We start from the raw sequence: 60,948 nt of genomic DNA on the forward strand, positions 1-60,948 counted from the left end.
TAACTCTCATTTCACTCCACAGATGCTGCCAAACCTGCTGAGCTTTTCTGTTTTTGTTTCTGATTTAAAATCCTGTATGATTCAGTGAAATGACCTCCTGTTCTCCCCACTCTAGAGAATATCGACCCACTTTACTCAGTCTCTCAGCATGGACAACACAGCCGATGATGCATGCTCCAGCATGTGACATTTTCTGCAAATTACAATTTACTCTTTAAAATCATGTTAGTATGCCTCATTGCAAGGGAGCCTTGCAGGCTGAGCACTCACCCAGTCCTCACATCCTTCCTCTGCAAAGCATTTATCCAATTTCTCACTCACTTTCCCTCAACTGTCTCCCTGAGTGTTCTGATCTGTGGACTGACCAGTCTGCAGATGGTTAATGTTAAGTTTCTTAACTGGCTCTTTGGGTCATGAATCCAATCACTCCCCACCCCCTCACAGTTTGCTGCCATAACGAGCCACAGGTCAAAAGTTATCAGAGACAAAACTCTGTCGTAATAACAAAACAGAACTGTGGACGCAGGCAATGCTGAAGAAACTCAACAGCTGTGGCTGCATCTGGGGGGAGAGAGAGAGAGAGAAAATAGTGATGTTTTGGGTACAGTGATCCTTTTTACTGACATTGGTTAGGCCACTGTTGGAGTATTGCGTACAATTCTGGTCTCCTTCCTATCGGAAAGATGTTGTGAAACTTGAAAGGGTTCAGAAAAGATTTACAAGGATGTTGCCAGGGTTGGAAGGTTGAGCAATAGGGAGAGGTTGAACAGGCTGGGGCTGTTTTCCCTGGAGCGTCGGAGGCTGAGGAGTGACCTTTATGGAGATTTATAAAATCATGAGGGGCATGGATAGGATAAATAGACAAAATCTTTTTTTTCCCTGGGGTGGGGGAGTCCAGAACTAGAGGGCATAGGTTTAGGGTGAGAGGAGAAAGATATAAAAGGGACCTAAGGGGCAACTTTTTCATGCAGAGGGTGATGCGTGTATGGAATCAGCTGCCAGAGGAAGTGGTGGAGGCTGGTACAATTGCAACATTTAAGAGGCATCTGGATGGGTATATGAATAGGAAGGGTTTGGAGGGTTATGGGCTGGATGCTGGCAGGTGGGACTAGATTGGGTTGGGATATCTGGTCGGCATGGACGGGTTGGACCGAAGGGTCTGTTTCCATGCTGTACATCTCTATGACTCTATGACTTGCACTGGACTCAAGATGTTAATTTTGCTTTCTCTCTCCTCTCTGAAAGACCCGTTGAGTTTCTCAAGCAATATCTGCCTCCTCTCCACAAAAGTCCGCCACGTCTCCCTGGTCTCTCGGTGAAGATGACAGAATAAAACCGCAAAGTGAAATGTGATGGCTAGAAATCCTTTGTGGAGGTCAGACCTTTTCAGGATTGAACTTTTGGTTTAGAGTCTTGTTGGGCCGAAGGGCCTGTTTCCACCCTGTAGGGAATCTAATCTAATCTAAAATCATTTGAGGTGTCTTAAGGCCATGTAAAGTACTATTAATAGAAGCTGTAAAGTCTACTTATCATAGTCAGTATCTCCAGCTTCTTAAAGTCTGTGTTGGTGTTGTTTTAGTATCCATGTATAAGAAACAACACACTTATGTTCACAGTAATAGTGAGGCTCCATTAAATCGATCCCTGGGTGAGACGTTTGTCCCATGGAAGGTTGAGTAAATTGGAGCAATATTCTCGGCAGTTTAGACAAATGAGAGGCGATCTCAGTGAAACAAACAAAGTCCTGACTCTGTAAAGCCTGTCCACCATCTACAAGGCATAAGTCAGGAGGGTGATGGAAAACTCCCCACTTTCCTGGATGGGTGCAGCTCCAACAACACTCATGAAGCTTGAGACCATCCAGGACAAAGCAGTCCACTTGATTGGCACCACATCCACAAACATCCACTCCCTCCACCACCGATGCTCAGTAGCAGCAGTGTGCATTACCTACAAGATACACTGCAGAAAATCAACAAGGCTCCTTAGACAGCACCTTCCAAAGCCATGGTCATTTCCATCTAGACGGACACATCTGACTTGTGCCTTGTAGGGGCAGCAGGTACATGGGAACACAGCCCCCTGCAAGTTCCCCTTCAAACCACTCACCATCTGACTTGGAAATATCCCCACGTTCCTTCACTGCCATTGGGTCAAAATCTTTGAGATCCCTCCTTTAATGACATTATGGTTCTATATTCTAATTTAGATGCAAGGGTGTTCCCTATTGATCTCTGAGGGATTTTGACCCCATTCGTTTGTGAAACTAGTCTCTGTCCAGAACCACAATGATTACTGGAGGGGTCATCAATGTACAGGAGAAGGTGAGGAGTGCAGATGCTGGAGATCAGAGTTGAAGAGTGTGGTGCTGGAAAAGCACAGCAGCTCAGGCCGCATCGAGGAGCCGCAGAATCTATATTTCGGGCTTAAGCCCTTCATCAGGATTCCTGCTCCTGAAAGTTGCCGCCCATGTGGATAGTGCTATTAAGAAGGCGTACGGTATGTTAGGTTTCATTTGGAGAAGGATTGAGTTCCGGAGCCGCAATATCATGCTGCAACTGTACAAAACGCTGGTGCGGCCACACTTGGAATATTGTGTACAGTTCTGGTTGCCATATTCCAGGAAGGATGTGGAAGCATTGGAAAAGGTGCAGAGGAGATTTACCAGGATGTTGCCTGGTCTGGAGGGAAGGTCTTATGAGGAAAGGCTGAGACACTTGGGTCTGTTCTCGTTGGAAAGAAGAAAGCTAAGACGGGATTTGATAGAGACATACAAGATGATCAGAGGATTAGATAGGGTAGACAGTGAGAGTCTTTTTCCTAGGATGATGATGTCAGCGTGTACGAGGGGGCATAACTACAAATTGAGGGGTGATAGATTTAAGACAGATGTCAGAGGCAGGTTCTTTACTCAGAGAGTGGTAAGGGTGTGGAATGCCCTACCTGCTAATGTAGTCGACTCGGCCACATTAGGGGGATTTAAACAATCCTTGGATAAGCACATGGATGATTTTGGGATAGTGTAGGGGGATGGGCTTAGATTAGTTCACAGGTTGGCGCAACATCGAGGGCCGAAGGGCCTGTTCTGTGTTGTATTGTTCTATATTCTATGTTCTATGTTACACCTTCTTCAATTTTTCTTTTCACCAGACATGGGCAGGCTGGCCCAATCACCTGAGGTGTCCCCTGGAGGAGGTGGTGCTGAGCCACCAGTCGGGATGGTGGAGCAACACCTACAGTGCTGTTGTAGGGAATGCTCTGTTTAGTCAAGTTAGGACAGTCTCAAGAACAGGTGGCACTGGATCCCTGATGCAGGAACATCCTCAGTCAATGTTGTGAATGGACACTTGAAATGCCATTGCATGCAAAGCGACAGGACAAGTGCTGGAAAATGGGGTTAGGAAAGGAGGGCTGTTTGATGACTGGTGCAGACACGATGGGCCAAATGGCCTCTTTCCGTGCCATAAAATCTCTATGACACGACCACTGCACCGTCAGAACCCTGAACTTAGATTCCACTCTCCAATCCAGCACTGTTGGTTTAAGGCACAGCCTTCATACATTATGTGTGTGTAGGGGGGTTTCATTTAACTCAGTTGGCTAGACTGTTGGTTTGCAACGTGGAGTGATGCCAACGCCATGGGTTCAATTCCCAATCGTCTGTGATCACCATGAAGGATTCTCCTTTTCATTCTCTCCCCTCACCAGAGACATGGTGACCCTCAACTGCCGAATGAGAGAGCAGCTCCCTGGCCCAATGAGACATTGGTGACCTTACATGTGGACACTGAGCAATCTGACACTGGAGACCAAGTCACATTGACACTTACAGAAGTACAAGACAGGTGAAGAGCTTTGGGAGGAAGCAGCGATAAATACTATTCTGCCAGCAAATAATTTTGAGAATCAATTGTTTCAACCAATTGCATCAAAATTAACATCACCATTCCATGAATTTGACAAGAAGTTTTGACACATAAAAAACGAACATTTCTGCAACGTACCTTTTGATAAGCAGGATAGTAAGTGTTTGACATTTTCCTTACTTCAGGCGGTCTCCCTGTCCAATGGATACAGTGATCGGTAACAGTCTGTTGACATCTATGTATTTTAGTTAATCCTGTCCTTTAGTTAATCATTAAAGTAGATGCACCACTCCGGTTTCAGTCCATCAGACGGCATGGGAATGTAGGTGGTTCTCTTATTGATTTTATTATCCAAAGTGGAAATGTGGAAAGTTTGTAACTGGAAAAAATAGATGATTATTGACACTAGAAAGAACCCAATTGGCCAGCTCTCTCCATGCTTAATCTTATGTAGGATACAACACCTTCAGGTATATTTTGTTTTAAGGCAGTAGGGATTTCTGCCTCTCCTATCCTTTCAGGCAGTGAGTGTGACATCACCACCAGCCTCCAGAAGGTAAAACACTGTCAACTTCTCTCTAAAACTTCTCCAATGATGTTAGGCCTATGCTGCCTGGCAATAAAGCAAACACTAGCCTTCCCTTTCATTGTCAGAACACTGAGTACAGGAGTTGGGAGGTCATGTTGCAGCTGTGCAGGACACTGGTTAGACCCCTGTTGGAATATTGCATGCAATTCTGGTCTCCCTGCTATGGGAAAGATGCTGTGAAAACTTGAACAGATACAGAAGAGATTTACAAGGATGTTGCCAGGGTTAGAGGATTTGAGTGAAAGGGAGAGGCTGAACAGGCTGGGGCTGTTTTCCCTGGAGTGTCGGAGGCTGAGGGGTGACCTCATAGAGGTTTATAAAATTATGAGGGGCATGGATAGGATAAATAGACAAGGTCTTTTCCCAGGGATGGGGAGTCCAGAACTAGAGGGCATAGGTTTAGGGTGAGAGGGGAAAGATATAAAAGAGACCTAACGGGCAACATTTTTACGCAGAGGGTGGTACGTGTATGAGATGAGCTGCCAGAGGAAGTGGTGGAGGCTGGTACAATTGCAACATTTAAGAGGCATTTGGATGGGTATATGAATAGGAAGGGTTTAGAGGGATATGGTTCAAATGATGGTAAATGGGTCTAGATTGGGTTCGGATATCTGGTCAGCATGGATGAGTTGGACTAAAGGGTCTGTTTCCATGCTGTACATCACTAATGACTCTGTGACTGTAAGATATGTCTTTGATTCTTTTGACAATAACCGTAAATCAATTATCTTTGCTTCTTGGTGATTTTTATGGAAGGGAAAAACTAATTTTACCTCCAAACCTCCCCCCTCCACTAACGATGTACCTGGCCTGGACGTGTCTGCCTGTGTCACGACTGGGAAAAGTGACCACCACACAGTTCTTGTGAGAATGGAGTCCCTTCCTCACATTGAGAACTCCTGTACTGTCGTGAGGAATGTGTTGCCAGTGGTGGTGGTGGAAGAAGAGTCATTAGGGGGATTTAAGTGACTGCTGGACATGCACATGGATAACAGTGAGTTGAGGGGTGCGTAGGTTAAGTTATTTTGTTTTACATTAGGATTAACCCTTGGCACAACATCATGGGCCAAAAGGCCTGTTCTGTGCTGTACTTTACTATGTTCTGTGACTCTGTATGGCCCGTGTACTTTGCCTGTCTATTTTGGATTCTAGCATCTGCAGTTTTGTTAATCTCCATGTGACTCCAGTCCAGCAGCAACATGTTGACTCTTAACTGCCCTCTGGGCAATTAGGGATGGGCAATAAGTGATGACCTACCCCGAGATACCCTCAACCTGTAAATGAATGAATAAAAAATATCCCCCAACCAACCATCAAGTTAGGGGATCAACCCTAGATCATTGGAAAGTGCAAAGGGCATGCCAGAAGCAGCGCCAGGCACACCTAAAACCGAATACCTGGGCAATCTGAAGAAGGGCTTATGCCCGAAACGTCGATTCTCCTGCTCCTTGGATGCCGCCTGACCTGCTGCGCTTTTCCAGCAACACATTTTCAGCTCTGATCTCCAGCATCGGCAATCCTCACTTTCTCCTCCAATCTGATGAAGCAACAACAAAGAACTACTTGCATGCCAAACAGTGGAAGCGTCTTGCAATAGTCAGGGCACAATGATTTCTCAACTAAAAGATCGAATCTGAGCTCCCACAGTCCTACCACATCCACCATGAACGGTAGTGGAAAACTGAACAACTCACTTAGAGGAGGAGGGTGCACAGAGATCCCCATCCTCAATGATGGAAGGGCCCAGCACATCAGGCTGAAGCATTTATAAGAATCACCCTGAAAGTGCCCCTAGCTGATGATGCATCTTGGACAGAGACTCATAGAAGTCAACAGCATGAAAACAGGCCCTTCAGCCCAATTGTTCCATGCAGGCCAGTTTTCACAATTAACCTAGTCCCATTTTCCTGCATTTGGTCCACATCCCTCCGTACCTATCCCATCCATGTACCTGTCTAAATGTTTCTTACATGACAAAAATTGTACTTGCTACTACATCTGGCAGCCTGTTCCACACACTCACCACCCTCTGTGTGGAAAGATTACCCCTATGGAATCTTTCGTATCTCTCATCTCTCACCTTAAACCTATGCTGTCTAATCCCCTACCATGGGAAAAGCTGTCGGCTCTCTACCTTATCCACGCCCCTCATTTCTATGCCTCTATAAGGTCACCCCTCAGTCTCTTACACTTCAGGGGAAAAAAGTCCCAGCCTATCCCTTACCATTCTCTTAGAGAGAATGGTAAGGGATAAGATTTATGAACATCTGGGTAGGAATAACGTGATCAGGGATAGCCAGCATGGTTTTGTGAAGGGCAGGTCGTGCCTCACAAACCTTATTGAGTTCTTTGAGAAGGTGACTATGGAAGTGGATGAGGGTAAAGCAGTAGATGTTGTGTATATGGATTTTAGTAAGGCGTTCGATAAGGTTCCCCATGGTAGGCTAATGCTAAAACTTCGGAGGTATGGCATTGAGGATACATTAGAGGTTTGGATTAGGAATTGGCTGGCTGGAAGGAGACAGAGGGTAGTAGTTGATGGATTATGTTCATCTTGGAGCGCAGTTACTAGCGGTGTACCACAAGGATCTGTTTTGGGACCATTGCTTTTTGTTATCTTTATAAATGATCTAGAGGAAGGACTTGAAAGCTGGGTAAGCAAGTTTGCGGATGACACGAAAGTCGGTGGAGTTGTGGATAGTGAGGAAGGAAGTGGTAGGTTACAGCGGGATATAGATAAGTTGCAGAGCTGGGCGGAAATGTGGCAAATGGAATTCAATGTAGCTAAGTGCGAAGTCGTTCACTTTGGTAGGAATAACAAGATGATGGATTACTGGGCTAATGGTAGGCTACTTGGTAGTGTGGATGAGCAGAGGGATCTTGGTGTCCATGTACACAGATCTCTGAAAGTTGCCACCCAGGTAAATAGTGCTGTGAGGAAGGCATATGGTGTACTGGGCTTTATTGGCAGAGGAATTGAGTTCCGGAGTCCTGAGGTCATGTTGCAGTTGTATAAGACTCTGGTGAGGCCTCATCTGGAGTATTGTGTGCAGTTTTGGTCGCCATACTATAGGAAGGATGTGGAAGCTTTAGAACGAGTGCAGAGGAGGTTTACCAGGATGTTGCCTGGAATGGTAGGAAAATCTTATGAGGAAAGGCTGAGGCACTTGGGGCTGTTCTCATTGGAGAAGAGAAGGTTTAGGGGAGATCTGATAGAAGTGTATAAGATGATTAGGGGTTTAGATAGGGTAGATACTAAGAACCTTTTACCACTAATGGAGTCAGGTGTTACTAGGGGACATAGCTTTAAATTAAGGGGTGGTAGGTATAGGACAGATGTTAGGGGTAGATTCTTCACACAGCGGGTTGTGAGTTCATGGAATGCCCTGCCTGTATCAGTGGTGAACTCTCCTTCTTTATGTTCATTTAAGCGGGCATTGGATAGGCATTTGGAAGTTATTGGGCTAGTATAGGTTAGGTAGGACTCGGTCGGCGCAACATCGAGGGCCGAAGGGCCTGTACTGCGCTGTATCCTTCTATGTTCTATGTTCTATGTTCTATCTGACCTCCCCTTATAATTCAAACCATCCAGTCCAGGTAGAATCGTGGTAAATCTTTTCTGCATTCTTTCAAGTTTAATAATGACGAGGAGGTACCAGAATTGGACTGGGCTGAACAATGTTAAAAATCACACAACACCAGATTATAGTCCAACAGGTTTGTTTGAAAGTACAAGCTTATGGAACATTTCTCCTTCATCAGGTAGCTAGTGGGGTAGGATCATAAGACAGAATTTACAGCAAAAGATCTCAGTGTCATGCAACTGATACGATATACAGAACAAACCTAGACTGCTGTTAGGTCTTTCACCTTTTAGGATGGATTGCAGGTTTTGGCTCATTAATATGTAAATCCCCGAACTTGCTCAAAAAGCACACAATCTGCAGGCAGTCAATCGTGCGACATTTTATAAGTTCCTACTTTGGAAATAGAACCAGTCTGACTCAAGACTGGAATACGTACATACGCTAACCTTACACCTTTAATGCATTAAGGTATTAGCTGAGATGTCACCTCTCTTTTTAGAACACCTTAAGTTATCTTGGGAATGTGACTTTGCAAGAAGTGGTCTCAGTCTGGCATGGCAGTATCTCGGTGACACATGGTGGTCTCTCAGTGACAGTGGCGATATCTCAGTGGTACATGGCTGTATCTCGGCTCAGCCCAGTGTCTCTTGGCATGTGAGTTGGTCGTGCCTGGGCATTTTCTGGAGGAGATTGGGGAGGGGACAGCAGCAGTAGCGATGGTATCATGGCCCAATGCAGGAAGACCGAACAATGAGGGAGATCCCACAGCAGCGCCATCAAAATCAGGAGAAGTTCAACAAGGAGCTGCGTGGAAACTCTTTCTCTTTTTGCCTTCAACTTCAGCCTGTAGGCATGTGTTCAATTTATACTGGTTTTTAAAGGGAGTTTGCTTATTGGGACTGTTGTGTATATTCGGGACAACATAATTAAATCTAGCTGGATAGATTGAGTTCTGTAGAGGTTCTTTATTCTGTTCTTTGTGTTTCTTTGTGTAATGTTGTGAATACATTTTTTGTCTGTTTTAAAAACTAGTCGTCAACCTCGCTAACTTAATCTGGGTAATTTTCACTGTACACTTACCAAAACAAATTGCAAAGTTATGTCCAGGGCTGCCTGCTCTAAAATGTCTTGAGTGGTCTGGCCTATTCCATAACAGCGTGCCAACAGCAAAAGCAACAAGTGATGCACAGAGATGAGGAGAAAGTGAGGACTGCAGATGCTGGAGATCAGAGCTAAAAATGTGTTGCTGGAAAAGCGCAGCAGGTCAGGCAGCATCCAAGGAACAGGAGAATCAACATTTCTGGCATAAGCCTTTCTTCAGGATTCCTGCCGAAACATCGATTCTCCTGTTCCTTGGATGCTACCTGACCTGCTGTGCTTTTCCAGCAACACATTTTCAGCTCATGCACAGGGATGAGCAATCCCACAATCAGTGGATCAGATCTAAGCTCTGCATCCTGCCACATCCAGTCATGAATGGTAATGGACAATTAAACAACTCACTGGAGGAGGAGGCTCCACAAATATCCCCATCCTCAATAATGGAGGAATCCAGCATATCAGTGTAAAAGATAAGGCTGATGCATTCACAACAATCTTCAGTCAGGAGTGCCGAATGGATGGTACATCTCAGCCTGCTCCAGTGATCCCCAGCATCATAGACACATGTCTTCAGCCAGTTCGATGCACACTCCATGTGATATCAAGGAACGGTTGGAGACATTGAATACTGCGTAGGCAACTGGCTGTGACAACATTCCAGCAATAGTGCTGAAAGCTTGTGTTCCAGAACTTGCTGCTCCCCTAGCCAGTTACAGTTACAACATTAGCATCTACTTGACAATGTGGGAAATTGCCCAGGTATGTCCCACGTACAAAAGCAGGGGCAGCATGGTGGCTCAGTGGTTAGTACTGCTGCTTCACAGCACCAGGGACCGAGGTTCGATTCCAGCCTCGGGCAACTGTCTGTGTGGAGTTTGCACATTCTCCCCGTGTCTGCGTGGGTTTCCTTTGAGTGCTCCAGTTTCCTCCCACAGTCCAAAGACGTGCAGGTCAGGTGAATTGGCCATGCTAAATTGCCCGTAGTGTAGGTGCATTAGTCAGAGGGAAATGGGTCTGGGTGAGTTACTCTTCGAAGGGTCGGTGTGGACATGTTGGGCCGAAGGGCCTGTTTCCACACTGTAGGGAATCTAATCTAAGTCTAACCCGGCCAGTTGCCACCCCATCCAGTTGCCACCCCATCAGTCTAGCTGAAAATGTGTTGCTGGAAAAACGCAGCAGGTCAGGCAGCATCCAAGGAATAGGAGATTCGACGTTTCGGGCATAAGCCCTTCCTCAGGAAATCAGGATTTCCTGAGGAAGGGCTTATGCCCGAAACGTCGAATCTCCTGTTCCTTGGATGCTGCCTGACCTGCTGTGTTTTTCCAGCAACACATTTTCAACCCCATTAGTCTACTCTTGATCATCAGTAAAGTGATGGACGGTGTCACCAACAGTGCTATCAAGCAGCACCTGCTCAGCAATAACCTGCTCATTGATGCCCAGTTTGGGTTCCCCCAGGGCCACTCAGCTCCTGATCTCATTACAGCCTTGGGTCAAACATGGACAAAAGAGCTGAATTCCACAGGGAGGGGGGAGAGTGATGGCCCTTGACATCTCGGCTGCGTTCAACCGAGTGTGGCATCAAGGAGTCCGAGCAAAACTGGGAACAATGAGCATCGGGGCAAACTCTCCGCTGGTTAGAGTCATACCTGACAGATAGAAAAATGGTCGTGGTTGTTGAAGGTTCGGTCATCTCAGCTGCAGGACATCTCTGCAGGAGTTCCTCAGGGTATTGTCCTAGGCTCAACCATCTTCAGCTGCTTCAATGACTTTCTTTCCATCATAAGGTCAGAAGTGGGGATGGTCACTGATGATGACACAATGTTCAGCTCCATTCACAACTCCTCAGACACTGCTACAGTCTGAGCTCAAATGCAACAAGATCTGCACAATATCCAGGGTTGTGCTGATAAGAGGTAAGTAACATTTGCGCCACACAAATGCCAGGCTCTGACCGTCTCCAATAAGATACAACCTAACCACTGCCCCTTGACATTCAATGGCGTTTACCATCACTGAATCCCCACTATCAAAGCCTGGGGGTTATCATTGACCAGAAACTCAACTGGACTCACCAGATAACCACAATGGCTACAAGAGCAGCTCAGAGGCTGGGAATACTGCAGTGAGTAAATCACTTCTTGACTCCCCAAAGCCTGTCCAACAACTACCAAGCACATGTCAGGAGTGTGATGGAGTACTACCCATTTGCCTGGACGGGTGCAGCTCCAACAACACTCAAGACGCTTGACACCGTCCAAGACAAAGCAGCCCACTGGATGGGCACCACATCCACAAGCATCCACTCCTTGCATCAACAACACTCAGTAGCAGCCATTATGGGTTAACCCATAGTGCATGGACTGCAGCAGTTCATGATGGCAGCTCATCCCCGGCTTCTCAAGGGGCAACTAGGGACGGGTTTTAAAAACTGGCCCAGCCGGCAACACCCACATCCCACAAATATTTATAAAATAGGTAGCTGAGGTCTACCAGAGAGCGAGCTAAGTGAAGAGTGTTGAACTTTTAACTGTATTCCTTAATTTTTCTCGTTTATATAACTTTAATGTTAACCTAATACCTTGCTTCTTTATGTGTCTACATATTCTATAAAGGTAATGCTTAACTTTTTAATTTGGTTTCTTTTACTGCTCTGTAGCTGAGGTTTGTTTGTACCTAGATGCCTGTATACCTACGATAGCACTGTGTGAGGTGACACTGTACACTTTTCAATGTACTCCTGTACTTGAGTACATGTGGCAATAAAATCTAAATCTAAACCTAAATCTAAATGGCTGCAGATGTAAACTGAACAGAGAGAGAGAGATAGAGAGAGAGAGATGCACAAAATGTAATACCTGAAGTGTTAAAGAAACTTCAAGTGGACTAGACTAGAATCTCTTCTCATTACGAAGGTAACACTGAGCTGCTGATCCTCAGCCCATTACAGATTCTATCCCAAACAACTGACACATTATTTGCCTTTCCCTTTGTAAGCTACACCAACACAGAGGATAAAAATCCAGTTGAAAATGTGTTGCTGGTTAAAGCACAGCAGGTTAGGCAGCATCCAAGGAACAGGAAATTCGACGTTTCGGGCACAAGCCCTTCAAAATCCAGTTTCAGCTTTACTGGATTGTGCCCCTGAGATTCAACGTTCTCGCTTGTCACATCAATTCTAAAGAAGAGTCACTGGATTTGAAATGCTCAGTTTCTCTCCACAGAGGCTGCCTGACCTGCTGAGTCTCTCCAGCAATTTCTAACAATGTTCAATAATCTGCCTTTCACTAACAATTCTGAGACCGATTTGTATATCTGTTTAACTCAAGTTTAATGTTTTGTCAGTTGTCACACGACACCAGGTTATAGTCAAACAGGTTTATTTGAAATCACAAGCTTTCGGAGCGCTGCTCCTTTGTCATTTCCACACTGTCGGGATTCTATAACTCTTGCTTCTCCCTCCAATCCCAGAGCCTGATCCACCAGATGGGAATTTGATGCTTTATTCGACTAGCCTTTGTGTAGTTGTGAAAATTGTGAAAAGTCAAAGAGTGGGATCTGAATTTGATGTAGTGCTTCACTCATAAGATGGCACAGTTTTGGCAGATGGAGAAGGAGTTGTTTGTACCAGCAGTGAAGGGCGGCTCAATCAGACCAATTATGTATTTGTTCTGTCATCGTTCTGGGGTGTTTGTTCCTTGTTGCTGCCGTGTTTTACCTATAGCACTGCTTGTTCCATTCCAAAGTGTCTCTCACAACTGTTATTGCTCTTATTCAAAACTGATGGAGTCACTGGACTCAAATCATTAAGTCTACTTTCTCTCTCCACAGGTGCTGCAATATCTGCTGAGTTTCTCCAGCAATTTCTGTTTTTGTTAATGCCACAATTGGATCAAAGGCCCATCATCTAGTCTCATTTGTTGGTATTAGTTAAATTTACAGAGGATTATGGGTGATTCCCATTGGCCATTAAATGAACTAGACTAGCCGCCTGAATGCTGTGGCTGTAAGAACAGATCAAAAGCTAGGAATCCTGCAGAAGGTACGTCACCCCCTGACTCCCCAAAGCCTGTCCACTATCTACAAGGCACAAGTCAGGAGTGTGATGGAATACTTCCCAATTGCCTGGATGGGTGTAGCCCCAACAACACACAAGAAGCTTGACATCATCCAGGACAAAGCAGCCGTTTGATTGGCATCACGTTGACAAAACGTCTTGACCAATGCTCAGTAGAGTCATAAAGTCATAGAACATAGAACGTAGAACAGTAAGCACAGTACAGGCCCTTCAACCCATAATGTTGTGCCAAGCATTTATGTTAATCTAAGATCAACCTAGCCTACACACCCCTTAATTTACTGCCGTCCATGTGCTTGTCCAGTCATCGCTTAAATGTCCCTAATGTCTCTGACTCTACCACCATCACCGCTGGGAGTGCATTCCACGGACTCACCATTCTCCGTGTTAAGAACCTACCCCTGACATCTCCCCTATACCTTCCTCCAATCAACTTAAAATTATGACCCCTCATGACAGCCATTTCTGCCCTAGGGAAAAGTTTCTAGCTATCCACCCTATCCATGCCTCTCATTACCTTGTACACCTCTATCCAGTCACCTCTCTTCCTTCTTCTCTCCAGTGGGAAAAGCCCTAGCTTCCTGAACCTTTCTTCATAAGACATGCCCTCCAGTCCAGGCAGCATCCTGGTAAATCTCCTCTGCACCCTCTCTAAAGCATCTACATCTATCCTATAGTGAGGTGACCTGAACTAGACACAATATTCCACGTGTGGTCTAACCACGGTTTTATAAAGCTGCAGCAAAACCTCACGGCTCTTAAACTCAATGCCCCTGTTACTGAAAGCCAAAACACCACACGCCTTCTTAACAACCCAATCAACTTGGATGGCAACTTTGAGGGATCTATTGACGTGGACCCCAAGATCCCGCTGTTCCTCCACACTGTCAAGAATCCTGTCTTTAACCCTGTATTCAGCATTCAAATTTGACCTTCCAAAATGAATTACTTGGCATTTATCCAGGTTAAACTCCATCTGCCACTTCTCAGCCCAGCTCTGCATCCTGTCAATGTCTTGTTGTAGCCTGTAACAGCCCTTGACACGATCCACAACACCACTGACCTCTGTGTCATCGGCAACGTACTAACCCACCCTTCCGCTTCTTTATCCAAGTCATTTATAAAAACTACAAAGAGCAGAGGCCCAAGAACAGATCCCTGCGGGACACCACTGGTCATCGACCTCCAGGCGGAACACTTTCCATCCATTACCACTTCCTGTCTTCTTTCGGCCAGACAATTCTGTATCCAGGCAGCCAAATTTCCTTGTATCCCATACCTCCTAACTTTCTGAATGATCCTTCTGAATGAGTCATTTAGCATGGAAACAGGCCCTTTGGCCCAAACCATCCATGCTGACCAGATTTCCAAAACAGCTAGCCCCATTTGCCTGTGTTGGCCCATATTCCTTTAAACCTTTCTTATCCACATATCTGTCATTTAAATGTTGTATTTATACCCATCTCTATCACTTCTAGTGGCTTGTTCCATGTACACACCACGCTTTGTGTGAAAAAATTGCCCCTTAGGTCCCTTTTAAATCTTTCCCCTTTCACCTTAAACCTATGCCCTCTGGTTGGTAGCAGTAGTGTGTATTATCTGTAAAATACACTGCAGAAATTCACCAAAGATCCTCAGGCAGCACCTTCCAAGCACACAATCACTTCCACCTAGGAGACAAGGGCAGCAGATACATGGGGACGCCACCACTTTCAAATTCATCTCCAAGCCACTCGCCATCTTCATTTGGAAATATATCACCGTTCCTTCACTGTATCTGGGTCAAAATCCTGGACTTCCCTCCCTAAGGGCATTGTGGGTCAGCCCGCAGCACATAGACTGCGATGTTTAAGAAGGTAGCTCACCCTGACCATCTCAAGGATAAATAAGAGCGGGAAAGAGATGTTGGCCCAGCCAGCAATGCCCACGTCCTGTGGATGAATACTTAAAGATCCTTTAAAGCTCATAGACACAAACTCCTCACATCTACAATGACCTAGAGTCTGAGATTTAAATGGAAACTGACCACCAGATGTTCAATTGAGATTCAGCCTTTCATTTAACTACAGAGTTAAACGCATTTGGATTATTGCCTCACAAGGAAATCTGTCATCAGCATACTGTCCTCTCCATTTTGAAACCGGTCCTCAAAGTTTTGGTGTGTTTTTGAAAACATGATCCGATGAATCTCAAAGCAGTGCCAAAATGTTTACAGAACTCATGCAGCGAATGTCGCTTTAGAATCATAGAATTATTACAGTGCAGAAGAAGATCATTTCGCCCTCACGGCTGCACCCACTCTATTATCTAGTCCAGCGCTATCATTTACTGCCCTAACCCTATATCCCTGCATGCCATTATTGTCAAAACAACTATTCAATCCCCCCCTTGGATGCCTCAATTGAATCTGCATCCATGACATTCCCAGGCAGTGCGTTCCACACCCTAACCACTCGCTGGGTGAGGAATGTTTTCCCACACCAGCCTTGCTTCATTTACTCATCACTTTAAATCTAAGCCCTCACCATCTTCTTTCCGTTAGAGTGGGACCAGCTCCTCCCTATCTACACTGTCCAGGCTGCCCCCGATTTTGGAAATCGCAACAAAATCTCCTCTTAGTCTTTTTCTTTCAAAGGAGAACATTCCCAACTTATCCTCAGAATTGAATTGAATTTATTGTCACGTGTACCGAGGCACAGTGAAAAGCTTTATCTTGTGAGCAATACAAACAGATCACAGCGTTATGAAGCGTAGATAGTAAATAATAGGTAAACAGCGGCAAAAACAAAAACACAGGTACAGGCGAATGTTAAGAGTTTGTGAGTTCATTCAGTATTCTAACAACAGTAGGGTAGAAACTGTTTCGAAACCGGCTGGTGCATGTGTTCAGGGTTCTGTACCTTCTCCCCGATGGTAGGGGTTGTAAAAATACATTGCCAGGGTGGGATGGATCTTTGAGAATGCTGGCGGCCTTTCCTTGACAGCGGGCCTGGTAGATGGATTCTGTAGATGGGAGGTTGGCCTTTGTGATTGTCTGGGCTGAGTTCACCACTCTCTGAAACTGTCTCTGATCTTGAATGGTACAGTTGCCATACCAGGTAGTGATCCATCCAGACAGAATGCTCTCGATGGCACACCTATAAAAGTTGGCAAGGGTATTCGCTGTCATGCCAAATTTCCTCAGCTGTCTGAGGAAGAAGAGACGTTGTTGGGCCTTTGTAACCAGTGTGTCCACATGAAGAGCCCAAGAAAGCTTGTTGTGGATGACCACTCCCAGGAGCGCGACACTCTCCACTTGTTCCACCCTCTGTGCTGTTAATGTGTAGGGGGCATGAGTAACATTCCACCGAAAGTCAACGAGTTCCTTGGTTTTACTGGCATTGAGAGCTAGGTTGTTCTCAGTGCACCATTTCTCCAGGTCTTCCACCTCCCGTCTGTAGTCTGTTTCGTCACCATCTGAGATTCAAACGACTATGGTGGTGTCATCAGTGAACTTGTAAATGGCATTTGTCTGGTATATGGGTATACAGTGAGTACAGTAGGGAGCTGAGTACACATCCCTGGGGGGGCTCCAGTGTTGAGTGCTAGTGACAATGAAATATTGTCCCCAATCTTCAGTGATTGTGGCCTGTGGGACAGGAAACTGAGCATCCAGTTGCAGAGAGTGGGGTTTAGTCTGAGATCACTAAGTTTAGTAATCAGTCTCCAGGGGATAATGGTGTTGAGGGCTGAACTGTAGTCTGTTACGTAGCTGTTCTTGGTGTTAAGATGCTCCAGGGAGGAGTGAAGGGTAAGTGATATGGCATCTGTTATGGATCTGTTGGTCTGATAGGCAAATTCCCCCAGCTCCGTCTGCTCCTGCACCCCCTTTAGAATTGTACCTTCTATTTTATATTGTATTTTAATGTTTTTTCTCACACTCTTTGCATTGAGCCTTATCTGTCACCTATCCACCCACTCCACCAACTTGTCAATGTCCTTTTGGAGCTCCACACTGACCCCATCAGTTTACAATTCTCTTAAGTTTTGTAAACTTTGTAAAACTTTGTACCCCACACACCAAGATCCAGATTGTTAAAATATATCTGGAAAAAGCAAGGGACTCACTCCCAAGCCCTGGGCAGCTCTACCACAAACCTCCTGCAGCCTAAAAATATTTATTGATGTGGATTGAAATGAATTGAATTAGCTTTATTGTCACATGTACTCAAATGTGAAAAGTCACAGTGCCATTTCAGGTCCAAAAGTACTAGGTACAAACTTTAGTTACAGAATGGAGAATTGAAAAAAATAGATTGCATTACAGCTATAGCTGAAAATGTGTTGCTGGTCAAAGCACAGCAGGCCAGGCAGCATCTCAGGAATAGGGAATTCGACGTTTCGAGCATAAGCCCTTCATCAGGAATGCTCGAAACGTCGAATTCTCTATTCCTGAGATGCTGCCTGGCCTGCTGTGCTTTGACCAGCAACACATTTTCAGCTGTGATCTCCAGCATCTGCAGACCTCATTTTTTACTGCATTACAGCTATACACAGTACAACCACAGGTCTGAAAAACAACACACAAAGTTGAAAAGACAAACATCGCAGTCTCTCTCCAAAAGCTCTCCACAGCAGCTTGACTCCGGAGATGAGAGTGTTACCTCATGAGGAGAGGTTGAGCTGGCTGGGACTGAACTCTCTAGAAGTTAGAAGAATGAGAGGGTATCTTATAGTAACCTATAAAATTATGACAGGGATAGATAAGATAGAGGCAGGCAAGTTGTTTCTGCTGCTGGGTGAGACTAAGCATGAAGGAGACATGACCTTAAGATTAGGGGGAGTAGATTTAGGACAGAGATGAGGAGGAACTGCTTTTCCGAGAGAGTAGTGAATCTACGGAATTCTCTGTCCAAGGAAGTAGTAGAGGCAGCTTCTTCCAATATATTCAAGACACAGTTGGATGGATTTTTGCATGGTAAGGGAATGAAGGGTTATGGGGATAATGCAGGCAGGAGGAGCTGAGACGATGGATAGATCAGCCATGATCTTAAAGAATGGTGGAACAGGCTCGATGGGCCAAATGGCCTACCCCTGCTTCTATTTTTATGAAATGATAAATCGATGTAACTCCATGTGGTCTGACCACTGGCTGACCCCACACTCTGCACCAGGGTCACTGCCTGCTGGTGTCCCTCCTCCGGCCACTGGAGCCCTCACTCCAGTCGCTGATGTCCCCACTCTCTGCCCACCACACTTTAGAGGCTGCGGCAAGGTGTCCGAGGCTGAGAGAAGGAACGAGAGAGGGAACAAAAGAAGAAAAGGAATCAGTGGAGCAGAGGTGCTCTGGTTGGAGTGCCCTACTCTGCTGCTGTCTGTTTCTAGCCACATTTTGTGTCCACGGTTCCACTGTCCCTTTCATACAACGACCTACAGCTTTCATCACAAAACTATTCTGAGGCGTTGAAGCAAACAGCACGTGCAGACGGCGAGCAGAAACATTTTGACATTGATCTGCTTCTTTTTCAATCCTCTGTCGGAACGTCTTGAGGCACCACCTTCAGAACATAAAGCACCTCACGAAACAATCGGGCAGCTGTGTGGGACACAGTTGCTCAGCCTGAATCTGCTGAATCAGCGTTGTAATTTACCCAAAGCAGGCTTTTTCCCTGAGTGGTTCCAGGTTTTCACTTTCCTTTTTATCCCTCTGCCCTGGAACAGGTTGAGATGCGATTGCCATTTTGCAGCGGATTGGCATTTTGCTGTTGAGTCTTATTGTACAGAATCACATGACAAGCAACACAAATCTCAAAAGGCACAGGGAGGGGCAAGAATGTAAACAATGTCCTCTGAATCGTGATGACTAATTTCATCAAAGGGCCACTTCTGCTTTCACAGTAGCAGAACAGCAAGTCGAGACTCAGAGAGGCGACTTCCTCATCAGCAGTTGGCGAGATCACTCTTTGGCGGTTGGGCTGTCAGGTTGCTGCTCCCAATATGGAAGCCACGTTGATCCTTGTCCCTCTCTTCCTGTCAGTCATCCACCTCAGCCCCAGCGTGGCTGAAATCTCCTGCATGAACGAGGCTGGCCAGCCTGTGGACTGGTGAGTACCAACACCCTGAGCTACCCAGTTGCTGGATGGAGATGGAGTCCAATTGGTGGGGGAACCAATGATCCTCAGACAGCACCTTGTTCCATGTTGGGTGAGAATGGGCGTTCAGGTAAAGAGTGCTCTTTGCAAACTCAGGAGTGCTTTTTGACCAGTGAAATCTCATCATGTAAGAAAGCCGAGAGCCATGCACAATCTCACTTACAGACAAAAAACCCTGCAGATGCTGGAATCCAAATAGACAGGCAGGAGGCTGGAAGAACACAGCAAGCCAGGCAGCATCAGGAGGTGGAGAAATCAAATTTCAGGTGTAACCCTTCTTCAGGACTCGAGACTTTGGATTCCAGCATCTGCAGGTTTTTTTTGTCTCTAACCAAGTTTGTTCCACTGTGAAGTCTCTTCAAAGGATGCTCACTTTGAAGAAGTTCTCTGCCTCCCTCAGGCGTTCACTCAGCGAGTCTCTTGCTCATTGTCACAATGCTGTGACCTTCTCAGTCCAGTCCTGAAGAAGAACAATCTCACTGGTAGCAGAGGGTAGTTGACCAGGTAGCAATATTAATTGAGGAACAAATTCTGGAGAGAACTTCATCAGAATGCTGACGAACCTTTAACCACCCCCACCATTTATGGTTCAGCATCTATCTGATAGACAGCATTTCCTACAGCACAGCACTCTCTCAGTATTGTCTTAGAGGGTCAATGTTCGTTGAAGGATTAATATTGACTTGGTCACCAGTTACAACTTCCCTCCTCTTCTTCCAAATGGTGACACAGGTTCTTTTATATCAACCCAAAGGCAGATTGCGCCTCCAGTTAACACCTCATGTGAATGACATCATCTCTGTCAGTGCGACATTGGAGACTCGACACAACCCGGGCAGTCAAACCTCACTCAAACATTCACACACAGGCAAAGGGAGTCTGCAAACTGAACCACTCATCATGGCATCATTTAAAGAGGATGTGGGTATAGTGATCTGGGGATTAAAATAAATGTCACCCTAATTCATAGGCTGAACTTATGCAAACCGGCAGGAATTCTTTTCTGCTTTATTTCAAATTCATTCACAAGGTGTGGGCATTGCTAGCTGGACCAGTGTTTATTGCCAGTCCCTAGTTGCCCCTTGAGGAGGTGGGGGTGAGCTGCCTTCTTGAACCGCTGCAGTCCACTTGCTGTGGGTTGACCCTAAATGCCCTTAGAGAGGGAATGCCAGGATTCTAACCCAGCGACAGGGAAGTAACAGTGATATATTTCCATATCAGGATGGTATGGGGAACTTGCAGGTAATGGTGTTCCCACGTATCTGATCCCCTTGTCCTTCTAGATGGTAATGGTCATGGGCTTGGAAGGTGCTGTCTGAGGATCTTTGTTCGATTACTACAATGCATCTTGTGGATGGTGCTCACTGCTGCCGCTGAGCATCGGTGGAAGAGGGAGTAGATTTTGAAGGTGTGAGTGGGATTCCAACAAAGTGGGCTGCTTTCTCTTGGATGGTTTTGAGTTTCTTGAGTGTTATTGGAGCTGCCAGGCGAGGGAGGAGTATTCCACCACACTCCTGACTTAGAAGGACATAGGAACAGGAAGAGGCCATTCAGCCCCTCAAGCCAGTTCTGCCATTCAATGAGATCATTGCTGATCTGTGGCTGAGCGATAGTTAGAGATAGAACCTAAAGAGAGAGAAGAACTGTAGGACAGACAAAGGAGTTGATTTGGCTGGGAGGGTGAATAGCTGTTAATGTGGCCTGTTAGTGGTAGACTATGTGACAACAAGGATTGGTGTGTGGGGTAGGGGGCTGAGACATGGGAGAGTTCAGGTCCTAAAATTATTGAACCCGATATTGAGTCCTGAAAGCTGCAGGGTCCCCAGGTGGAAAATGAGGTGCTGTTTTTCCAGCTTACGCTGAGCTTCACTAGAGCACTGCAGCAAACCGGAGACAGAGATGTTGCCCAGGGAACAGGGTGGGGTGTTAAGGTGGCAGGTAGCTGGAAGCTCAGGGTCTTTCTGCCAGCAGAACGAAGGTGTTCTGTGAAGCCGTCACCCAGTGTACATGTCGTTTCCCCAGTTTAGAGGAGACCACATTGTGAGCAGTGAATGCAGGAGACTAGATTGTGGGAAGTGCAGGTAAAGTGCTGCTTCACCTGGAAGGTGTGTCTGGGCCCTTGAAGACTGAGGAGGGAGGATGTATGTGGACAGCTGTTACACCTTCGGCGGTTGCAGGGGGAAGGTGCTGTGGGGCTGTGGGAGGGTGGTTTTGGGATTGAGGGAAGTGTGGGCCAGGGCATTCCGGAGGGAACAGTTCCTGTGGAAGGTAGACAAGGAAGGGTAGGGGAATATGGTGGTGGAATCTAGCTGGAGGTGGCAGAAATGACGGCTGATGATTTTCTGGATGTGGATGCTGGTGGGATGGTCAATAAGGACAAGGGGAACCCTATTGTTGTTGTGGGAGCAGAGAGAGGGGGTCAGGATGGGAGTGCAGGAGATGGGTCAGACCCAGTTGAGGGCCTTCTTGACAACACTGCTGGGGAATCCTCGGTTGAGGAAGATGGTGGACATTTTGGAAGCTCCCTTGTCGAAGTTGACATCATCAGAACATATGCGATGGAGATAGAGATGGAGGAACTGGAGTATTGGAAATGAGTCTTTACAGAAAGAAGGGTGTGAGGATGTATAGTCCAGGTAGCTGTCAGAGTTGGTGGTTTATAGTGTATATTGGTGGCCAGTCTATTCCCAGAAATATAAACACAGATGTTGAGGGGAGAAGTCAAAGGTGGACCAGGTGAAAGTGAGGGCAGGGTAGAAATTGGAAGTAAAATTGATGGATGTTTCCAATTCCAAACATGAGAGAGGAGCTGCCACAGTGATATCATTGATACAGTGGAGAAAGAGTTGTAGGTGGGGGCTGGAGTAGGACAGTCCCACACGCTCCATGAAGAGACAGGTGTAACTGGGGCCCATGCGTGTACCCATGGCCACCCCTCTGAGCTGAAGAAAATGGGAGGAGTTATAGGAGAAATTGTTGAGGATGAGGACGGACTCGCCAGGGAGAGGAGGGTGGTGCTGGGTGAGGACAGTTCAGGCCTTTGTTCCAGGAAGATGCAGAGAGCCCTGAGACCATCCTGATGGGGGATGGACGTGGAAAGGGATTGCCCCTCCATGGTAACGCAGAGGCAGCTGGAGCCCGCAAACTGGAAATTCTGAAAATGGGGTAAAGCGTCAAAGGAATCACAGATAAACGCGGGCAGGGGCTGGACTGGGGAGAAAAGATTAAGTGAAGGTGGGAAGAGATGAGTTCTATGGGGAAGGAGCAAGCTGAGACAATGGGACTGCCCGGGTAGTCCTGGTTGTGGATTTTCGAAAGGAAGTAGAGACAAGCTGTGTGGGGCTGGGGGACTTGGGGTGAGGGATGGTGGAGATCACCAGATGAAATGAGGTTAGCGACTGTGGTTGGCACAATGGCTTGATGGTCCACAGGGAGTTAGGAGGAGGTATCTGAAAGCAAGCGCTCAGCCACTGCTATGTAGAGGTCAGTACTCCAGACTACAACAGCACCACCCTTATCGGCAGGCTTCATAACAAAGTCAGGGTTGGATCTGAGCACATGGAGTGCAGTCAATTCGGAGGGAGACAGGTTGGATTGGGTGAGTGGAGCTGGGGGGGGGTGTGACAGAGAAATTGAGATGACCAATGTCACATCGACAATTCTCAATGAACAGTTCGAGTGCAGGTAAAAAGCCAGAGGGAGGGGTCCAGGTGGAGGGGATTGTGTTAGAGCCGAGCAAAGGGGTCGGTGGGAGGGAGAGAGGACTCTTATCCAAAGAAATAGGCATGGAGGAAAAGAAGGTGGAAGGAGAGTTCACCATCATGTGGTGCTTGAAATTCATTAAAGTGGGGACACAGGGATAAAGAGTTGAATGTTGTATCTGTTGCAACAGTCATAGTGTTAGTTAAACATATTATTTAGTGATTCTCAGCTCTGTAGGTTAATCAAAGCTCTTTAGTTGTGATTCCTTTAGACAGTGACTAATTGGCAGCATTCACAGTGAGGGAATTCCTCTTCTGTACTATTCCCTTTTAGCTAGCTTCCTGGCTAGTACCCAGAGTGAGAGACTATCTTTTCCCTTTTCTTTTACTTGCAATGTACGGTTATTTACAGAATTGATCTCAGAGCTGTGATCCTCACAGCACACCAATCATACATTAGAACATCAGTCCATGAACGCACATTGACTTGTGTTGCAGTTCGTTTTCAACCATTTTCTTGTGTTTTCCTGGAAGGTTAAAACATACAAATACTACAAGCTTTCTGCTGAGCTGGGGGTCAGCCTCCTCATTGTCTCTGACAGTTACATCCTGCTGTCTGTTTGAAATTTCTCTTGGCACTCTATGAGTACAACATTCCATGGTCCCACACGGGACTTTGCCTGACACTAACTGAATTTACATCTGCAGTCATTTCTTTTTAGCTGCAGCAGATTTGTCTTTTAAAAAAACACATTTTGGAATTAGACGTTAACAATGACCATGGTATTTTGGGGTTCTGATCCTTACAGCTTCTCTGTGATGTCTTTTACTTTAGATAATGTCCTACACTCATGTAAAGCAGTGTTAAATATTAATGATCAGAAGAGGTCCTTTGGATGAGTCAGCAGTGCCCTTGTTGATGTATGAAGTAGTTAATACCTGAAAATATTAACAGATATCACACAATAAGTTCTTGTCATCCGGATATAATGGACAGTTTGTGAAAGGAGCTAAATAGAGTTAGAATCATACAATCCGTGCAGTGCAGAAGCAGGCCATTCAGCTCATTAAATCCATATTAATCCTCTGAAGAGCATCCCAATCCATTCCCCCCCTCCCCCACCTCCCACCATCTCAAAAACCCTGCAAATCTTTGGACTGTGGGAGGAAACCAGAGCAATTCCAGAGGAAATCCACACAAACACCACACAGACAGTCACTTGAGGGTTGAATCGAACCCAGGTCCCTGGTGCTGTGAGGTAGCAATGCTAACTGCTGAACTACCATGCCAACAATACCAGACCAGTTCTCCAAGAGGTGTTGTTAGAGCTCTGTGCTTGTTATCAATGTTGTGTCAGATTGCTTTCGTAATTGCAATGTGACCATGCTTTTAAAATGTATCTGATATTTCACATCATGTCTCTCTAGTAAGTAGCTATTAAATAATATATGCTAAACCCATTGGTGGAACATCAAGACTAAGTCTGCCTTATGCCTAAAATATCATGTGGGCATCAATCTCCACATGGAATCTGTAACCTAGATTAATACCAACAATAAAGCCTGGTGGTGGTCAATCTACCCAGGTTAGTCCTGATGTTTTCAGCAGAAAGCAACATCTACAAAACCTAAAATTTAAACAAAATACTCTGGATGCCACAAATCTGAAATAGAGTAGAGTTGCTTTTATTTGTCATTTCCACTATTTACAACTGACACAGTGTTCCTCCAGGACAGAGATGCTGCTGAAAGCAGAAAGTGTTGGAAAAGCTCCGCAGCTCTGTGGAGGGAGAATTTAAGTTAATGTTTTGAGTTCAATATGACTCCAAACACTCACAATGTTAATGCTATTTTTCTCTTCACAGACTTGCTGACTTTCGACAGCACTTTCTGTTTTTATTTTATACACAAGACCCACCTCTGAGTCTGACACTGGTAGTTCAAATCCCACATCAGATTTTTTTGAAAAGGTTTGCTCATGGGATGTAGGCATTACTGAAAATGGACAAGGCTAGGGGGGCGGACATCAGAGTGGAACTTGCTCAATGACCCCTGCAGAGTTAGCACGGACACAGCAGGAAGAGCGGCCTCTCTCTGTGATTATTCCAGCCTGTGACAAAGAGTGTTTCTGATGTGTTTCAAAAGGTTCATAATCACCTGCAAAACCTTTCTGAGCCTGCCCCATTCGTTCCCAAAGGGGAAGATAGGAACCATACAAGACTGGAGCAAGCAGATGTATGATTTGTCACAAGATGCATATGTAGCTGTCAATGATAATGGTTAGCTTTCTCTGTTCAGACTGTTTTATTTGGTCAGTTGGGGTAGTGGGGCATGTTCTTGTGGGTTCATGGGTGGGCAGAACCCAGGGCACGCAGACAGCTGGAGAGCCTGAAGTATATACCTCTGGTGGCGATGAGCGTGGCTGAATGAGAGAACCCACACTGCGGATGGTAAGACAAGCCCAGCAACTCTGTTACCCCAGCAACAGAGGGCATTCTCTTGTTCTAAAGGTCAAGATTCATTTGAATGAAATTATTTGGAAGAGCCATCAGGAGAGTTGAACAAATACATCAGTGTTGATTCTGAAGACAATCTCTACCCTACAGAGTTTCTGCACTGCCTAGAGCAGCTATAGTGTTGGAACAAGACTTGAATCATAATCAAGGTTCACAAAATAAGATTTGTGTGTAGGAAGCCGTTTTCATCAATAATAAAGACAGATTTTAATAAACCTGAAGTGGCACGGTGGCTCAGTGGTTAGCACTGCAGCCTCTCAGCGCCAGAGGCCTGGGTTCAATCCCAGCCTCAGGTGACTGCCTGTGTGGAGTTTGCACATTCTCCCTGTGTCTGCGTGGGTTTCCTCAGGGTGCTCTGGTTTCCTCCCATGATCCAAAGATGTGCAGGTTAGGCATGGAATAGCCATGCTAAATTGCCCCATAGTGTTCAGGCATGTGTAGGTTAGGTACATTCGTCAGGGGTAAATATAGAGTCCTAGGATAGGGGAGTGGGTCTGAGTGGGTTCCTCTTTGGAGGGTTGGTGTGGACTTGTTGGGCCAAATGACCTGTTTCCACACTGTAGGGATTCTATGATTGTAAAAGAGATGAGTAATGGTAATGTCACTGGATTAGAAATCCAGAACTCCATTCCCTGGGATGTGAGTTAACGATGTCTCTGTGGTAAATGGTGAAATTTGAATTTCCTAAAATTCTAGCCTAATGGTGACCATCTATCAATTGTTGCAAAACCCATCTGCTTCACTAATGTCCTTCAGGGAAGGAAACTGCCATCCTTACCTGATCTGGCCTACATGTGACTCCAGACCCACAGCAAAGTGGTCAACTCTTACATAGTCTCTGGCCTAGCCAGTGATGCTCATGTCACATGAATAAATATTTTAAAAAATTTGCTCCCGTGATAGAGCACGTAGTCAAGAGAATTCCTGATGCTGTGAACCTAACCTTTATGACTGGCCAGAGAGGGACAGTGGAGGCTGTTAGATGTGCAGCTGTGTGGTTTGGAAAAGCTTGGGGAGATGGCCCCATGCCTGATCTTTACAAATAAAGAGTGAAGCATCCTTTCAGGCTACACTCTATGCTTCATCGATGCCAACCAACGCCACCTCATGCCTGGTAAACAACTCTCCCTTTGCCCTCATGTCACATTACTCTCCTTTAATCACCACCCAATGACTACTTGTGACCCCCACACCAGCTTAGTGTCATCTTACTCACATTGTGTCAACTTGCCTTTTATTATCCCTCATGAACAGATGAGATAAAGTGAAGCCGTAGAGTCACACAGTATACAAACAGCCCGTTGGTCCAACTAGTCCACACCGACCACGTTCCTAACTAAACTAGTCCCACCCCTACCTGCATTTGGCCCATATCCTTCCAACATTGCTTACTCATGTACTTACCCAAATGTTTTTTAAGCATTGTAATTGTACCTGAATCCACCAGTTCCTGTCAAAGTTCATTCCGTACACAAATCCCTCTCTGTGTAAAAAAACTGCCTTTCGTGTTATTATTAAATCTTTCTCCTTTCACCTTAAAATTTTATCCCCCATGCCTTGAAAACCCCAACCCTAGGGAAAAGACACCTGCCATTCACCCTATCTATACCCCCCATGAGTTGATAAGCCTCTATAAAGTCACCCCTCAACTTCCTACGCTCTAGTGAAAAATGTCCCAGCCTCTCCTTATAACTCAAACCCTTCATTCCCAGTTGAATCCTGGGAAGTCTCTGCTGAACCCTCTCCAGTTTAACAATGTCCTTCTTATAACAGGGTGACCAGAACTGGACACAGTTAGACATGGAGGGCTGCTTCGCAGGCAGTTTACCCAAATGTCCCTATCAGATGGCTCACCAGGACAGAGGTAATCGAGGAATGGGAGGTTGAGCCCTTTAAGTGGCTATTAATTAAACATTTAATCTCAGTAACTGTGAGTAGAGACAGTCAGTCATGTACATTCTTACACAGCACTTAACACCCACAGCAGCAAGAGGAGGATGAATGTCGCTCCAGGTTCAACCCACACAATTATTTGCCCTTATTGTTACCTTCCTCACTCCTTTCAGGGAGGGGATAATTTTACCCAAAGTGTCAGTGCCCATGGTTAACTTCAATACATTGAGTAAACCGCTAACATTTATAAGAGCATAAGAACTAGGAGCAGGAGTAGGCCATCTGGCCCCTCGAGCCTGCTCCACCATTTATGGCTGATCTTTTCATGGCCTCAACTCCACTTACGCACCCTCTCACCGTAACCCTTAATTCTTTCATTGTTCAAGTAATAACTCTCTTAGCTTTAAAAACATTCACTGAAGTAGCATCAACTACTTCACTAGGCAGAGAATTCCACAGATTCACAACCCTCTGGGTGAAGATGTTCCTTTTCAATTCAGTCCTAAATCTGCTCCACCTTGTGGGCGGCATGGTGGCTCAGTGGTTAGCACTGCTGCCTCACAGCGCCTGAGACCCGGGTTCAATTCCTGACTCAGGCGACTGACTGTGTGGAGTTTGCACGTTCTCCCCGTGTCTGCGTGGGTTTCCTCTGGGTGCTCCGGTTTCCTCCCACAGTCCAAAGATGTGTGGGTCAGGTGAATTGGCCATGCTAAATTGTCCGTAGTGTTAGGTAAGGGGTAAATGTAGGGGTATGGGTGGGTTGTGCTTCGGCGGGAGAGTGTGGACTTGTTGGGCCGAAGGGCCTGTTTTCACACTGTAAGTAATCTAATCTAATCTAACCTACCTTTGAGGCTGTGCCCTCTTGTCCTAGTTTCACCCACCAGTGGAAACATCCTCTCTACATCTATTTTATCTATTCCCTCCATCATTTTATATGTTCTTATTAGATCCCTCTTCGTTCTTCTAAATTCCAGTGAATATAATCCCAGTCCATTCAGTCCCTCCTCATAAACCAACCCCCGCAACTCCAGAATCAACCCAGTGACCCTCCTCTGCTCCCCCTCCAGTGCCAATCCATCCTTTCTCAAGTAAGGAGACCAAAATTGCCCACAGTACTCTAGAACTGGACACAGACATGGAGGTATGCTTCGCTGGCAGTTTACCCAGCACCTTGGACAGCTGCAACATAACCTCTCTGCTTTGAAACTCAATCCCTTTAGCAATGAAGGACAAAATTCCATTGGCCTTCCTGATTACCAGTTGTAGCTGCAGACCAACCCTCTGTGATTCATGCACAAGGACCATAAGACCATAAGACATAGGAGTGGAAGTAAGGCCATTCGGCCCATCGAGTCCACTCCGCCATTCAATCATGGCTGATGGGCATTTCAACTCCACTTACCCGCATTCTCCCCATAGCCCTTAATTCCTCATGACATCAAGAATCTATCAATCTCTGCCTTGAAGACATTTAGCGTCCCGGCCTCCACTGCACTCTGCGGCAATGAATTCCACAGGCCCACCACTCTCTGGCTGAAGAAATGTCTCCACATTTCTGTTCTGCATTGACCCCCTCTAATTCTAAGGCTGTGTCCACGGGTCCTAGTCTCCTCGCCTAACGGAAACAATTTCCTAGCATTCACCCTTTCCAAGCCATGTATTATCTTGTAAGTTTCTATTAAATCTTCCCTTAATCTTCTAAACTCCAATGAATACAAAGCCAGGATCCTCAGCCGTTCCTCGTATGTTAGACCTACCATTCCAGGGATCATCTGTGTGAATCTCTGCTGGACACGTTCCAGTGCCAGTATGTCCTTCCTGAGGTGTGGGGACCAAAACTGGACACGGTATTCCAAATGGGGCCTAACCAGAGCTTTATAAAGTCTCAGTAGCACAATGGTGCTTTTATATTCCACCCCTCTTGAGATAAATGACACCTGGGTCCCTCTGCAGAACAGCATGCTGCAACTTTTTACCATTCAAGTAATAATCCTTTTTACTGTAACTCCTATCAAAATGGATGACTTCACATTTACTCACAAGTCAGACCTTGCCCATTCACTCAAAGTATCTATGTCACTTTGCAAAGTTTCACACACTTTGCTCTATCACTCATCTTAGTATCATCTGCAAACTTTGACACACTATACATGTTCCGCAACTCCAAATTATCGATGTAAATTGTGAATAATTGCAGTCCCAACACCGATCCCTGAGGCACACCACTAGTTACTGATTGCCAACCAGAATAGCACTCATTTATCCCCACTGTTTACTTCCTGTTGGTCAACCAATCGTCTATCCATGTTAATACTCTACCCCTAACACTATGCATCCTTGTTTTATGCAGCAGCCTCATGTGCGGCACCTTGTCAAAGGTCTTTTGGAAATCTAGGTACACCTTATCCACTGGGTCCCCGTTGTCCACCGTGCTCATAATGTCTTCACAGCATTCCAAAAGGTTAATACCGTTACATTCTGTCAACAAGATGAAGCCTTGTAAGAAGAAGCATTTAAATTACCCGTGACTGTGTTGGAATTGATAGTCCCACATCAAGGATAGTAAAATGATTTGTGAGTGTTAATGGAACTAGGAAATGGGTGCTCCCTTTCAAATGACATTGGATGACCATGAAATCATAGGTGAAGGAGGAATCGAGTCATTTGGGATTATCTCAATAAAGGGGAAAGGCACACATTGTTTGTTGCACATAACACCATTTATTTTTAATCTTAAAACACAGCACAGCTAAATTTCTTGACAATATTTTTTAATTCATTCATGGGATGAGGGCATCTGTGACTAGGCCAGTACTTATTGCCCAGAGGGCAGTGAAGAGTCAATCCCAGTGCTGTGGGTCTGGAGTCACATGAAGGCTAGACCAGGTAAGGATGGCAGTGTCCTTCCCTAAAGGACATTAGTGGAGCAGATGGATTTTTGTAACAATCAGCAATAGAGTCATGGTCACCAGTAGAGTCTTAATTCCAGATGTTTTTAATTGAATTCAAATTCCACCATCTGCCATTGTGGGAATGGTAAATGTACAATAGTTAAAAGGCATATGGATGTGTACATGAATAGGAAGGGTTTAGAGGGATACGGGCTGAAAATGTGTTGCTGGTTAAAGCACAGCAGGTCAGGCAGCATCCAAGGAACAGGAAATTTGACGTTTCGGGCACAAGCCCTTCATCAGGAATGAGGAAAGTGTGTCCAGCAGGCTAAGATAAAAGGTAGGGAGGAGGGACTTGGGGGAGGGGCGATGGGCCAATGGGACTAGATTAATTTAGGATATCTGATCAGCATAGATGATTTGGACTGAGGGGTCTGTTTCTGTGTTGTATATCTCGATGACTCTAAGTCATGAAGCCAGACAAAACCTTGTCAAAATTTGTTCTTATAGACCTAAGTCAGTTTTTACATATTGACAATTTTATGTAGCTTTCTTCCCATTGAAACAGTTTAATTCTTATAAAGGTTTGGATGAAAGAATAACTATCCAGCATTTAAAGAAGTACAGGTACAATAAAGTGGTTTGTATTTCTGCAAATCTATCATTATTTTCCATATACACAGTTTAGATTTCAAGTCTGTAATGTAGGACAAACCCTGAGATGCATCAAGGGACAGGTATAAAACCATCATTTGAATCTAAGCCACATGTTAAGTCAAATATCCAAGCGCTAAAATAAATGAAGTAGATTTTAAGAAATACCTGAAAGGAGGAAAGTGAGATAAAGAAATGAAAAGATTTCGGGGCAGAGTCCTTCAGCCTTCACCCCAGGAATCTGAAAATATAGAGTCATACAGCATAGAAACCTAGCCCTCAGTCCAACTTGTCCATGCCGACCAGATATCCTAAATTAACCTTGCCTGCATTTGTCCTATATTCATCTATACCTTTCCTATTCATGAACCTATCTAACGTCTTTTAATCATTGTAACTGTACCTGCATCGAGGCGAAAGTGAGGTTAGAGTCCAGATTGAGGTGCTGGAAAAGCACAGCAGGTCAGGCAACATCCAAGGTGCAGGAGAGTCAACGTTCTTGGCAAAAGCCCATTAGTCTAACACCGGCATCTCCAATTCATCAAGAATGGGGTTGTGAGCCAAGGGGGTGGTGAGTTGAAATGGGAAGTGGGTGGAGTTGGGGGGAAGGTAGCTGAGAGTGCAATAGGTGGATGATGGTGGGGGGTAATGGTGATATATCAGAGGGGGGGGTGGAGCAGATAGGTGGGAAGGAAGATGGACAGATGCGACAGGTCATGGGGCGGGTTGGAAGGTTGGATCTGAGATAAGGTGGGGTAAGGGAAAATGAGGAAATTGGTGAAGTCCACATTGATGCCATGAGATTGGTGGCTCCCGAGGCAGAAGATGAGGCGTTCTTCCTTCAGATGTTGGGTGGTTAGGGAGTGGCGATGGAGGAGGCCCAGGACCTGCATGTTGTCGGTGGAGTAGGAGAGGGAGCTGAAATGTTCAGCCACAGGGTGGTGGAGTTGGTTGGTGCAGGTATCCCAGAGATGTTTTCTGAAGTGCTGTGCGAGTAGGCATCCTGTCTCCCCAGAGCAGAGGAAACCACATTGCGAGCAACGGATACAATACATGTATGGAAGTGCAGGTGAAACTTTGATGGATGTGGAAGGCTCCTTTGGGGCCTTGGACGCCGCTGAGGAGGGAGGTACCTGCATCTACCCCTTCCTCTGGCAATTCATTCCACACATAAACCACCTTCTGTGTGAAAAAGTTGCCCCTCAAATCCCAGTTAAATCTTTCTCCTCTCACCTTGAATGCTGGCCCCTATCTTTCATCTCCATCAGGTTATGAAAAAGACCTTTGCTAATCACCTTGTCTTTACCCCTCATGATTTTATAAACCTCTATAAAGTCACCCCTCAATCTCCAATACTCCAGTGAGAAAACGTCCGAGCCTAACCAGTCTCTCTTTATAACTAAAACCCTTCAGTCCTGGCAACATCCTCGTAAATCTTTCCTGAACACTCTCCAACTTAATAATATCCTTCCTATAACAGGGTGACCAGAACTGTACACAGTATTCCAGAAGAGGTCTCACCAATGTCCTGTACAACCTGAACGTGATGTCCCAACTCCTATACTCAATGGGGCTGAGCAACGAAGACAAGCTAAACCCTTTGTAAACTCCTTATCTCCCTGTGACACAACTTTCAAAGAACTATGTACCTGAACCCCTAGGTCTTTCTGTTTGACAACACTACCCAGGGCCCGACCATGAAGTGTACGAGTTCTGACCATGCTTAGGGTTTTACCAAAATGGCCATTGATAGTAGAGTGTGCAAGAGGCCTGAATGAAGGAGGTTAGATGCCACATTGAATTGTAGAGCTGGAAATGATCATAGAGATAGGGAGAGGTGAAGCCTTGGAGGGCCTTAGAAACAACACTGGAAAGTCTAAAATCCGGGAGCTTTTCTGTGGGGCACTGAGTGAATGGGCTAGGCATGAGTAAGGAAAATGACAGCAGAGTGTTGGATGATCATTGACAAGAGAGTAGGAGGTTAACGCCGTATCTGCTCCCAGGAGGACCAGTTCCACCACAGAGCACACCAGATGGCCTCCTTCTTTAAAGACCGCAATTTCCCTTCCCATGTGGTTGAAGATATGCCCTCCAATGCATCTCATCCACATCCTGCACCTCTGCCCTCAAACCCCACCCCCCCCAACCGTAACAAGGAGAGAAACCCCCGGTCCTCACCTTCCACCCTACCAACCTTCACATAAACTGCATCATCCGTCGACATTTCCCCCACCTCCTAACGGACCCCACCATCAGAGATATATTTCCCTCCTCACCCCTTTCTGCTTTCCGCGAAGACTGTTCCCTCCATGATTACCTGGTCAGGTCCACAACCAACAACAACTCACCCTCCCCTCCTGGCAACTTCCCCTGCCATCGCAGGAACTGTAAAACCTGCATCCACACCTCCTCCCTCACCTCTATCCAAGGCCCTAAAGGAGCCTTCCACATCCATCAAAATTTTCCCTGCACATCCACCAATATCATTTATTGTATCCGTTGCTCCCGATGTGGTCTCCTCTACATTGGGGAGACTGAACGCCTCCTAGCAGAGCACTTTAGGGAACATCTCTGGGACACCCGCTTCAATCAACCCCACCACCCTATGGCCCAACATTTCAACTCCCCCTCCCACTCTGCTGAGGACATGCAGGTCCTCAGCCTCCTCCACTGCCGCTCCCTCACCACCCGACGCCTGGAGGAAGAACGCCACATTTTCCACCTCGGAACACTTCAACCCCAGGGCATCAATGTGGACTTCACCAGTTTCCTCATTTCCCCTCCCCCCACCTTACCCCATTTTCAAACTTCTAGCTCAGCACCGTCCTCATGACCTGTCCTATCTGCCAATCTCCCTTCCCACCTATCCACTCTACCCTCCCCTCTGACCTATCACCTCCATCCCCACCCCCATCCATCTATTGTACTCTTTGCTACCTTCTCCCCAGCCCCCCCCCATTTCTCTCTCCACCCTGGAGGCCCCCTGCCTCTATTCCTGATGAAAGGCTTTTGCCCGAAACATCGATTTTTCCTGCTCCTCGGATACTGCCTGACCTGCTGTGCTTTTCCAGCACCAGTCTAATTTAGACTCTGCTTTCCAGCATCTGCAATCCTCACATTTGCTGCATGGAGGAATAGTGAAGTATAGAGACAACAAAGGAATAAATGAGTATTTCCACACCAGATTTCCTGAGATGGAACTTTGTAAAATAAAAATGGAAAAGCTGGAATCTAAGTATGAACTCTAAGGCAGCTAGCAGGGACGAGTACATTCTTGGAGATGCAGTGTTAACCCTTTACACTTTTAAACAGAATAATGATTTAAAATGTTTGTGATTGAATGTTTTGGTTTTCCCTTTTATTATCTAACTATTCTTTCATTATTACTCCAATACCGTACCTCCCAGGTTTCTCATCTATAAGTTGCCCAAGTATATAGTCCATCAGTCTGTTGGGCTGGGATTGAACTACATGTACCTCGATCCTTCAACAACAGACTGGCAACGCAGCCAATACCTCATCAATATGACTGAGAGTGCGACTGGGAGGACCTTGCAGCAACTTTATTCCACCTATCATTCAAAGGCAAGTGTTAATATTTGATGTGCACAACACACACACACACACACACACACACACACAGACACACACACATACACACACACACACACACATATACACACACACATATATACACAACACATATACACACACACAGCACATTCACACACACACACACGCACACACGCAAACACAGATGGACACACATATACACACACGGAACCACAGAAATGATACAACACAGAGGGGGGCCATTCAGCCCATCTTATCCATGCTAACCCAAAGACACCCAGATGCTCTTTCTAATGGCAGAATGCCAAAGTAGGAATTCAGGATGAGAGCGCTAGGGAGTCAGTGACCAAGGGAGTCCTATCTCATTGAGTTTATGTCACCTCTGACTGAATTCCATCAAAACCAAAGCACATCAGTCAGTTCTTTGAAGTAAATGGTCTTCACTGGATGTCTAGGTTCCTCACATCCCTGTCTCATTCACTTCATCTCATCCTGTCAGTGGCCCTCCTATTCCTTCGAACTATCGAATGTAGAACAGTGTAGTACAAGAACAGGCTCTTCAGCCCCCCATGTCTGTGCTCACCGTAATGCAGCATCTATCTTCTTCATCAATATATCTCTGTTCACCTCAACCATTCTCTGTCATTGTAAGACCCCTCTCTGGGTAAGAAAGATTCTCTTGAATTCCTGATTGGATCTATCTTAAACCTTCCATTGTGGACTCTGCAGCAGGTGGGAATATCTTTTTGATGCCCAGCTTATCCGGCTTCTTTGTACCTCAGTCTTCTCTTTTATGGGAAAAGGAGCCTTGGCATATTCAATCTTTCCTCGTAACCTCATAGTTCTGGGAACTTCCTTGTTAATCTCTGGTGATTTGAAAAGTATTTTTTGTAACGTGGAGGCCTAAAGCTAAGAAAGATTTTAAAAATGGTCTGACCAAAGTACTTTTGTGTTTAACATAGCGCATCTGTTTTCAATCCTACCCTAGAAATGATTGCTATCTGTCTTATGTCTTTGTAAAGTGATGTTGCTACTTTCAATAAATAGCCACTGAATGGGAGAGAACTTGCGTATTTCTGAAAAGAGATATGTTTTATAGAGGCTTTCCATCTTGCAAGCATCAGGACAATTCGCAAGAATACCAATTCAAGAGGAAACCACAATTACACAGTAAAGGAAAGCTACTTTGTTGGCAGGTGAACTCTCATTGGTAGACGTATTGTCATAGAGAATGCACCAGTTAATGATGATTGATAGTTAACTGTAGCTATGCATTCTCCACATCAGTGCCTCCACCAATCAAAATCCACTCGCCAAAACAATCCACTCGCTCTTCCCAGGCAATATAAATGTTAGCTTTCTCATTGAACCAATATTTCTTACAAATTGACGGCAGAGAGATTAGAATTACACACAATATTCAAAAAGTGGCCTAACCAATGTCCTATACAGCCACAATATGACCTCCTAACTTCTGTACTCAATGCACTGACCAATAAAGGCATGCATAACAAACATCTAAATGAACAAAATAAGCCAATTCAGTCTTTTAATAATTTATCCCAAGATAACTTGGTACCTTTTCTTCATTTAGATGTTTGTTATGCATGCCTTTATTGGTCAGTGCATTGAGTACAGAAGTTAGGAGGTCATATTGTGGCTGTATAGGACATTGGTTAGGCCACTTTTTGAATATTGTGTGTAATTCTAATCTCTCTGCCGTAGGAAAGATGTTGTGAAACTTGAAAGGGTTCAGGAAAAATTTACAAAAATGTTGCCAGGGTTGGAGGGTTTAAGCTACAGGGAGACGCTGAATAGAATGGGGCTGTTTTACCTGGAGCATCGGAGGCTGAGGGGTGATGTTATAGAGGTTTACAAAATCAGAGGGGCATGGATAGGGCTTATGCTCGAAACGTCGAATTCTCTATTCCTGAGATGCTGCCTGGCCTGCTGTGCTTTGACCAGCAACACATTTGCAGCTGTGATCTCCAGCATCTGCAGACCTCATTTTTTACTGGATAGGATAAATAGTCAAGGTCAGATTGGGGGAATCCAAAATGAGAGACCATACATTTAAGGTGAGAGTGGAAAGATTTAAAAGGGACCTAAGGGGCAACTTTTTCACACAGAGGGTAGTGTGTGTATAGAATGAGCTGCCAGAGGAAGTGGTGGAGGCTGGTACAATTATAACAATTAAAAGGTATCTGGATGGTACATGAACAGGAAGGGTTTCAAGGGATATGGACCAAATGCTAGCAGATAGGACTAGATTAATTTAGGATATCTGGTCGTCATGGACAAGTTGGACTGATGGGTCTGTTTCCGTGCTGTGTATCTCCATAATTCTATGACTCCAGATACTCACTTCTCAAGGCTAGTGAGGCATAAGAAGAAATAAGAGCAGAAGACCATTCAGCCCATCAAGCTGGCTCTGCCAATCAATAAGATCAGACCTTTTCATGGTCAGATACAACTGAGTGACTTGCTCAACAACTCACCAAGGTTTCTTGGACAGCACTTTGCAAACCCACAATCTTTACCATCTGGAAGAACAACGGTAGGAAATACATGACAACACTATCATTGCCCCTGCAAGACAAATCCAATCCTAACATAGTATTGTACCTTCATTCCACTTGTATCACTGTTCCCTCAATGTCAAAATCCTGGCACTCCTCCCCAATATGACCAACATCACCACCCCTCCCAGGCAAAGAGGAATGGGCAATGAATGTTGGCCTAGCCAATGACATCCATGGCCTGTAAATGGATTTAAAACCCATGGCTGCTTTGGTTTTGGCCTTCACTTCACTTTACTGAGAGGTCAGTTTTGAGACAAGGCATGGCAGATTTAAAAGGGAGATAGAGAGAAATTATTTCTCGCAAAGGGTCATGAAGCCATAGAATTCACCACCCCAGAGTGCGGTGGATGTTAGGACATTGAGTACATTTAAGGAGGAGATTGTCACATTTACTTAGTAAAGGGTTAAAGTGTAATGGAAAATGAGCAGGAAAGTGGAGTTGAAGCCGAGATGAGATGAGCCTTGATTATATCAAGTAGTGGGGTAGGTTTGAGGGGCGGAATAGCCTACTCCTGCTCTTCGATGTTATGTACTCAGACACCCCTCACCCCACATCCCACCCCCACTTCACACTCCATGATTCACTTGTAGATCAAAGCTCTGTTTAACTCAGCCTTCAGCATAATGAGTGAATCAGTCTCCAGTTTCTCCTGGGGTGGCTAATTCCAAAGATTAAGAGGAAATTCCAAAAATTCGTCTTCACTTCAGTCTTAAATAGGAATCCCCTTATTCTATCACGTTATACAACCAACAAGAACATACCACCTCTCACAGCTTTATTCAGATTCACTTGTCACTTTCTCACCTATTCTCTTTATGTTTGTTTACCATGCCTGAGGTTATGTTCTGCACGGGTTTGTTTGTTATTTTCCCTTTGCCAACAGGTCAATGACAGAGCATATTTTATCTACAATGATGCCGCGCCATTCATGCCCTATGACATGCAGCACGGACACACAAAAGGTGAGCGAATCTCATACAGTCCTGGCACAGAATCTTGTTCACATTCGGTGTCAGATCGAGAATCACAGATTTGTTCTGGCACAGAAGGGAACTATTCAGCCCTTATCATGGTTCTGTTCCTTACGCCAATCCACTGCTGGGGATTCTAGAACTAGGGGATTGCCTAAGAATGAGGGCCAGCCATTTTGGGAGAGATGTTAGGAAGCTCATGAATTGAATTGAATTGAATTTATTGTCACATGTACTGAGGCACAGTGAGAAGCTTTGTCTTGCGAGCAATACGGGCAGGTCACAGAGTTAAGTAGCATAGATAAGTAAATAATAGGTAAACAGCAGCAAAAGTAAAAACACAGGTACAGGTGAATGTTAAGAGTTTGTGAGTCCATTCAGTATTCTAACAACTGTAGGGTGGAAACTGTTATGAAACCGGCTGGTGCGTGTGTTCAGGCGTCTGTACCTTCTCCCCGATGGTAGAGGTTGTAGAAAGACATTGCCAGGGTGGGATGGATCTTTGAGAATGCCTTTCCTTGACAGTGGGCCTGGTAGATGGATTCTACAGATTCTTTGACATAACAAAGGGTGGGAAAGGTTTGGAACTCTCTTCCACAAATGGCAGCAGATGCTGAATCTGTTGTTAATTTTAAATCTGAGATAAATAAACATTTGTCAAGCAAAGGTATTAAGGGGTCTGGGCCAAAGGCAGATAAATAGAATTAGAGCACAGATCAAACCATGACCTCATTGAATGCTGGAACAGGCTCAAGGGGCTGAATGGTCTACCCGTGTTCCTATGTTCCAATCCCCTGCCTTTACTCTATATCCCTGTATACCTCTATCCAAATAATCGTCCAATTCCCCTCTTAACTGCCACAAGTGAACCTACCTCCACCATATTTACAGGCAGTGCATTCACTTGGTGAAAAAGTTTATTTCTCATCTCACCCTTGCTTTGTTTACACACCACTTTAAATGTATACACTCTCATTCTTTTATCATTTAGAGTGGGATCACCTTCTCTCTGTCTATTCTATCCAGCCCCCTCAGGATTTTAAAAAGCTCCAGAAGATCTCCTCCCCCTCTCTCCAAGGAGAACAGTCCCAGCTTCTTCAATCAAAGCTGAAATATCAAATTCCAGTTCCCTTTCTTGTATAAAGCCCCTGTTCTCTCTCCAATACATTCACATGCTCCCTATGATGTGGCACAGTACCTGTAGCTGAGGCCGAATCTGTGTCTGTACGTGTTCAATACCTGAAGAAGGCTCAATACTAACTCTTAATGTTAATTCTGCTTTCTCTCCACAGATCGTGCAAGATCTGCCATGTTCCTCCAGCAATTTCTGGTTTTGTTTCAGATCTCCAGAATCCACAGTTCTTCATTTCATTCCAATATCACCTCCTTGCCTTTGTACTCTCTGCCCCCCATTGATAAAGCCAAAGACACTGTGTGCTTTATTAACTGTTCTCTCCAGCTGTCCAGCCACCTTCAGTAATCTGTGCATATACACCTTTGGCTGCCTCTGTTCCTGCACCCCTTTTGAATTGTACCCCCTATTTTATATTGTCTCTCAATATTCTCCTGAGCAAAGTGCATCACCTCACACTCTGCATTGAGTCTTGTCTGCCATCTACCCACCCACTCCACCAACATATCAATGTCCTTTTGGAGTTCCACACTAACATAGAGACATAGAGATGTACAGCACAGAAACCAGCCCTTTAGTCCAACTCGTCCATGCCAACCAGATATTCTAACCTAATCTAATCCCATTTGCCAGCATTTGGCCGATATCCCTCTAAACACTGGTGAAAGTGAGGACTGCAGATGCTGGAGAGTGTGGTGCTGGAAAAGCACAACAGGTCAGGCAGCACTGAGGAGCAGGAGGGTTGACATTTCGGGCAAAAGTCCATTCCTGATGAAGGGCTTTTGTCCGAAATGTTGATTTTCCTGCTGCTCACATAGTGCCTGAGCTGTTGTGCTTTTCCAGCACCACACTCTCGACTCTCTCCAAACCCTTCCTATTCATATACCCATCCAAATGCCTCTTAAATGCTGTAATTGTACCAGCCTCCACCACTTCCTCTAGCAGCTCATTCCATACACGCACCATCCTCTGCATGAAAAAGTTGCCCCTCAGGTCCCTTTTAAATCTTTTCCCTCTCACCCTAAACCTATGCCCTCTAATTCTGGACTCCTTTACCCTGGGGAAAAGACCTTGACTATTCACCCTTTCCATGCCCCTCATGATTTTATAAACTTCTATTAGGTCTCCCCTCAGCTTCCGATACTCCATGAAAATTAGATCCAGTTTATTCAGCCTCTCCCTGTAACTTAAACCCTTTGATCCTGGCAACATCATTTTAAATCTTTTCCTCATTGTTCTCTTCACTATTTATAATTCTTCTAAGTTTAGTGTTTTCTGCAAACTTTCCAGATTAAATTTGAATGAAAGTGTATCCATCCCAATGTATTTGGTCCATTTATATTTGTCACCTGTGAACTGAGAACTATCTGATCTAATCAGGAGAGCAAGATCTTTCATAATGTCTGCTGCACTGTACTTTTAAACTCCACCTGCCCCCACCCCCGACCATTGTGGGATGTTTCCAGTCTCTCTACCCCACTGACAATGTAACTGATTCCAGGGAAAAGCGAAAGGGTTATCAATTTTCAGTAAATGATTAAATAACCTCAGGGTCTTATCAATATTGAAAAGGCATCACATAAACACTGAGAGTTGATTGTGGTTTACCACTGGTTAATATAATAACCGACTTACAAAAGGGCTTCAACATTGGTGGAGTCTTTTGGGAGGTGATGGATAATGACCTTGGTGTAGGCTAACTATGAGCTTACATCTCAGATCGGGTTACTAACCCAATATTATTTATTTCCCTTCAGTAATGGGAGGTAGATTCTTTCAGGCCAATTTTTGCCTAATTTTTTTTGCCTCCTTTCCTGAAGGTCTTCACTTTCGAGTCTTCACAAGCTCTATGTTCATGGTCATTGTCACTTGTGTGAACTCACTCTGTAAGCGTTGGTGAGATTTTCTACCAGATGGACAGTGTACCAAATTTGATTGCCCCTTTCCCCAACATCAACTTTTCCAATTGGGCAGAACTGTCCCATAGAGGCTTGGTCATACAGCACAGAAACACCCCTTCAATCTAACCCTTTCATGGCGACCATAATCCCAAACTGAACTGGTCCCACCTGCCTGCCCCTGGGCTATAGCCCTTCAAACCTTTCCTATTTGCATAACCATCCAGATGTCTTTTAAATGTTGTAACTGAACCTGCATCGATCCCTTCCTCAGGGAGTTGATTCCACATGCGAACCATCGTCTGTGTAAAAAAGTTGCCAGATTAGATTCCCTACAGTATGGAAGCAGGCCCTTCGGCCCAACAAGTCCACACCGACCCTCCGAAGAGTAACTCATCCAGACCCATTCTCTATATTTACCCCTGACTAATACACGAAACACTACGGGCAATTTAGCATGGCCACTTTACCTGACCTGCACATCTTTGGACTGTGGGAGGAAACTGGAGCACCCGGAGGAAACCCACATAGACACGGGGAGAACGTGCAAACTCCACACAGATAGTACCTCAAGGTGGGAATCAAACCCAGGTCCCTGGTGTTGTGAGGCAGTGGTGCTAGTCACTAAGCCACTGTGCTGCCAGTGTCCCACCTGTCTTTTTTAAATCTCTCTCTTCTCACCTTAAAAACGTGCTCCCTCGTCCAGAAATTCCCCATCCTAGGGAAAAGACAACAACCATTAACCCTTTCTATACCTCTTTATTAGATCACCTCTCAACCTCCTATGCTTCAGTGAAAGAAGACCCAGCCTTTCTTTATAACTCAAACCTTCCATACCTGGCAACATCCTGGTAAATCTCTCTAGACCCTCTCCAGCTTAATAATTCCCTTTCTATATCAGGGTGGAATGGTCCCTGTGTCTGCGTGGGCTTCCTCTGGGTGCTCCGGTTTCCTCCCACAGTCCAAAGATGTGCAGGTCAGGTGAACTGCCATACTAAATTGCCCATAGTGTTAGGTACATTAGTCAGAGGGAAATGGGTCCGGGTGGGTTACTCTTCGGAGGGTCGGTGTGGACTTGTTGGGCTGAAGGGCCTGTCCCTACACTGTAGGGAATCTAGCCTAATCTAACAAAGCAACAAGAACTGGAGACAGAATTCCAGAAGAGGTCTCACCAACTTCCTGTACAGCCTTAACATGATGTCCCAATTCCTATACTGAGGTCTGAGCAATGAAGGAAAGCATGCCAAATGCCGTCTTAACCACCCTGTCTACCTGCGACTCAGCCTTCCTGCTATCCCCATTACCCAGTCGATAGGGAAAGAGAAAAAGAAAGGGTTTCATTTATATAGTGCCTTTCACAGGATGTTTGATGCCATTTACAATCAATGGTGCATTTTGAACCTTAGTCAATGTGATAATGTGAGAGCTAATTTGTGCGCAGTAAACTGACCGGGAGCAGATGATCCAAGTTAAGCATTTATTCACAGAAGGGCCAGGATTATAAGGGTAACTCCTCTTCAAAGTAATGCTGATGAACATTTAATGTTCCTCAGGAGAGCTGGAGTTGTTTTGGAGGCAGTCCAGGGGAGGTTCGCTCGGTTAATTCCAAGGATGAGGAGTCTGTCTCATGGAGAGACATTGAGCAGATTAGGCCAAAGCTTGCGGTGGAGTTTAGAAGAATGAGAGAACATCTATTTGAGGTGTAGACGATGCAAAAGGGGATTGACAAAGCAGACATAGAGAGGATGTTTCCTCATGTGGCACAATCTAGAATGAGAGGTCAGTAGAATCAGGAATGGCAGATTTAAACAGAGTTGAGGAGAAATCACTGCTCTCCAAGATTCATGAATCTGTGGAATTCACTTGACCAGAATGTGGTAGGTGCTGGGACATTGAGTTAATGAAGGAGGAGATAGACAGATTTTTAATTCGTAGTGGGTTGAGGGTTATGGAGAGCGGACAGGAAAGTGGAGTTGATGCCGAGATGAGATCAGCTGTGATCGTATTGAATGGTGGAGCAGGCTCGAGGGGCTGAATGGCCTCCTCCTGCTCCTCCAATGTTCCTATGTTCCCCTGAGAGAAAAGGCAGGGGATCAGGTTAATGCATCTCTGAAATGGCAGCACCTCTGGTAGTGCTGCATTCCTCCTGTGCTAGAATGAGGACCTATATTTAACTCTGGCTTGGGACCACCGGCCCTTAACCCTTGGTTTGCTGGGATGCAGGACTGATGTATGAAGAGAGACCAGATCAGCTAGGACTACACAGGACCAAATCACTGCAGATGCTGGAATCTGTACTGAAAATACCGAATGCTGGAGATCACAGCGGGTCAGGCAGCATCCATGCAGAGAGAGCAAGCTAACGTTTCGAGTCGAGATCAGAGATGAAGAGTCATCTAGACTCGAAACAGTAGATCGTTCTCTCTCCATGGATGCTGCCTGACCCGCTGTGATCTCCAGCATATCTTGTTTTTGGTTAGGTCTACATTCACTGGAGTTTAGAAGAAAGCGGGGGTGAGGGGGGGTGGGTGGGGGTTGGGGGGCGGGCGGATGGGGAAGGATCTCATGGAAACTTATAAAATTCTAACGGGGCTAGACAGGGTAAACACAGCAAGGATGTTCCCAATGTCAAAGGAGGTCGTGTCGCTTCGTGGCTAGTTGATGTTCATGTATGCGGATTGTTAGCTGTCTTCCTGGAACATACATGAACATCAACTAGCCACGAAGCGACACGACCAGCTATCCCTAGTAGCCACACACCCAGACAACAAGCAACATGAATTCGACTGGGAAAACATTACCATCATAGGGCAAGCCAGACAGAGAACAGCCAGGGAATTCCTAGAGGCATGGCATTCATCCACAAACTCCATTAACAAACACATCGACCTGGACCCAATATACCAACCACTACAGCGGACAGCTGAAACTGACACCCGGAAGCGGCAAGGACAGACCACTATAAATACCGGAAGAAACATCAAAGAAGCGCTTCGCAGGAGGCTCCAGAGCACTGATGATGTCTCCTAGCCAGGGGACGAAACGTTTGCAACAAAAACTTCCAGCTCGGCGAACAGAATCACTACAACAAGGTAAACACAGCAAGGATGTTCCCAATGTCAAAGGAGTTCACAACCAGGGGGTCACAGGCTAAGGATACGGGGTCAGCCCTTTCAGACTGAGATGAGGAGAAATGTCTTCACCCAGGGAATAGTGAGCCGTGGAATTCTCTGCCACAGAAAGCAGGTGAGGCGTGTCTTGATTCGATTTCCTGGCTCATCAGTTTATTGCTGATAAGAAGGTTTGAAATGGAGGAAAGTTTGATTGTTACACATTGTCCAGTATGGAACCGGGATTTCCTCTACTACCCCAATGGCTTGGGAAGGCAGTGCACCAGGAGGAAACATCATTGCTGGTTGATGTCTTTAACCGCAGTCCAGGATGCTGGTATCACCTGCTTGCAGCTCAAACCAGCGATATTCCTGATCGGAATATAGCAGGACTTGCCAAAGTTCCTGCCTCCTTGTGGTCGCACTAACCTCCGTCTCTGAATCCCCAGTACTTAACATTGCTGATTAATATCATCCCGGGTCACACAAATAATGAAAGATATCTCACACGAAGAAAACAAAGAACTGCAGGTGCTGGAGATCTGAAACAAGTAAAGAAATTGCTGGAGAAACTCAGCAGGTCTGGCAGCACCTGTGGAGAGAAAGTTTTGAGTCCGGAGATTCCTTGTCAGAACAATATAGAGTCGTTTCTGCTGTAATGCTGTTTCTTCAACACCATTGAAGAGTTTAGACCATTATTTGTAGAACGCGAACTTTCCTAACCAGTATTGGCTGTAATGTGATTCCGGCCCCATTAGTTTAAATGGTGCAACTATTGTGCGATTTTCTTGTAACAGTACGGATATCACATTATATCAGAACCACCTGTGGTGGCCTTTTTGACACTTCATAGTCATAGGGTTTGTTACTTTCTTTCTCATTCTTATCTCATTTCAGGGGTTCTGCTGTTTGACAAATCCCAGGGGTTCTGGCTGAGTCACAGTGTTCCACATTTCCCACCCTTTGCCAACAAGCGGTATTCCTGGCCTTCGACTGGGAAGATGTTTGGACAGATCCTTTTCTGTTTCACCTACAAATACAGTCAAGTGATGGAAATTGGTAAGGAGTCTGTTCTAAGGTGAGGTTGGTGAGATGCTGCTGGGCAACTTTTCCCTGGATTGTTGGAGGCTGAGGGGTGACCTTATACAGGTTTATAAAACCATGAGGGGCATGGATAGGGTAAATAGACAAGGTCTTTTACCCAGGGTAGAGAATTCAGAACTAGAGGCCACAGGTTTAGGGTAGAGGAGAACGATTTAAAAGGGACCTAAGAGGTAACTTTTTCATGCATTTGGGGTTGCACGATGGCTCAGTGGTTAGCACTGCTGCCTCACAGCGCCAGGGTCCTGAGTTCAATCCTTGTCTCAGGCAACTGTCTGTGTGGAGTTTGCACATTCTCCCAGTGTCTGTGTGGGTTTCCTCTGGGTGCTCTGGTTTCCTCCCACAATCCAAAGATGTGCAGGCTAGGTGGATTGGCCACGCTAAATTGACTGTAATGTTAGATGCATTAGTCAGGGGAAATGTAGAGAATGTTGGGGTGGGTTACTCTTCAGAGAGTCAGTGTGGACTTGCTGGGCCGAAGGGCCTGTTTCCACACTGTAGGGATTCTTCTACTTGCGTGACTCTATGACTCTTTGTTGGCATGGTAACCTGCATCCTGCCAAATGAAGGTTGGATTGTGACGGCCTCTGAAGGTGGAGATGGGAATTGGGGGAGGGCTGGAGCTTGAGAGGTGTGGTTTAACTGACAGAAAGTGGTGTCAGGCTCGATACCATGACGCCCTCACTTGGGAGAGGTGGTGGTGTAGGGGTAAGGTCACTGAGCTAGCAATCCAAAACTTCAGGTAAATGTTGTGGAGTTCTGAGTTCAAATCCCTATTGTGGCAGATAGTGAAATTTGAATTCAATAAAAAAAAACCTGAAAATGAGCACTAGTGTCATGGTGCAACCACTTTCAATAGTTTATTTGGAAGAAAGATCTGTTTCACAGATGTGCCATAGTGAAGGAAATCTGTTGTTCCTACATGGCTGCACCAACGTGGTAGGGCAACAAATGTTGGCCGAGCCAGTCATGTGCCCATCCTGTGAAGATGTTCATGCAACACATTCTCCCCTCCCCCCATCACCAAGCTCGGGACAGCAAGAAGCCCACCTCCTCCTCTCTGAGGGTTCCTTGGTTGGACTTGAGGTATTTCCTGCAGCCACCTCCTCTACTGATGACCCAGCCATTCCATGGCATTGCTAATTGGGCCAAGGACACTGGGTAGTAGGGTCACTCTTTCCCTTGCCTGCAGCTCTCCTGCTGCTGCTGCTACAAAAAGAGAGAAGAAAGATGACCAGGAGATTTATTGTCCTCAGTTTAGAGCACTGACTCTGTGCTGGCTGGTCCTACAGTCAGTTGTTCTTTCTGGAAGTGAGGAGGGGAAGAGTTTTCTTTATCTTTTCTCCCCCCTTTTTTTTGTTGAGGGAAGATATTTGTTTCTTTTCTGTTTCGGTTTCTTTATTGGTTGTTCTAAAACAAAGAAAAAAAAAGTCTATATACCGACCACTGTACTGTATACTGACAAAGAAACTACAGAGACTTGTGAACACAGCCCAGTCCACCACACAAGCTGACCTTCCATCCATTGACTCCATCTATACTTCTCACTGCTTCAGAAAGGCAGCCAATGTCATCAAAGAACAAAGGACATTACAGCGCAGGAACAGGCCCTTCGGCCTTCCAAACCTGTGCTGATTCAGATCCTCTATCTAAACCTGTTGCCTATTTTCTAAGGATCTTATCCCTCTGCTCCCTGCCCATTCATGTATCTGTCTAGATACATCTTAAATGGCACTATCATCCCCACCTCTACCACCTGCGCTGGCAACGCATTCCAGGCACCCACCACCATCTGGTTGAAGAACTTCCACATATATCTCCCCTAAACATTTCCCCTCTCACTTTCAACTCGTGACCCCGAGTAATTGAATCCCTCGCTTTGGAAAAAAGCTTCTTGCTATCTGCCCTGTCTATACCTGTCATGATTTTGTAGGCGTCAATCAGGGTCCCCCCATAATCTCCTTCTTTCGAATGAACATAATCCTCATCTACTCAACCTCTCCACATAGCTAGCACATATCAGGCAACATCCTGGTGGACCTCCCCTGCACCCTCTCCAAGCCATCCACATCTTTGGAGACCAGAACTGTACACAATATTCCAAATGTGGTTGAACCAAAGTCTTATACAACTGTAACATGACATGCCAACTCTTGTACTCAGTACCCCGTCCAATGAAGGAAAGCATGCTTTGTGCTGTCTTGACTAGTCTACTGATCTGTGTTGCCACCTTCAGGGAACAATGGATCTGAACACCCAGATCTCTCTGTACATCAATTTTACCCTGGATTTTTCCATTTATCATATAGTTTGTTCTTGAATTGGATCTTCCAAAATGCATCATCATGCATTTGTCTGGATTGAACTCCATCTGCCATTTCTCTCCCCAACTCTCTAATCTATCTATATTTTACTCTATTCTCTGATAGTCCCCTTCATAGTCTGCTACTCCACCAACCTTAGTGTCATCTGCAAACTTGTTAATGAGGCAACCTACACCTTCCTCCAAATCATTTATGTATATCACAAACAACAGTGGTCCCAGCACAGATCCCTGTGGGACACCACTGGTCACAGATCTCCATTTTGAGAAACTGAGCTGAAAATGTGTTGCTGGAAAAGCGCAGCAGGTCAGGCAGCATCCAAGGAACAGGAGAATCGACGTTTCGGGCATGAGCCCTTCTTCAGGAATTTTTTGAGAAACTCCATTTTGAGAAACTCCCTTCCACTACTACTCTCTGTCTCCTGTTGCCCAGCCAGTTCTCTATCCATCTGGCCAGTACACTCTGGACCATGTGTGACTTCACCTTCTTCACCAACCTATCATGGAGAACCTTATCAAACACCTTATTAAAGTCCATGTATATGACATCCATCTCCTTTCCCTCATCAACTTTGTCACCTCTTCAAAGAATTCTATTAAGTTTGTAAGACATGTCCTTCCCTGCACAAAACCATGCTGCCTATTACTGATAAACCCATTTTCTTCCAAATGGATATATATCCTATCCCTTATTATCTTCTCCAGTTGCTTCCCTACCACCAACGTCAGGCTCACTGGACTATAATTACCTGGGATTATCCCTGCTACCCTTCTTAAACAAGGGGACAACATTAGAAATTCTCCAGTCCTCTAGGAGCTCCCCCATGTTTAAAGATGCTGCAAAGATATCTGTTAAAGCCCTCTCTATTTGCTCTCTAACTTCCCTCCGTAACCTGGGGATAGATTCCATCCTGACGTGGGGATCTGTCTACCTTAATGCCTTTTAGAATACACATCACTTCCTCTCTCCCTATGCCAACTTGACCTAGAGTACTAAAAGATCTATCCCTAACCTTAACATCCACCATGTCCCTCTCCTCGGTGAATACCAATACAAAGTACTCATTAAGAATCTCACCATTTTCTCTGACTCCATCCATAACTTTCCTCCTTTGTCCTTGAGTGGGCCAACCCTTTCCCTAGTTACTCTCTTGCTTCTTATATATAAATAAAAGGTTTTGGGGTTTTCCTTAACCCTGCTTGCTAAGGATGTCACATGACCCCTTTTAGCCCTCTTAATTCCTTGTTTCAGATTGGTCCTACATTCCTGATATTCTTCCAAAGCTTCATCTGTCTTCAGCCACCTAGACCTTCTGCATCGTCTTTCCTCTTAGCTCGTCTTACAATTTCACCCGTCATCAATGGTTGCCTAATCTTGCCATTTCTACCCTCATTTTCACAGGAACACATCTCTCCTGAAGTCTCATCAATCTCTCTTTAAAAGCCTCCCACAAATTGAATGTGGTTTTCCCTTCAAACAGCTACTGCTAATTGACATTCCCCAGCTCCTGTCAAATTTTACTATAGTTGGCTTTCCTCCAAATTAGCACTCTTCCTTTAGGAACACTCTCGTCTTTGTCCATGAGTATTCTAAAACTTATGGAATTGTGATCTTTATTCCCAAAATAATCCCCTACTGAAACTTCTGGTGCTGAGTGGCTTTAACTCTCTAAGTTGAGATTAGTAGCAAACCTACTAACTTACAGAGTCATAGAGATGTACAGCATGGAAACAGACCCGTCCATGCCGACCAGATATCCCAACCCAATCTAGTCCCAACTGCCAGCACCTGGCCCATATCCCTCCAAACCCTTCCTACTCATATACCCATCCTGATGCCTTTTAAATGTTGTAATTGTACCAGCCTCCACCACTTCCTCTGGCAGCTCAATCCATACACGTACCACCCTCTGTGTGAAAACGTTGCCCCTTAGTTCCCTTTTATTTCTTTCTGCTCTCACTCTAAACCTATGCCCTCTAGTTCTGGACTCCCTGACCCCAGGGAAGAGACTTTGTCAATGCATCCTATCCATGCCCCTCATGATTTTATAAACCTCTATAAGGTCACGCCTCAGCCTCCGACGCTCCAGGGAAAACAGCCCAGCCTGTTCAGCCTCTCCCTGTAGCTCAAATCCTCCAACCCTGGCAACATCCTTGTAAATCTTTTCTGAACCATTTCAAGTTTCACAACATCTTTCCCAAAGGAAGGAGACCAGAATTGCATGCAATATTCCAAAAGTGGCCTAACCAATGTTCTGTACAGCTGCAATATGTCCTCCCAACTCCTGTACTCAATACTGTGACCAATAAAGGAAAGCATACCAAATGCCTTCTTCACTATCCCATCTACCTGCGACTCAACTTTCAAGGAGCTATGTACATGCACTCCAAGGTCTCTTTGTTCAGCAACATAGAACATAGAACAATACAGCACAGAACAAGCCCTTCAGCCCTGAATGTTGGGCCGACCTGTGAACTATTCTCAGCTTGTCCCCCTACACTATCCCATCATCATCCATGTGCTTATCCAAGGATTACTTAAATCTCCCTAATGTGGCTGAGTCGACAACATTAGCAGGTGGGGCACTCCACGCCCATACCACTCTCTGAGTAAAGAACCTGCCTCTGACATCTGTCTTAAATCTATCACCCCTCAATTTGTAGTTATGCCCCCCTCGTACACGCTGACATCATCATCCTAGGAAAAAGACTCTCACTGTCTACCCTATCTAATCCTCTGATCATCTTGTATGTCTCTATCAAATCCCCTTTTAGCCTTCTTCTTTCTAATGAGAACAGATCCAAGTCTCTCAGCCTTTCCTCATAAGACCTTCCCTCCAGACCAGGCAACATCCTGGTAAATCTCCTCTGCACCTTTTTCGATGCTTCCACATCCTTCCTGAAATATGTTGACCAGAACTGTAGGCAATACTCCAAGTGTGGCCGCATCAGCGTTTTGTATAGTTGCAGCACTCCCTAGGACCTTACCATTAAGTGTATAAGTCCTGCTAAGAATTGCTTTCCCAAAATGCAGCACCTCGCATTTATCTGAATTAAACTCCGTCTGCCACTTCTCAACCCATTGGCCCATCTGATCAAGATCCCGCTGTAACCTGAGGTAACACTGTCCACTACACCTCCAATTTTGGTGTCATCTGCAAACTTACTAACTGTACCTCTTATGCTCACATCCAAATCATTTATGAAAAATGATGAAAAGTAGAGGGCCCAGCACCGATCCTTGTGGCACTCCACTGGTCACAGACTTCCAATCTGAAAAACAACCCTCCACCATCACCCTCTGTCTTCTACCTTTGAGCCAATTCTGGATCCAAATGGCTAGTTCTCCCTGTATTCCATGAGATCTAACCTTGCTAATCAGTCTCCCATGGGGAACCTTGTCAAACGCCTTACTGAAGTCCACACAGCTCACATCTACTGCTCTGCCCTCATCAATCTTCTTTGTTACTTCTTCAATAAAGTCAATCAAGTTTGAGAGACATGATTTCCCATGCACAAAGCCATGTTGACTATCCCTAATCAGTCCTTGCTTTTCCAAATAAATGTACATCCTGTCCCTCAGGATTCCCTCCAACAAGTTGTCCACCACCGACGTCAGGCTCACCTGGCTTGTCCTTACCACATTTCCTAAACAGTGGCACCACGTTAGCCAATCTCCAGTCTTCTGGCACCTCACCTGTGACTATCAATGATACAAATATCTCAGCAAGAGGCCCAGCAATCACTTCTGTAGCTTCCCACAGAGTTCTAGGGGACACCTGATCAGGTCCTGGGGATTTATCCACCTTTACCCGTTTCAAGACATCCAGCACTTCCTCTTCTGTAATATGGACATTTTCAAGATGTCACCATCTATTTCCCTACAGTTTATATCTTCCATGTCCTTTTCCACAGTAAACACAAATTGTTTAGTTTCTCCCACATCTCCTGTGGCTCCACACAAAGGCTGCCTTACTGATGTTTGAGAGGCACTATTCTCTCCCTAGTTACCCTTCTGTCCTTAATGTATTTGTAAAAACCCTTTGGTTTCTCCTTACCTCTATTTGCCAAAGCTATCTCATGTCCCTTTTTTGCCCTCCTGATTTCCCTCTTAAGTGTACTCCTACTGCCTTTATACTCTTCTAAGGACTCACTCGATCTATCCTGTCTATACCTGACATATGCTTCCTTCTTTTTCTTAACCAAACCCTCAAATTCTTTAATCATCCAGCATTCCCTATACCTACCAGCCTTCCCTTTCACCATAATATGAATATACTTTCTCTGGACTCTTGTTATCTCATTTCTAAAGGCTTCCTATTTCCCAGCCGTCCCTTTACCTGCGAACATCTGCTCCTAATCTGCTTCTGAAAGTTCTTGCCTAATACCGTCAAAATTAGCCTTCCTCCAATTTAGAACTTCAACTTTTAGATCTGGTCTATCCTTTTCCATCACTATTTTAAAATGAATACAATTATGGTCGCTAGCCCCAAAGTGCTCCCCCACTAACACCTCAGTCACCTGCCCTGCCTTATTTCCCAAGAGTAGGTCAAGTTTTGCACCTTCTCTAGTAGGTACATCCACATACTGAATCAGAAAATTGTCTCGTACACACTTAACAAATTCCTCTCCATCTAAACCCTTAACACTATGGCAGTCCCAGTCTATGTTTGGAAAGTTAAAATCTCCTACCATAACCACCCTATTATTCTTACAGATAACTGAGATCTCCTTACAAATTTGTTTCTTAATTTCCCTCTGACTATTATAATACAATCCCAATAAGGTGATCATTCTTTTCTTATTTCTCAGTTCAACCCAAATAACTTACAATCATCTAGCAAGCAACAATTTGTTTTCATGAAATTCCTCTCCGTGTTAAACGAATACCATGGCAACTGAAAACAAGTTGAGAAAAATGCTAAAAATGGATCCTGGAGGAATGTCTTACTGACACATTCATTACAGATACCACAGAGCGCAATGATAATTGGACTGTTTATATATTTCTGCCTTAGCTAAAATTCTTGGCATTGGTTGCAGTCTGTGTCTGTGTTTATTGCTTCAGGGACTGAGAATGAAAAGATTGGCATGTTGCTTTCTCAATAACACAGAAGCAGACGTGCTGGTTCCTAAGTTGAGAGCTTCCTGAATGCTCTGGGGTCAACTCTTGGACATGTTTATATGCCGGATCTTGAGCAAATATCCGCTGACCTATTGAATGCAGTTGTAGTGACCTATTAAAATAAAAGAGAATTTTGCAACATCACACAAAAATCAAAACAAAAAGGCCAAGGACTTTATTTCAGGCCACAAAAAAAAACAAGTTCAAAAGCTTGAAGAAAAAGTCAAACAGAAGAAGAATTCTGAAGCAATTTTGAGGCTTTTGGAACATCCACAAACTTAGGGTTTAAATCAAATTTCTGTGGGTAGATTTACTAAGGCTGTAGTCAAAGACCCTACTTTAATAAAATGTGCAAAAGGATGTGTCCTGTGACAGGATAGCAACCATGTCGTTAAGCATGTACAAGAAAAACTTCAGATTCAGTATGTGGATGTACCTACTAGAGAAGGTGCAAGACTTGACCTACACTTGGGAAATAAGGCAGGGCAGGTGGCCGAGGTTGTAGGAAAGGTTTTGGAAAGGATTATAAGAGATAAGATTTATAATCATATAGCAAGCAACAATTTGATTTCAGATAGTCAACATGGTTTTGTCAAGGGGAGGTTGTGTCTCGCAAACCTCATTGAGTTTTTTCGAGAAGGTGACCAAGCATGTAGATGAGGGTAGGGCAGTTGACGTGGTACACATGGACTTCAGTAAAGCATTTGATAAGGCTCCACATGGTTGGCTGTTGGAGAAAATGCAGAGGCATGGGATTGAGGGTGATATAGCAGTTTGGATCAAAAACTGGCTTTCTGAAAGAAGGCAGCGAGTGGTGGTTGATGGAAAATACTCGGCCTGGAGTCCGGTTACTAGTGGTGTGCCACAAGGATCTGTTTTGGGACCACTGCTGTTTGTCATTTTTTATAAATGACTTAGATGCAGGCATAAGTGGATGGATTAGTAAATTTGCAGATGACACTAAAATCAGTGGATTAGTGGACAGTTTGGAAGAATGTTACAGGTTGCAGGGGGACTTGAATAAACTGCAGAATTGGGCTGAGAAGTGGCAAATGGAGTTCAATGCAGCTAAATGTGAGGTGGTGCACTTTGGGAAGAATAACAGGAAGGCAGAGTACTGGGTCACTGGGAAGATTCTTGGTAGTGTGGGTGTGCAGAGGGATCTTGGAATCCATGTACATAGATACCTAAAGTTGCCACCCAGGTTAATACTGCTGTTAAGAAGGCATACAGTGTGTTAGGTTTCATTGGTAGAGGGATTGAGTTCTGGAGCCGCAATATCATGTTGCAACTGTACAAAACGCTAGTGCGGCCACACTTGGAATATTTTGTACAGTTCTGGTTCCCATATTTCGGGAAGGATGTGGAAGCATTGGAAAAGGTGCAGAGGAGATTTACCAGGACATTGCCTGGTCTGGAGGAAAGGTCTTATGAGGAAAGGCTGAGAGACTTGGGGCTGTTCTCGTTGGAAAGAAGAAGGCCAATAGGGAGTTTGATAGAGACATACAAGATGATCAGAGGATTAGATAGGGTAGACAGTGGAAGTCTTTTTGCTATGATGATGACGTTGGCTTGTACAAGGGGGCACGGTGGCACAGTGGTTAGCACTGCTGCCTCACAGCGCCTGAGACCCGGGTTCAATTCCCGACTCAGGCGACTGACTGTGTGGAGTTTGCACGTTCTCCCCGTGTCTGCGTGGGTTTCCTCCGGGTGCTCCGGTTTCCTCCCACAGTCCAAAGATGTGCGGGTCAGGTGAATTGGCCATGCTAAATTGCCCGTAGTGTTAGGTAAGGGGTAAATGTAGGGGTATGGGTGGGTTGTGCTTCGGCGGGTCGGTGTGGACTTGTTGGGCCGAAGGGCCTGTTTCCACACTGTAAGTAATCTAATAGCTACAAATTGAGGGGTAATAGATTTAAGACAGATGTCAGAGGCAGGTTCTTTACTAAGAGAGTGGTAAGGGCATGGGATGCCCTACCTGCTAATGTAGTTAACTCAGCCACATTAGGGAGATTTAAACAATTCTTAGATTAGCACATGGATGATTTTGGGATAGTGCAGGGGGACAAGCTGAGAATAGTTCGCGGGTCGGCGCAACATCAAGGGCCAAAGGGCCTGTTCTGCACTGTATTGTTCTATGTTCTATGAAAACCTGGTTGCAAAAGGCAGGAAAACCATCACATTGACCTTAACAAACGGTGAAAATATTCCCAGCAAGCAGAACAGTGATAATTAGGTCATTTAACACAATTTGAAACTGGAAGCAAGAACAGTCGGTTCTCATATAACACGATAGCTGTGTTCTTGTGCGATCGCATGTTATAAGAAAATTGTGCAATAGCTGCATTGTTTAAATTAATGGGGCTGGAATCACGTTATAGCCAATACAGATAAGAAAAGTTCGCATACTCCAAATAACCGTATAAATTCTTCAATCACATGATAGCCAATTCACGTTGAAGAAACATACTTTATAGCAGAACCAACTATAACACAATTCAGTTTCTGAAGGGTCACTGGACCCAAAACATTAACTCTGTTTCTCCCTTTGCAGGGTTTCTCTAACACTCTCTGTGACTTTATTTCAGAGTCACACTGTGATGATGTTAAAGGTGCTATTGAAATGCACATTCTTGTTTTTGTAGTAGCGCATGATCTTCAGCTCTGAACCAGTGGAAGATGTAGGGTTGGTCCTTTGAGCTGACAGACAAAGGAGCAGTTTGACCACTGTGGATTTTATTTAGTCTTCTTGTTCTAGGTTTTGAGACTATAACTTTACAGACCTATTGCTGACAAACTAACTACAGGAAGATCTTTCTTTGCAGGAAGGCAGTTTTTATACTTGAACCCACGCATCTACAACTGGTCTCTCCCTGACACCTTCCTGCCTGAACTTTCAGACCTGCAAATCGCTGCAAAGGGGGGCAGTGTGTCCAAGTCTCCATGGATACGTCACACTGTGCTGACATCCTCGGCAGGACTCCAGCTTCACAGCTTCACTAAATTCAAGCGTTTCGGAGATGGTAAGAGCCCAAACCCCTTGTTTGAAGGGAAATGTCCCCATTCCCAATTGGAGAACAGGGACTGTGCAATCAGACAAGGATGTAGAGTAGTAGGATCCTATTTAGCCCATCATACCTGTGCTAGCATTTTGAAAGATCTATCCAGTTAGGCCCCCCTCTCTCCAGCCCTTCAAATGATTTTGCTTTAGATGTTTATGTTATTCATTCATGGGATGTGGGGTGTCACTGCCTGGGCCCAGCATTTATTGCCTGTCCTGAGTTGCCCCTTGAGAAGGTGGGGGTGAGCTACCTTCTTGAACTGCTGCAGTCCATGTGCTGTAGGTAGACCCCTCCAATGCCTTTAGGGAGGGAATTCCAGGATTCTGACCCAGTGACAGTGAAGGAACAGATGGTGAGTGGCTGGGAGGGGATAGCTACCCTTGTCCTTCCTGGAAGTAGGGGTTCTAGGTCTGGAGGGCACTGTGAGTTGTTGCAGTGTATCTTATAGATGGTACACTCTGCTGCTACTGAGCAATTTTTTAGAGTGATCACTCAAATAATGTTATTCCTATAATTTTCTGATTTTTCTCCCAGAGTTTGCCTGCCACAGTTAATTACCTCAACTCAATTCTGTTCTTTCTCTGTATTCAGGATATTGTAGAATATCCTGTTAGCATCTTTTATTATAGAGTCACTCGCTCTCTCTCTCTCTCTCTCTTTCTCTGTCTGTTAACCCTCTGTTACAGAGGGTTGTTAACCCTACAGGTTGTAAATAGGAACATGACAATATTTAACATGAAACTAACAAATTGAAAGACCTAATTTTGGAGCTAAGTTTCTATCTTCTTCAAACCGTGTGATTAAAATAAGATAACAGGAAGTGTTTTGCGGTAAGGGAGTAGCAGCAGATGTGCGAGTTCAAATATATACACGATGTATCTTTCACCATCAGTGCCTGTTGTCAATATTTTTCAGATATTTACGCGGCCTGGGTTGCTCAGGACCTGAAGACGGATTTGTTGGCACAAACTTGGAATGGCACCAAGTACCGGCTCCCTTCGAACTGCTCCCTCCCCAAACACGTCTATAATGTTGCCCGGGTCAAATTGCCAGGGCCAGCCAGCTTTTACTCGAACGATGACCACTCCAAGTGGTGTGTGTCACTGCGTTACCATGAGCAGTGGGTTTGTATTGGAGATCTCAATCGGTCAGTTGGTCAAATGTGGAGAAGTGGGGGCCTTCTCTGTACACAGCACCGGAATATTTACCAAACTCTGCGCAGGTCAGTCTCCTGGTACAATAACTGCACAATCTCTCAGTAGTGGAATAAGAGGACAGCTGACACCAAGCGACTCACAGAGCCAACTGGAGGAACAACATCCCATCTTCAAACTAAGCAGTTTACAACCTTCTGGGCTCAATACTGAGCTCAATGCATTCAAATTGTGAACCCGTTCCTTCCTTTTCTTATAGCTTTACTTGTTATGTTCTCTGTCACCTTCTGTCCCCACCCCCACCCCCGTGGGACTGTCTGTTCTTTCCAGTCTGACAGTCAGACTCACCATTCTGCCTACTGCAAATTCTGAGTCAGAAACTGTGACGCTGGAAAAGCACAGCCGGTCAGGCAGCATCTGAGGAGCAGGAGAGTCAAGGTTTCACGAATAAGCTCTTCCCCAGGTCTCGAAACGTCGAGCTTGTGCCCAAAACGTCGATTCTCCTGCACCGCGGATGCTGCCTGACCTGCTGTGCTTTTCCAGCGTCACGCTCTTCGACTCCGACTCTCCAACCATCTGCAGTCCTCACTTTCTCCATTCTCACATTCCGTTTACTTAATAATAGAGTCACACAGCACGGAAACAGACCCTTCCGTCCAACTAGTACAAGCAACCGTAATCCAAAACTAAACCTGTCCCACCTGCCTGCTCCTGACCCATATCCCTCCAAGTCTTTCCTATTCACATATTCACCCAAATGTCTTTTAAATGTTGTAACTGTACCTGCATCCACCACTTCCTCAGGACATTGATTCCACACACGAACCACACTCTGTGTAACAAATTTGTCTCTTATGTTTATTATAAATCTCTCTTCTCTCACCTAAAAAATGTGTCCCCTGGTCTCGAAACTCCCCATCTTGAGGGGAAGACACCCACCATCTACACCTCTCATAATAAACTTTGATCAGGTCACCTCTCAGCCTCATACACTCCAGTGAAATAAATCCCGGCTTATTGATATTCTTTCTGCTCCAGCACTCCAACACCCCCCTCACCTCCCCACCCATTATTGTATAACTGCTGCCTCCCTCCACACTTCACATCAGCTCTGGTGAAGAGTCATCTAGACTCGAAACATTAGCTTGTTCTCTCTCCATGGATGCTGCCTGATCCACCGTGATCTCCAGCATTTGTTGTTTTTCAGTTCAGCTTCCAGCATCTGCAGTGATTTGTACCGACACCAACCTTTCATTCATTATTGTGGCCAGCATAGCCATTAGACAACATGCCTAGCTTCTGCTCTTCTCGCTGTCTGGCAGATTACATGAAGCAGCAACAGAGATTGTCGGTACACGTCCTGCTTAACTGCATCACCTGCATTCGTTGGAATCTAAACCCATTTGCAAAACGCAGCCTGTTTCTATGAAGAAATAATTCTTACGATTTAGATTCCTCCTTCCCCCATCTTCCCCCAGCTTAACTGGAGTTTTCTGGGTTTACCTGTTGAGTCATTCCATAACAATACCAACAACATAAATCTTATTTGAGTCATTGTTTCAGCCCGTCCGAGACACAAAACCTCCAAATCATCCACAATGCTTTTAACTTTCTGTGAGAAAATGCAAGGGTCTCCTTCCCTTCTAAGATGGGAGTTATTTTGATCTTAGGCAGAAGATGTGGTGCAGATAGTTACTTATCACCCTGCTGTGTCACATTTCTGAAGCCTGGCCTCCTATCTCAGAGGTAGGGACACTACCACTGCACCACAAGAGCTCCCCTAAGTCAAGTATAATGTACTATTTTGGATATTAGATTGTTACTTGGGTAATTCTAATTACTTAATATATTAATCATTTACTGTGTAGAGAGGAAATAATGCAAATCACAAGATTTGGTCTCTTACAGAACCTCATGGAAGATGCAATAAGGTGTGTTCCAATAAACCTCTAGTTTCACATACCTCTGCAGACATGTGAAGATTTTGTGTTAGACTGTCAGGCCATAAGCTCCAGCAGCAGAATTAGACCATTCAGCCCATCAGGTCTGCTCCATCATCCAATCATGGCTGAAATGCTTCTCAATCCCAGTCTCCTGCCATCTCCCTGTTACCCATGATCCCAACACTAATCAGGAACCTCTCCATCTCTGTCGTAAAGACATTAATGACTTGATCTCCACAGCCCTCTGCAGCGACGAGTTCCACAGAATCACAGCCCTCCTCCTCATCCTGGTTCTAAAGGGTTGTCCCTTCACTCTGAGGCTGTGCGAGTCCAGCAATGCCGTGAATATTACAGGAGCCATACACGAATGGCCTGTGAGTGTGGTAAGGTGAGATCTGTGCTCACGTTCTTGAATATAACTGTTTACATGAAAACTCAGAGAAGATTAATTGTAGGTTCAGGAGTTAACCTTTTGTAATTGTCCACTCTGTGCTGAATAATTATGACTGGAGATTCATGTGACACATTTGCTTCGAGAGAGAGAACATTCCTGGAAGGAGTGTACTGAGAGGTCATGTCCCCTAGTGGGAGAGTTTAGGACCAGATGGCATTATCTCAGAGTAAGGAATCATCCTTTTAAGACGGAGATGAGGAGGAGTTTCTGATCTCTGAAGGGAGTGAATCTGTGGAATTCTTAGCCGGAGAGGGCTGTCGAGGCTAGGTCATTAACATAGAACATAGAACAATACAGCGCAGAACAGGTCCTTCAGTCCTCAATGTTGCGCCGACCCGTGAACTATTCTCAACTCGTCCCCCTACACTATCCCATCATCATCCCTGTGCTTATCTAAGGATTGTTTAAATCTCCCTAATGTGGCTGAGTTGACTACATTGGCAGGCAGGGCATTCCACACCCTTACCACTCTCTAAGTAAAGCACCTGCCTCTGATATCTGTCTTAAATCTATCACCCCTCAATTTGTAGTTATGCCCCCTCATATACGCTGACGTCATCATCCTAGAAAGAAGACTCTCACTGTCTACCCTATCTAATCCCCTGATCATCTTGTATGTCTCTATCAAATCCCCTCTTAGGCGCCTTCTTTCCAATGAGAACAGACCCAAATCTCTCAGCCTTTCCTCATAAAACCTTCCCTCCAGACCAGGCAACATCCTGGTAAATCTCCTCTGCACCTTTTCCAACACATCCACATCCTTCCTGAAATATGGGGACCAGAACTGTACACAATATTCCAAGTGTGGCCGCACCAGCATTTTGTATAGTTGCAGCATGATATTGCGGCTCCAGAACTCAATCCCTCTACCAATGAAACCTAACACCCGTACGCCTTCTTAACAGCACTATCCACCTGGGTGGCAACTTTCAGGGATCTATGTACATGGACTCCAAGATCCCTCTGCACATCCACACTGCCATGAATCTTTCCATTGACCCAGTACTCTGCCTTTCTGTTATTCTTCCCAAAGTGTATCACCTCACATTTAGCTGCATTGAACTCCATTTGTCACCTGATGAAGAAGCGGCGCTCCGAAAGCCAGTGTGCTTCCAATTAAACCTGTTGGACTATAACCTGGTGTTGTGTGGTTTTTAACTTTGTACATCCCAGTCTAACACCGGCATCTCTAAATCAGATCAGCCATGATCACATTGAATAGGGGGTCAATTCAGAACAGAAATGCGGAGACATTTCTTCAGCCAGAGGGTGGTGGGCCTGTGGAATTCATTGCCACGGAGTGCAGTGGAGGCTGGGACGCTAAATGTCTTCAAGGCCGAGATTGATAGATTCTTGTTGTCTCGAGGAATTAAGGGCTACGGGGAGAACGCTGGTAAGTGGAGTTGAAATGCCCATCAGCCATGATTGAATGGCGGAGTGGACTCGATGGGCCGAATGGCCTTACTTCCACTCCTATGTCTTATGGTCTTATGGTCTTATGGTCTTATGGAATAG

General features: G+C 45.2%; 1 protein-coding gene across 1 annotated transcript; it reads left to right on the forward strand.

Moving 5' to 3' along the window:
- The first annotated feature begins 19,174 nt into the window (after window positions 1-19,174).
- On the forward strand, window positions 19,175-60,555 carry dnase2b (deoxyribonuclease II beta). The gene is made up of 6 exons (XM_060830005.1): window positions 19,175-19,304; window positions 34,415-34,592; window positions 38,047-38,125; window positions 45,172-45,333; window positions 55,646-55,843; window positions 56,798-60,555. The coding sequence occupies exons 1-6, from the start codon at window positions 19,198-19,200 to the stop codon at window positions 57,142-57,144; spliced, it is 1,071 nt and encodes a 356-aa protein (XP_060685988.1). The 5' UTR covers window positions 19,175-19,197; the 3' UTR covers window positions 57,145-60,555.
- Window positions 60,556-60,948: the final 393 nt, after the last annotated feature.

The sequence above is a fragment of the Hemiscyllium ocellatum genome, chromosome 9 (genome assembly GCF_020745735.1).
Source record: "Hemiscyllium ocellatum isolate sHemOce1 chromosome 9, sHemOce1.pat.X.cur, whole genome shotgun sequence".
Taxonomy (NCBI): Eukaryota; Metazoa; Chordata; class Chondrichthyes; order Orectolobiformes; family Hemiscylliidae; genus Hemiscyllium; species Hemiscyllium ocellatum.

Bases quoted from the DNA above. Each gene is read 5' to 3' on its own strand.
- dnase2b (XM_060830005.1), top strand. From the start codon at position 19,198: ATGGAAGCCACGTTGATCCTTGTCCCTCTCTTCCTGTCAGTCATCCAC. The intron at 34,593-38,046 runs GCAAGTGTTAAT...CTTTGCCAACAG, and splicing joins ATTCCACCTATCATTCAAAG to GTCAATGACAGAGCATATTT. The intron at 45,334-55,645 runs GTAAGGAGTCTG...CTTTCTTTGCAG, and splicing joins CAGTCAAGTGATGGAAATTG to GAAGGCAGTTTTTATACTTG.